Source organism: Manacus vitellinus, unplaced genomic scaffold (assembly GCF_001715985.3).
Source record: "Manacus vitellinus isolate BGI_N305 unplaced genomic scaffold, ASM171598v3 scaffold_0_pilon, whole genome shotgun sequence".
Taxonomy (NCBI): Eukaryota; Metazoa; Chordata; class Aves; order Passeriformes; family Pipridae; genus Manacus; species Manacus vitellinus.
Genome location: NW_021938789.1, coordinates 24,823,667 through 24,894,767, shown reverse-complemented (window position 1 = coordinate 24,894,767; position 71,101 = coordinate 24,823,667). Strand labels below are relative to the sequence as shown.

Sequence of the window (71,101 nt, the reverse complement as noted above, 5' to 3'; positions counted from 1 at the left end):
AAAATACTTGTTTCTAGATGAGTGGTGAGGGTGTATTTTCCAGGCCCTTTTGTGCCTGATTCACATCAATCATATCCAAAGATGAGTTGAACTAACAAAATTATGGCTTGGTGATCAAGATGCAGCAGTTCATGCATTTAACTGAAAAACCTTTTATCAACTTCTGTCTGTTGGCCCAGAGCTGATCATCAAACAAAGCAAGTAGGATTGGCCCACAGTGTGCTCCATTTTGAAAGCACACAGCTGGGATTGCCAGCATAAGCAAATGTTGGCAATGTTTAACTCTGACAGGGATGGTCTGTTACATATGCTATGGGACTGTACAAAAAATAAAATGCCAGTGTTTAAGTAATCAAATATTTAGGAAATCCACTTTTTTATTATTTTAGAAGCCTTAACTGTACTCCCAAGGATAGCTACAGCACTAGAAGAAGGTTGTTCTAAGGATGATCCACTGCCAAAAGAAAAAGCCTTTATGAAATAAAGCGAGAGACAATTTCTCATATTTCTTGCAAGAATTAGTTCTGAACTGAAATTTTTAGTCTTTAAAGGAAATCTCCTTACATACACAATCCTGGATGACTTTTATTAAAGAGTGAACTTTCCTCACTTTATCACCTAAGTATCTGCTGGTATTGGCTGTAAATCAGAACTCAGGAAGAGAAGCTGAATCTATACCATGTTTACTGTGGCTTGCTTGTCTATATTTGTTTAAATTAAGTTGCCTCCTATCACAGATTTGCTGAAATTGGTCCAGGAATGTTGAAGTTCAGCAAATACGTGTATATTTGACAAAGTGGGCTGCAACTAGATGAAAGTTATGAACAAAATTATGTTTATCATTTATGTTTCACAAGCTCACATAAACACCTGCCCTTTTTTCTGTACCTTACAACACTCTAGAACAGAAGAAAGTTAAGATGAAACCAGCAGACAAGTGAAAGCCTTCAACACTAAAAAAGACATAAAAATCTAAAGTAAATAATAAAATTCTAAAGCAATATTTGCTCAATTTCATTTACAATGCTTCTCAATATAACTCCTTCATCCTCTCAGCTAAACTGTCTAACAAAACTGTAAGCATTTCAAGAAACTTTTTGTCCTTGTTGCCAAAGCACTTTGTACAGTGTTGGCTTTCAACTACTAATATCAATAACCTGTAACTAATGTTTACCTAAATGCAAGTCCTCAAAAGACTGACTTGGAAATGGATGGTCTATTTACTTAACTTCTGATGAGTACAAACATTCAATCTTTAAAATTGATTTCTTTCTAAACACTCATTCTTCCCCATTTGATTTTCTGACAGAAGTTACCTGTAGGTTAATAGAAAAGTAAAGTTGGAGTAGTCAGCTGTAGAATACTGAGCTGCAGAAATTCTACTGTAAATGCAATTTCAAAGCCAAGTCTTTAGCACAAGCTCTCTTTTCATTCTTTTCTAACATTTACTTTTCTTGTCTTGAATTGCTTTCAGCAATATTGCAACATAATGAGGTTTCCTCAATTTATATTCAAGGTTTAGTGCCCACTGAAGAAAAACATTTGCAATAAATGCAGATAATAATACCTGGTCCACGCCAGGACTCCTGCTCAGGCATAATCTTGTGCCAGTATGTATAGCTGTAAGGCATATATGTATTTCTAGTTGATCTTGCATGGGACCAAAGCACCTTTTCCCTTTCCAGGAATCCTCTTGAGTGCCACAGAAACCCATTCTTCTCTAGAGAGCTACAGGTTTAAACAGAAGACATGAAAAATTCTCTACCTTTGAAAAGGTGTGATGCAGCTCTAAAAGGAGGACTGTGGTCCTCTGATAAGGTCAGCAGTAATTATCAACACATGGAATTTACTTGTAATCAGGTTTTCTTCCTGAGACTAGAAGTCTATAAGTTTCACTTAAAATTAAAGCTCTGATTGCAAAGACTCCTAAAGATGGAAATTTAGGAAAAATTCCAGACATGGTGGGAGCCAGAAATGCTGTATCAGTCTCAAAAAACCTTTCTACCTCACCTCATCTCTCTGAGCACCTGGGTGGCCTACAGCTTCCTGAAAAGATCAAGGACTGACCTAGAGTGTGTGCTGACACAACCATCCTATTAGGGACTAAAGATAAAAGTATACTAGGAACTTATGACAGATTTTGTTCTAATCACCTCCAGCTATCTTGATAAAGAGCAAAGGAAATACCTCTGTCTCAGCTATTCAATTTGGAGAAACGAACTTGTTAGGGGTGAAAATTCTGCAAAATAACGTTTTAAAACATCTTTTAAAAGCCTCTTAATATACCTGTGTATGTCTTCAGTGTTTTCACCGGAAGGTCAGAAAAAAAAGTTAACTAGTGATTTTTTTTTTTGCACAAGAAAAGCCTGAAAGATAAAAATGATACTTGAACTCTACAGTTCAGGTTCACAAATCATTCTGAAAAATAAACTGTTGCCCAAACATTTCAGTTTATTCCCATGACTGAAAAAAACAGATGTGTCATAAGATAGCAGAGAGCTTGGAGAACTTTTGGGCGTAATCCTCCTGAGAATACCAACTACTCCCTTTTAACTCAGAATTTGTATACTTAGTACTGCTGCATGAAAAGCAATTTTTAAACTAGAGTTTACTTTAAGTAGATAAGAGACCAAAGCCATGTTTCAAACTGTTAGGACACATAAGTATGATAACTGCCTTCCCAAACAGAGCTTATCCAAATGTGAAATCCTCACTGTTTGCCTATATTAGTTTTAAGTGCCTTCTAACACCAACTGTCATCGAAACACACATTACCAAAAGGATGAAAATACATTTTTTCAATATGCAGGATGTTTGGGAAAACAGATACTACATACTGTGTTTGTGGCCATACTTGCAGTGGTCTCAGCTGTTTCCCATTTACAAAACAAGTTACCGGGAGGAGAATGGAACTTCATTTGCAAAGTAATAGCTTTCAAATGAAGAAAACTCAAATCCTTCATCTTATTACTATTCCTACATGTTCAAGTGCCACAAACTAACAGCATCAGAGAGAGAGAGAATAGTCCAGGCTTGAAGAGACTGCAAATTGTGAAGTAATTTCTGAGAGTGTTACATAAAACACGTCATCAAAACTACTTATGTGTATGAAAATAAAAAATCGCCTATTAATTTTGCCAGGCAAGAAAAGAATGGAAACTGACTAACATCAGAAATTGTTTGTAATAAAGACCAGGGAAAGTATTTAATTTCCTTATTTTTCTAATAAATTTCAGTAATTCAGTGTATTGCCTTTTAACAATTTTTTCCAGTTATTATTTCAAGTTGCTTTGGTTTTATTGCAGATGTCAGAGGCCTGAGGAGGTGTCCAGTATTGGCTTTACATGGCAACAGGTGGCTTCTATGAGGAGAAACCAATGCCAGCTCCAAACCCACCCCAGGACAGCCAAGCTGCGGGCGCCTCTGTGATAATTTATTTAAGAAAGAACAAGAAAGTACTTGTCAGACAGGGAAGTGAGAAGAAAATCCCACAGACAACGAAGACAGTGGAGAAGGAAGGAAAGGTGCTCCAGGTGCTGAAGCAGAAATTCCCCCATAGCCTGTGCAGAAGACTATAGTAAGGCAGAAATTCCCTGCAGGCCATGAAGAGCACCACAGTGAAGCAAAAAGCCCTTGTAGCACACGAAGGACCACACTGCAGTGAGTGGATGTGCCCTGAACAAAACTGCAGCCCATGGAGAACCCATACGGGAGCAAGCTACTGCAGGAACTGCGGCCCATGAGGGTCCCAGGCTGTAGCACACTCTGACCGAAGGACTTTAGCACACAGGAGGGGAAAGTGTGAGGAGGAAGGAATGGCAGGGACAAACTGTGTCAGAGGGACAGTAACCCTCCAATTCCCCATCACCCTGCATAGCTTGGGGCTGGGAGGAGGTAGGAGAATGGAGTAAAGTTCAGCCTGGCAAGGAGAGGGGGCAAGGGAAGGTGGTGTTAGTTTTGTCTTTCTCCAAGCTGTTTCGCCTGTGATGGTAATGTGATCCTGTCTTTACCTCAATCCACAAGGTTTTCCATCTTTTTTTCATCCTCTGTTCTGTTGAGAAGGTGGAATGAAGGAGCACCTGGGAGGGCATCTGGCAGTCACCCAAGGTCATTTTGTCACTGGTCTTTAAGTACTTTTACAGTCTAGGTTTCTTGGGACACGTCACCCTCATGGATCCTTCTTTTCCTATTAGCAGCATAGAATAACCCCAGAAATGGCAATTACTGCATGTTCCTTACACATACCATATTATTTCATTCACTAGATACTTCTGTTTGGAACATATTCAGCATTTACCTTGATTTACATCATTTGACAAACATTATTTCCCATGTAGCTTTACCTACACACATGCTAAACATGGCTGCATCATCAAATATGTTTGTTACATTTACTGTTTACTTTGAGGAGATAAAATAGTGAACATCTGAAATTTCATCCAAATGTTTAAGTAATTTCTGTAACCAGATACAGGTGATCTCTGGATATATAGCATTTTTCTCATCTGCATCAAAAATTTTAGAAGGTGTTTTATTTGTTCCAAATCCCCATTCCAAGTGTTTATGACTTGGCTATAACCAAGAAACAAAACTAGAAAATCTCTTCTCATCTTACCACTGTCTATTCAAAATTTATTACACAGTGAGATATGTCATTTTAAACAATAACTACTAGAGCTGAGACAACTAAATTTGTGCTATAGCTATTTTGCTTTCTGAAGAAGTCATGTTATAAAATATTTAAAATCATACATGTAGATCTTACCAGATCAAAATTATATTGCTGATCAAACTGTGAAAATTACAGAACAAAACTGTAATGCCTAACAGCCTACTTGTCTCCTGGTACTGATTTGGAAAAAAAATGAGATATTTCTCTGTCAGTATTCCATCAGAACCAGATATGTGAACACAAATGGGTAAAGACTTACCCAGGGTTATTAAGTTCATTCCCTTGATACCATGGGGTGTCCTACCCAGGAATTCTCCTAGAAACTTGTCAAACTCCATCCTAAAAGAAGCTAGTTTTTCTTCTGAATCCCACTTACATTTATTACTATCCACCTTATCACCATCTATTCTCATCATAACTTTACCTTATATAATTCTTTTCTGCTTGTTATCTGATATATTCATAGAAAACTATAAAATCTCCCATTCAGCCTTCCTTTTGTTAAGCCAAACAAGTCAAGCTCTTTCACTCTTTTCTTATATGTCCTCCATTTTCCTCTTTATTCTAATAGGAATTTTTTGCATTTCTTCAATTTTCGTTTCCTCTGTATTGAATACAAGTGACCATAACTACATATAGTGTTTCAGGTAAGACCTCTTCAGGAACCCCACAGTGATAACCATCCTTCCCTATTTTTCCTGGAAATATTTTGGGAATTTTTCTTTTTTTTTGTTTTTTTTTTTTTTACATTAGCAACACTTCTCAAGTTCACCACTTCCTTCTCTAATTTAAGCCATCATTTATTATGTGTCACTATATCAAATTCTGTAATGAAATCCAAATAGATGAAATTTGATATATAACTTTTTTTAGAAAATCTGGTACCAAATCAAAGAAAGTAGTACATTAATTTTGTGCAATCTACCTTTCAAAAAACCCCTGTAGTATTTTCATGACTTTTTAATCCACATCTTTTTAAAGTTGCATTTCTGTCTGTAGGCCTGAAGGCAATTGTGGACAATTTTATTAACTTGCAGCCTTCATGATGACTTTTGCCTGCTTCTCAAATCCTTCCTCATTTTTACCTCTCTTGGCTTCTGGAACATCTCTTTGCTTTGTTTAAAATATTTGCAACTGAAGCTACAATTCTCAATTCTGAAAATTCTGAGATGGAAATTACCTCATCAACCCCACTTGAGTGCATCATTGAGTTCCTAGACTGTTTACAGGCACTGCGATTTACACACCTATCTTCCATCATCCCTCTTATCTCAATTTCATCACTTTTAGTGAGAAAGCATGCAGATAGTTCTGAGGTGCTAGACCTACAGTATCCTTTATCTTCACACATACAAAATTCTTCTCCCTAATTTCTAAGGAGAAATTTCTAATTTCTTAATTTATAATTTCTCTCCAATGTGCTTCATCCAGCTAAATATCTACAAATTTTCCTCATACAGTTAGCAATTTACAAGTGTTCTCATTCAAGTTCCTGAGCTCTGGGGTTGTTTAGCCTGGAGAAAAGGAGGCTCTGGGAGACCTTATCACCCTCTACAACTACCTGAAAGGAGGTTGTAGCACGGTGGGTGTCAGTCTCTTTTCCCAAGTAACGGGTTAGAGGGCAACAGGAAGAAGTCTCAAGTTGTGCCAGGAGAGGTTTAAACTGGATATTAGGAAATATTTCACCGAAAGCGTTATCAAGCGTTGGAACAAGCTGCCCAGGGAAGTGGTTGTGCTACCATCCTTGGAGGTGTTTAAAAGAGGTGTAGATGTGGCACTTGGGGTTTAGTGGTGGACCTGACAGAGTTAGGTTTATGGTTGGACTTGATGATCTTAAGGGTCTTTTCCAACTTAAATGATTCTATGATTCTACAGCTGAATATACTATGTATTTTCTGTTGGAATTTATTAACCCACTATTATTCTTTGACTGAATTTAAACTAAATTTACTAATGATGACTTAATGCATAGTTACCTTCTCTCACCTCCTGTTTTACAGTCCAAGAATCACTAAGGTCAAAAGGGATCTCCTGAGATCCAGCCCCTTGAGCCCATCCCACACACTCAACCAGGGTCAGGTAGAGAACATTGCCAGGATCACAATGCCCTCTTACTCAATGAAAAAAAGTTAAAATCATACAACATCTTATTGCTGTAGTGCCATCAGGCAGAAAAAAGATCCTAGAATGCAAGTACTAATAAAAGATACTATAAAACTCACTTTTATTAATTATGTTTACTAGTATTAGTAATAGCTAAAAAATTTTTCAGACCCTGAAGCCTCTAGCCAAACAACTACTCTGTGCTGTGTTTAAAAATCTATCTGTGTGTGTTGGGGCTTTATAAAAGCAGAGATACTGTAAATCATATCCAAACTAACTTAAAAAATCTACTCTGAAGTTCATCGACTTCAGAGAAGAGCAGAGTAAGGCACAAAAGCAGAAAAATACTCAGGCAATCAACCTGTTAGAAGTCGTAGTCATGGACATAAGCCTGACACAGACAAACCAGCATCAACACAGACAGTGTAAGCTCCATATCCAGTCTTAATATGTATCTATCTGCTGGAGAGAGCAGAACTGATCCAATCATAGAATTAATCAGGTTGGAAAAGACCCTTGAGATCATCAAGTCCAACCCTCGATAAATTATGACTGCTACTCTATTCTGCATCACATTCAAAGCATAACTGCTTTTTACAGTTACACAGGCTGCATCTAGTCTTTCTTATTGTAAAGCAAGTCATACAGACAGGGTTATTTAAGACTGTGTCAAAGACTGTTTTTTTATTTTTATATTAGTAGTCAGAAATCATGTGAAAAACAATCTTTTCATGTTGGTGTATTAGTTCTCTAAATCTTAGTCAAAAACAAAGTTTTGATTTTGCTATTTGAAACAGAAGATGGCTTGTAAGCTCACCTACATGCATATCTGTGCATAGAGATACACACATGCACACATTTCCTCCCTCCCCGCAAGCCTAGAATCCTACAGAATACAAGGGAAACTAGGAGGAAAGAAATCCAAAACTTTCTCCTGCTGCTGTGCTGGCACTGACAGGGTTAAGTGAGCACTCCTCATATTGTCCATTTCTACTGCCAGTTCAGATAAGTGGGTTTCATTTTATTGTTTACTTGTACTTGATAAGGTTCTTGGATTGATTCTGGTGGCTCACAATGCCTTCCAGGCACAGGATGTTATTCTTACTACAGCATCCAATGCCTTTCACAACACAGTAGTTTTCTCTAAGACAGGTATTGTGAAACTAAAATGTCAGAAAAAACAGTTACTCCATTTTTGTGAAATGAAATCAATTCTGTGCCAGCACAATAACCATAACAACAGGAAATCCTATCAGAATTGGACAATATTAAGGCACTGTGGAATCCATGATTCACCTTATTAACCCACAGTTATAAAAGTATCTAAACATGTTTCAAATCATAGAAGCTCCTCTTACAGAGCAGGAAAAATCAATTAGCAGCAGCAACTCAGGTTCCTATAATTGAAAAAGTATGTCTCTCTCCTCACTGATCTTCATCTCAAATATAGTTAATGATAATGTTCAATTAACTCCAAAAGGATTTGCGTGACTTTGCACTTGGAAATACAGCAAATCTGATTATTTCACAGAAGACTAAATTCAAGATTTTTTGCATTATTTTCTCCCCTTGTCACTGACTTGCATAGTCTCAAAATATCTGTATATCTCTGTATACCTTCATTTCACTACCATCTGCAATAAGATGGATACTAACATCTAATTACCTAACAGGAATTCTGGTAACGTTCCTCACTAATAATAAACTATTTTATGAACTTAATTTTTAATTAAGCCAGAGAACCAATTTTTTATCCCTACAGTCCGGCGATTGCATTGAACCTCCAAGACTGGGCCCATTGTTTTGGAGCACATGGAAATTTCTACCACAATAGCAATGCACAGTATTTCTGCTTATGATCTTATCAAGAAAATGGAGAGGTCATTAATGCAATTAAGGTTTTAAGGTATTTTACTGCTTTCCATGTGAATTTGGAGAATGCTTTCACTGACATGAGTTTGTCCCTAGGTTGCAGAACTAGAGAATCAGCTCGGGTTTTTATACGAATACTCTGTTCAAAATCTTTTAGGACTATTTAAACGTCTCCTGACATTTTCTTGAATCTCACACAGCTCTCTCCTCCATGCTAGCCTGCTGTAAACTGGAGCTTTGGGACTGGATGCATGAAGGAATTCCAACACTGCAATAGCAATTGTGCTACAATACCTGTCCCACGCATCCTGCCTTCCTACGGAATCCTGCCCCATGGAAATCACCCATGGCCTAATAGCAGAAGTGTTCAACACTGACAGCAATATCTGTGAGCAGCAGCCCATTCACCTGCCACAGGGATGACCAATCTTGTAGCACAGGGAACAGAGCAAATGACATGTTGTCTCCTCAGCTCTCATAACTCAGTAGCCTGTACACTCACACGATGTTAAGGAGACGGTTGTCAAAGTCAATATTCTCATCTGTGAGCTCTGACTCACAGTAACTGCTACAGGGGCACTGGGCTAATCACAGCAAGTATGACAGGGATCACAAATCAGAACCTTTACTAAAAGCAGAATTTGCTAGGACTAAACACAACAGCCCACAGAGCTATGACCTGGTTAGTAGGAAATGCCAGAAAAGGTGTTTTCAATTATGACTTTTCGCAGAAGTTACATCCTCCCTCCCCCAAAGTCCAAGGAGGCAACTAGTCCAGGGGAGGATTCACACCTCTGCATCCTCTGTGTGTACATAGAATGGATAGTAGTAACTCAAATCAAATTGCTATTAGTTTTTCTAGGCAATCTGTAATAGCATCATATGGAAAAAATTAAAGACCTGCTCAGAACACTGCTATCAGTAGGACACAAATCCTGGAACCTGAAGATACATATTCAAAACTCGACAGAGTAGGTTATCAAATCCTGGTTTCTGACATACTGGATAATCACTTAAGTGCTCTGATAAAAAGGTGAAGGATATTTGGGTCAAGGGATTTATGCCACGTGTTCTAGGTTAGAAATTTTTAAACAAAAACCTCTTTGCCTTACTGTAGAGCAATATGTTCAGCACCATCTTCCTACTTTCAGGGCCAGTTCTCTTATACCCATGAGGAATTTCACACCTGTGCTTGAGCTTTCCTTTCAAATTAGCTGCTCATCAATTCTATTACTAAACAAACATGAAGCAGCTGTAGCTCTCAGACTATGATTAAAATTAAACCCTTCAAATCCAGCCTAGCTTAGAGACTCTGTACAGTTGTTCTCAATTGATGAACTCCAACTTTGCTACTAGAACTAATCTATTAATTTAAGTCTGAAAAAAGTTTCAAATAAAGACTTTCACATAAATGGGATCCAAATAATATTTCAAGTAAAACACAAAAAGCTGGTGTCAATAAAATGCCTTAATAAAAATAAATAATTTATAGTTTTAAATTGCTTTTTCTTTGCCTTAGAGCAGCTAAACCGTGGATTATTTTATTGATTCAGCATTCATTGTTTTGCTTTGCACAACACTGGAAAAAAAACAGAATAATGCCCTTAGTGGCCTTCTAAAGGAGGTAATGGAAGATGATATGAACTACAAACCAATCAGCAAACTATCAGTCGCATGCACTACTGTGGCAAAATACTGAGTGCTTACTAGAGGGCTGGGTTCCAACCAGGCTACAGAATAGCTTTTCGATCTGAACTTTCCAGCATATACATCCCCTCTGAGCAGTCAATGAAATAAAGGAAAAGACAAATAGGGCTGATCCATAGGTCTGCATTATCTTGTTTAGTCATGATGTGATACATAAAATTAGAGCTAGAAAGTTAGCTACAGAGTAGGCAAACAAGTCTTCTGCACAAATTTTCAAAACATTTCAGAAAATACTTCTTTGCCTTTACAACTTCTCTTTAAGAGAAAATACATCCATATGAGCTTTCTCTGCTGCTAGATGAAACTCATAAATATGAACAATATGAACCCAATCACATACTGTCCTTTTCCTTGTTTCTATTTTAGGTTGAAAGATTTTGCCTCGAGATCCACATCATTTTTACTGGTATGACTAAAGGGCTAAATCCTCTCCATGTAATGTTAGATTACTGATATTTCACTGGAATCTAAAAAGCTCCATAAATACATCTTCATTAGTATTCTCATGACTCCGTTCTCTACCTGCTTCCCAACTTCAGAATTCAAAGTCTGCCAATATCTTCTGCTCAAGATAGAGCTTGCTGTGGATTCACTTTGACACTGATTCCATTCCCATCTGTCCATCATATCCTGTGCTACATACAAAGTACACAACCTCTCAGAAACAAACTCACAATACTATTTAACTGTTCTGAAACAATAGCCTGAGGTACTGTATGATCCCAGCACTAGGGAACTGTCTCCAAGCCAGATGGACACATCACAGTCTCCAGAAACTGGCACACAATTGAGGAAATTGCCTGATTCCATTCTCAGGTTTGTAACAGATTTAAAATCCATGCCAAATTAATGTTAAAAAATAAAATAAAAGAGAGATGTCTACAGCTCTTTATGGGATATGGGAGGACATAGAAGGCAATATTTCTATGAGCTGACTATGTTTCAGGAATGAATGAAGGCATGCAGCCTGCATAGGGAATCTTACTGCACTTCAAGAGGAGGAAGAAACAGGAAACCCAAGGATCTGACCTTTCAGACATCAGCCAAGAGGATGGCTACATCACCTTTCTCATGCCAAGAGTAGACCACAATTCCAGCAGTAGGCAAACCCATGACATCAGTCCAGCCAGGATTATTCCCTAGACTTTCTGTAGGGAGACACTTTGTGGAGGCATAAGACACCACTATGCATCCAGATAAAATCAGTGCTCTGTCACCAACATCCAAGGAGGCATTTGAAAAAGCAACTGTCTTCAACTGCTCTTCCTCTTTCTGCTAGCAAGGGATTCACGAGTAACCTTTAGGAAACCCCACCACATCCAGGTTCCTTTCACTTGAATTGCACTCCCACACTGACATGCCCCTGTGTGAAGGTATCACTGCTACCAAGGTTTAAACATAATTGACTCTCAAGTTCATCAACTTCAGAGAAGAGCAGAGTAAGGCATAAAAGCAGGCAAATACTCAGGCAGTCAGCCTGTTAGAAGCTGTAGTCATGGCAGTAAGTGATACAGACAAACCAGCATCAACACAGACAGTGTAAATTCGGTATCCTGTCTTAACATGTATCTACCTGCTGGAGAGAGCAGAACTAATCAAATGGATCACTGCTGCTCAATCCAGCATCACATTTGAAGCCACAACTGCTTTTTAGGTGCTCTTTCAAACATACACATCACTGGCACCAAGTCTGGGGAGTTCCTTCACACACTTCCACATGTAGGAGAGGAAACGAAAGATGATGTCTGCAAATCTTCTTAGTATCTCTAATCACCACTCATTCCCTGAGAAGCAGAGGGAGAAAAGACCTGGCACCATCAGGTCAGAGGGGCCAGATAGTTGCTAGGTAAAGCAAGTAAGGGGGTTTCACACAGCATCCAGAAGATTCTTTCTATTTTTATCTTCTTAGAGTTATCACTGTCATTTGGTGGACAAAGGTTCTATTTGCAGGTGTGGGTAGGGGTGAGCTGGGTCTTACACTCCTACAAACCCTTGCTTTTTAATAAATGTAATGTTTTGGACTCACTTTGATCCCATAGGTTACTTTTGTTTCTCATTGCCTTTAGCATTTCATGTCACAATGTGATCAGTATTTGTTGTCTTCCTGTCAGTAATCTGTCTCTGCCCATAACCCAAGCACAACATAGAAGTACAGTAAGTCTGAACTGATGCTGAAGCTTTCCACACTGTTGCAGTAAACTACTGTGAACAGTGTTTCAAATAATATTTGAAAATATTATGTCAAGATGTGAATCTTGACTATTACACACTGCTACCAAGAAGGACAGGCCTTTACACACTCTGTCAACCCCTGAGAAGACTGACCTGTTCATAAACATCCTCTCTTCTTTCTAATGTCCCAGCACAGCAAAGGAGCACTGAAGGATTATTAAGTGGTCTGCCTTGCAGGGCTCCCTCCTTGCTTCACACCACAGGATTACCAACATTATTTTTACACTAAAAAACTTGCTCTACTTAAACAACATAACCATGTTCCTTGAATTTCATGACACTGGGGGGGAGAGGGAGGGGAGGAGAATGAACTGTTGTTCTTTTCTTTTTTCACTCTAACTTCAGCCAGATGCAGTTGCCATCCTCTTGCATCCTGTCCCTAGGTGAGGGGGCCTCTGCACATGCTGGGGCAGATTGTTTCCCTAGCTCAGAACAGAGGGAATCTGTCTTTCCCCTGTCTCCAGGGGAAAGTGAGGTGCAATGCACAGCCTACATTTCTGACCATAGATCCACAGATTGCCTGTTGGTATTGCTGAGGCTCTGGGAAGTATGGTGGTTTTTTTTAACTAGACCACTTGTTGCTTTCCACTAGATACTGGAAAAAAATACATGTTGCATTCATGGATCTGGCAGAGCTAGACATTTTGTCCCTCCTAGATAAGGCAATTCTGGACACCTCAGGCAGTGATGAAATCTGAGCTAGATCTTGGCCATCTGCAAACCAAGACAATGGCATCAATGTACTTTGCCAGTACTTTGAATTATCCCCCTGGAGACCGATGTAACCAGAACTGAGACCAACTCCTACCTGCCACAGGCCTAAACATCTGAAGCAAGTCTGGGAGAATTTCAGGTCTAGTGCTGACTGGTTACAGCAAATCCTCACACACACCCTCTAGGGATTCCAGCACCCTAAAAGGCCAAAGAACACTATGGATACAGCTCAATGCTCCATTAAGAAGTTAATTGTATAAATTACACCCCATCTACTGCACATGCCAGAAATCCTTCATGGATTATTTCCTAGGACTCCACTCCAGCCAGTACTCTGGGATGCACTGAAACACCTTAGCCAGTCTCACAGATCTCACCTTTTAAGATCTAAACCAGATCATGCCTTGTCACAACATAGTTTCATGAAGCTGTGACAGCAAAAAGGTTATTTTTATCTTTGGCAAATTAGAGTTGGGATTTCAGGAGCAGGAGAGACCCCTTCAGCAAAATAAAGCTTAATTGGGAAAAAAATATTTTGTGCTGCATCTAGACTGTAAGAAAAACACTGATGTACACCAAGGGTATGCTATGGGGAAAACAGTCTGAAAGCAGGTAATGCATACTGAAATGTTCCCTCTCCTTTTCTCTCAGGATCAGAACTTGGGAAGATCAGCAGTTTCAACTCCCACTTACTTAATGTGACAGGACACAAGTGAACAGATGTTGCCAACCCAAAACACTCAACAATCATTAGTCAGGCTACAAAACTCACAACAATGGCTTTAAATGCAGTATATAAAAGAAATATAATGTGCTCTCCTTTTGTTCTGCTTTTCAAAATTTTAAACTCTTACAATCAGGTTTTATGTCTCTTTGTCATATCCACGAAGGACAGGAATTCTAGTTTGCATTGTATTTTTTCAGTGGAAGCTAAAAATTTGACATCATTCATTCCTTCCAGTTACTGAAGCTTTAAAGAAAGGGCAAGCTGCATTAGGATGGTGAATGCTGCCATCTCCAGCCGCCATATTTCAAAAGAGCTCCCATATGTACTGTGCTATGGGTTAGAAACTTTATTTTCCTAATGTCAAGAAGAAAGGGATGATTGTAAACCTGTTTTGTTCTGCTTGTGTTGCTTTTAGAAAGTATAACACAGAAGTCTGGGCAAATCAGACTTACTAGATATGCAATGGGCAAAATTAAAAACAAAAGTACAACAAGATACTGATGATAGTCCTGATAAGGGCAAAGATCAGGAAGTTCTACATTTGCCTTTCATCTCTAACTTCCTCATAATCTAATAAATATTGTCAACATTTGGAGGCTCTCTGGATGAAAAAACAAGTAGGACAGTCTGAGTCAGGCCCTCGCAAATGAGCAATAGTTACGTGTACTTATTTCTCTTTTATATTTGGCCCAAGGAGGGAAAAAACCCCCCAAGTAGATCCATTGTAACTTAAATGTTACACATTTACAAGGAAGTGAGTGAACAAGGAAAATGAATAGCTCAGAAATCCCTCCAGAGCAAAAAGCTTTTTGTATCTTTGCCTAGATTATACCTTTTCTATATGCAATAGTCTACAGGTCTCCCTTCTACCTCCACAACTGCTGTCCACACAAAAGAATTTTTTACAAGACATCCCCTGCCACTGCATTAGTAAAAATTGTCTTTTTATGGAAGAGCATCTGCATTCAGGACAAATTACACAGAATCAGGAGGACTGGAGAAGAGGATAAGAGAAGAAAATCACAGCAGCTCTTCAAATTCAAATGGGCAATGCAAACAATCATAGCAGGTAAATGTTCCAGTCCTGATAGAAAAAAAAATGCAGAAAGAAATTTTACAAGAATTTTACATAATTTACAAAGGAAAAGGGTGCAGTTTTATGGCCAGGAGGACAGCAGCACTGAAAAGAAATACCCTGCCACAGATTCATTCTTCTTTTAAGTCTTGCCAACTCATATCTCCATTGAAATTATAAAGGACACCCATGTAGTCTCAGAGGAAACAGAGTAAGAAAAATATACAGCCCAAAAGGGAGCCACAGATTATTGGGAGGGGTGGGAGGGTTGCACTTCATAAGTCCCTTCTCAGAAGGAATGCTGTGAATGTGAGTACACCCTTCAAAACTAGGCAAAGCCACCTGTTTATTTCTTACTAAATCACAGAAGAAATACGAAAAGAAAGAAACTGGTTTTGAAATACTCAATTAAAAAAAAATAAAAGCACCAGTTAAAAACTGTATTTAAATTAAACTTTGTTATAGGCTAACAAAGAACAACCACAACAGTGCTACATATACATGAAACAGAAAATCTTTCCCCCATGGATCTTGTGGTTTTCCTAATGAGATAAACAAACTCAGCCACATATAACAAGGGAAACAAGGCTCACTGGAGATAAAAAAAAAGCATGTCCCAGAGAGGGAAAAGTCTGCATATGAACACATAGCACAAAGCAGGTAACTTGCCACAAAAATTCATCATCTCTTAATTTATAGTTGAGACTGCATTTGCCATACAGTATCTGCAAATAAGGAAAGGGGTTTTCAACCACATTTGCATTGAACATGATAGCTATTTCTCAGGAAATGTCAAAAATCATACACTCAACTTACGGAATCAAATTTCCATACCATAAAAATTGAAATTACAGTACATAGCAATAGTTTTTTTAAGCACTGGAAGTAATGCAGTTTGATTTGTCACTCATTAGTGGCCGATGATTTATTAGGAGTTTTTCTTCATAGGTTCCTTTCTGCATGAAGGTTCTCTTCCCATCTCTAGTAAGATGGAAGTTCTTATTGCAACCTTTTCCTCTGTCAGGGAAATTACAGGTCTTTTTCCTACTTACCTAACAATAGTTTCAGAACTCAACAGATTTCAGTCATTGTTGTGATTGTGCCTGTTAAATTGGAACAAAACTGGCCAGTTAAAAAAAATTGATACAGAAACATAGACTAATAGGCAAAGAGACAAAGGTGTTCACACACAAAAATTTTCCTTAGAACATGAGGATAAAAATCAGAGCAATTAGTAGAAAAGAACAGCAGAATTTGAAGAGGTACACATGCTAAGGCATTTGGGATGACAAGCAGAAACCAGAAGGTCTGAACCCAAGTAAACACCACACAGAGTTGGCATCTGCATGAGACCACTGTACATTTGCAGTTGCCTTTTCATTTCTCTTTTGCATTCCCTCGGTGTCCAGTAGAAAGGGATTTTGGTGACTGCTCTGTCCCTCACTGCCAAATTGCAGAGCAGGGTCTCAATGTCTGGGGAAAGAGATATTGAGAAGATCCAGCCAGCTACAAAAATGTCACTACAAAACTTTACAGAGTGACAGCAGAGGAAAGTGAGGGAGTGACCAGGCAAAGCAGAAGCACCTAAGAAGCTAGAACCAACACCACCCCTCTGTACAAGGGATGCTGAGGACTGGGGAATCTGAGCTGGGGCTCCACCCTGTTCCTGACAGGCTGAGAAACCCTTCCTATTTTCCAAATAATCTAAGTACTGCACAATAAGACGAGTAGGGAAAATGAAATTTTGAGAATAACTATTTACTTGTGCTAAAACTCTAACATTAACATCTTTGGTTGTTTTAAAAAAGGTAATTTCTGGTCACACTTAAAATTTGGAAGTTATAATAAAAGCATTTTCAGCATGCAGTATTAAAAATGCTAAGAATCAAATTAGCTTTTTATTTACATCTGTTATGCCAGTGTGGTATGCACCATCATGTCCTAGAGATGCTTCAACACTCTCACACAACTGCTACTGAACATTATGAGAAACCACCACAACATTCTAGCGTATGTACTTTGTCCCACCGGGGAAAAATTAAAATATAGTTGCTCTGGTTCTAACTCACATCAGATTTCACTCCTTATGTAAATGAGTAAACAAAACTATATCGATCTTGGCTGCTACATTAGTCAGGAGCTTCAATATTTCACATGGGGCCCACACTTACAAACAAAAGAGGGGAAAAAAACATATAATCTGTCAACTTGGCTATCAAGAGAGCTAATTCAAGTTTCTCTGGTTTGGGGAGGTATTTTAATATTTCCTAGCATAAATAAACAAGATGAGAGAAAACTCCAAAGCACCCCAGTTTTGGTCCAGGCTTTTATGACACTAGACTATATCCATGGACGCTGAGTCTCAGCCCTCCACTTCCATCAATCCTGAGTGTCTACGGAAAACATTGCTTGTAATGATCCCCTTCAAACACGAATGATGCAAGTGCACATTTTGCAAATGACACCTCAGCCAATCTGCCCCATTTGCATGAGAGATGGCAAATGATTTCACTCTTTAGGCATTCAAAACAAAATGCACATGCGGCAAATTCCAAGCTGGCAGGAAAATCTAGTCATTAAAAAAGTGATTTGTTTTCTACAATTGCTCCATACAATTTATTTCCATTGCCATAAAGAAAAACAACTGTTATTTTTTTTTAAACAATCACAGCCAGGACATATTGGAAATGTTTTAATTTCAAAAATACTAACTAGCAAATTAGAGTTTAAATAGTTTTCTAAAGTGGTACCATTTTAGATACAGTTTTCTGATTGATGCCATTGCTTTGCCACGCAGGGAAAGGTCTTACCACCGTCTGCATATACTTTACTGCTGCCTATTTCTTGCTGTAGTCACTAAATTTAAGAATTTTAAATAAAATTATACTCATCAACAAGAAAATATATTTTACATTATGAAAGCCTGAAAAAAACCCCACATTTCTATTAAAATAAGAAATGTATTGTCTCTGTCCTTCTGTCTTTCTCTCTTTATCTTCATAATGGGGGAAACAGCAAATTACAAAAATAGCAAACATAACTGATACATCCCCATCCTAAGAAAGCTTACAACCACAACTGACTTTACACAGAATGAGCTGCTTAATTGAACTCACTGGGACTATTCCCTACACGAAATATAAGCACGTGTGTAATTCTTTCCAGCATCACAATATGTAAGGGTGACTTGTAATGAAAATAAAAACTACTTCTTTTATTTTTCAGATTTCTTACTCTGCATCTATTTTGGGGCTATAGCAGCATCTGGTGGACAAACAGCAAAATGTAGTTCCACCATATAATAAACATTAAACTGCTTTAATTGTTCTTGGTTTTTTTTAAGTTAACAATAAAAACCTAAATATCTAACTTAGATAATTCCTAATAACTTTTAAGCTATTAAATCTCTTATAAATGCTTTATATTCTTACCTTTTCCTCTCTCATATGACCTCTCAGGCAACCACTTGTGTACTATGAAGTGCTAGTCATGGTGTATCAGTGGACACTGGCCCACTTTGACAAAAGTGTACAAATACTCTGCAAATACTAAGGTTGCACAGTTGAGCAGTCAAAAAATATTAATCTATCTTAAATAAAGTTGTAAAGTTACAGTACAGTTAACAAAACAATAAAGAATTCCTGCAGGTTTGCTCTCCACAGAATCAAAGCCTAAAAAGAATTCAAAATAAACCAAAAAATAAGCACTGAATGGCAAGCCAGTATGCTAGGATTGCTGAGTGATCAGCATGCTGACATTCTTTTTTGCTTCACTCATCTCCTCTGTGCTTTTTTCTAATTCTGATGTAATTGCTTTCTCTGTTTTCTTATTCCCTTTACTAAAATATTTGCCTGATAGGCATCTGATAGAATCAGCAAAACAGGTATTTAGTGATAAGAGTCATATACAATCATATTTGCTAAAATTGCTCAGTGTTGAGCAATTAGCTTGAAGAGACACAAATATATTGGCTAAAAGGAGATCTGCCTCCTCCAAGTGACAGAAGAGCCAACAAGGGGAGGTGTTGTGCTTGGACCTTGTTCTCACCAACAAGGAGGAGCTGGTAAGGAATGTGAAGCTCAGGGGCAGCTTTGGCTGCAGTGACCATGAAATGGTGGAGTTCGAGTTCCTCAGGGCAGCCAGGAGGAATGAGCATAGTAAGCTCATTACCCCGGACTTCAGGAGAAAGGATTTTCACCTCTTCAGAGATCTGCTTTGTAGAGTGCCATGAGATAAAGCCCTGGCAGGAAGAGGCACCCAAGAAAGCTGGTTAATATTCAAGGATCAACTCCTCTAAGTTCAGGAGCGATGCATTCCAACAAAGAGGAAGCTGGGCAAAAATGCCAGGAGGCCTGCATGGATGAACAAAGAGCTCCTGGACAAACTCAAACACAAAGAAGAAGCCGATAGAGGGTAGAAGAAGCAATAGGTAGCCTGAGAGGAACATAGAGAAATTGGCCGAGTAGTCAGGGATCAGGCCAGGAAATCTAAACCCTGATAGAATGAAATCTGGCCAGTGATGTCAAGGGCACCAAGAAAAGCTTCTATAGGTGCATCAGTGATAAAACAAAGACTAGGGAAAATGTGGACCCTCTCCAGAAGGAAATGGAAGACCTGGTCACCCGAAATGTGGAGAAGGCTGAGGTATTCAACAACTTTTTTGCTTTGGTCCTCGCCAGCAAGTGTTCCAGCCACACAGCCCAAGTCAAAGAGGGTACCTCTCCCCCTCTCATTCTGATCTCATGAGACCCCACTGGAGTACTGCGTCCAACTCCAGGGCCCCCATTATAAGAAGGACATGGACCTGCTGGAGCAAGTCCAGAGGAGAGCCATGAAGACAATCAAAGGGCAGGAGCACCTCTCCTATGAGGAAAAGCTAAGAGAGTTGGCTCCAGAGAGACCTTAGAGCAACTTCCAGTACCTAAAGAGAGCTGGATAGGGACTTTTTTACAAGAGACATGGATAGGGCCATGTAGTGATAGGACAAGGGGTAATGGCTTTAAATTGAGAGAGAGTAGGTTTACATTAGAAATTAGGAAGAAATTCTTTACTGTGAGGATGGTGAGACACTGGAACAGGTTGCCAAGAAAAGTTGTGGATGCCCTGGAAATGTTCAAAGTCAGGTCAAATGGGGCTTTGAGCAACCTGGTCCCATGGCAGGTGGGTTGGAACTAGATGATCTTTAATGTCCCTTCCAACCCAAACCATGTGATTATGATTTTATGATTATAAAATGTTTCATCAGCCAACAAGCCATTGTATCTACCAACAAAAACAAGGAAACTAACCAACAACCACTCTATTACCAGTTACAAAATTCTAAGACACTAACAAAAGTTTTCAACAATTCAGGCAATAATCTCTAGAAACATGAGAATAGAAAATAGAATGTACTTGAGGGTGAGTTTGAAATAAAAGAATAGATTGCTAATAGTCCACCTATATATTCAATCCTGTACTGGAAATCTGGATCTTCTCTGATCCTTCACATAGACAAATATGTATAGGACCTTCACAACCTGATTTGATGCAAGACTTTGCTAATGCAATACTTCCCTCATTACAGCTCCATGCAGAGACCAGCAAGCTGTCCATCACTGTCTGCAGCTTTCAATTCTACCTATTTTTTCAGCTTTTACTCGAATAAACAATTGCAAGATGCAAGTTCCTGGGACTGGTAAGTCCATAAATCAGTCAAGTAACATACTGTCTACCACAGCAACACACTGCTTCAAGTTATCCACTTCCCAAACACTGATCAAGGAGATGACTGTCTTCAGTGAAAAACCGCAACAGATGAAGACACTAGTAGGGAAGTAGCATGCCTGAGACACACACAAAAAAAGTATTCTGAATTCACATGCACCAGCAGCTTGATTCAGGTATTGCTTTTGCTGACAAGCCCCATGCTTACTCCCAACCACCTTCTCCCCAAAGCTCCAAAATGAGGGAATTGCCAAAAACTCCCAGAAGTCCATTACGGTTGTTTTCATTTTAATATGGCAGGTGTAACCACTACAGCTTCGCAGACAAAAATATGGGGTTCATCATCTTAGGCATGCAGAGAGAAATTTAAAGGATTTTGGTGAGAAAAGGCAGAGAATTGGATCCAATTAAAGTATCTGTGGAATGACCTGCAGTTGTTCACCAACTGCAGGGTCAGTTTCATTGGGACTTCATACATGCCAAGCTTTATCACCAGGCCATGCTTTCAGTGATTTTGAAAGCTTTTACAGAGCCATGTATAAGACTCTCATTTCTTATTTGTAGAAGATACATTTTAGGTACTGAGAACTTGCAAGTGTAGATAGGAAATTAACTCAGAAACCAGAAGGAAGCAATCGAATACAATCTCTGTATGTGTACCTGTAAGACAAGATTTGATAGGGATGGTATTTTTCATTTGACCAGCTATGGTAGTCAGCAGACAGCCTTTTGGGCACAAACTCCACTAATGTGAAGTAGAAACAGCAGAGGACTAAACACAAATTACTGCTGTAATAGGGATTCTAATCACACATGTGCTAGTAAGGCTGTTCCCCAAAGAAGGATTACTGGTATCTTAAAAATGTGAGAAAAATGGTTCTGTGGTTATATCCCCAGGGGAAAGCCTGAGGTAGATTTTATTCTGTGGAATACCAAGTGGCTAACAGGATGGGGAAAAAATTGTCTTAAACCTCACTTTGCCCCTAGCTTGGTGCACTTTGTTGATTTACAAGCTTCATTTCCCCAGCTTGTCTTCACGTGCTTCCCTCGAAGATTTTGCTCCCGCACCAGCACTGCCAGGCACCCCACTTCGTGTAACACCGCCACTGAGGCAAGGTCTGGTGCCCTCGGCAGAAGGATCACATTCCAGGGCTCTGCTGATGCCCATTACACGTTTTATACTACACACACGCACAGGTTGCAGAGGAAGCTCTGAGCGCTAAGTTCCTCGGCGCTCTTTGCCTGCAGTCCTGCAAAGCGCTGCAGGAACTCAGGGAGCCAAGCCAGACTCAGAAGGGGAAGGTGCCGAGGGACAGGCTCTTAAACGTAATTTTAAACTCTTCTTGTTTTATTGCCACCACCCCCCGACTCCCAAATTCCGTGTCCGGCACCCCGAACATGCTCCGAGGCAACACCGACACCGCCGGTCCCTGCTCCCCGCCCGGCGGAAGCAGCGCTGCGGCCGAAGGCTTCCGCCGGGCGCGGGGCGGAGCCGAGCCGGCGCTGTACGCCGGCGCTTCCCGACATGGCGGAGTATTCCTGCGTTAAGTCCACTAGCTTGTCCTTAAAGGGTAGAAAGAGAAGAGGTGAGGAGCGGCCGCCTGCGCGCCGCCCTTCCCCGGGCAGCGGCTGCCGCAGCGCGGGTCAGGGAGCCCGGGCCCCGAGCGCCCGCCGTGCTGCCCCGCACCGCCCGCCGTGCCGCCCCGCACGCCCCTTCCCGACCCCCGGCGGCGGGAACCCCTGGGCTCCCGGCCGGGACAGGGGGTCGGGCCCTGGGCTCTCGGCTGACGTCAGGGCCTGGGCGGGAGGCCGTGAGAGAGAGGGGTGAAAGTGCCGGGCCGGAGGCTCGTTCTCATTTCTTTGCATCTCTCCTTGCAGCAAGAAAAAGCACAAGGAGAAGAAAAGGAAAAGGGAGGAGGATGCAGCAGAGCAGCTTGATATTGTTGGTGAGCAATATTCCGGGAGTTACGTGACAGAATAGAAGCTGTAGGGGATATAGCAGAAGCTAAAGAGATTGTTATAGGACTTTGTAAACTAAGTGTAGTTCCTATAGAGATTTATAACTATTTCTCACAACATATTATTTGTATATTGGGATCTTCCTAGACTCCAAATGGAACTTCTGATGCCAATGGGATGGATTTTCCACTTTTTTTTTTTTTAGCTAAATATATTCTTAGATAATCCGAAAGTGCTTATCAGATTGAATATCTCCTCCAGTACCACCACCCCCCAGTGGTATTTGCTGCAGGAGGAGAGACTTTTAAGCACTGTAATGCAGTTACTTATTGAGTTAAATTGAAACTGAAGACACAAACATTAACCAGTAATAAAATATAACTACTCATAACTACTTTTTCGTAAAATAGAATGATCAAAGTGTGCATAGTCATGAACAATAACTTTACAGTGTTGCCCCTTGGCACTGTCATGTTCTTGATTGATGACAGTTCACTTCACAAACAAAAACAGCTAGAAAGAACCACAAAATCATGAGAGATACAGACGTGTTTTGTAGCACAGTGCACATTACAGGATAAAGATAATTTTTTTATTATGTGTATATAAGCATAAGATAAAATAGGGCAGGGGGAAGTCATCCTTGTTCCTGTGTTAAAAAAAATTATGACAAAATGGGCTCTTGTGCCTTACATTAGAAGAATGATACAGATATTCTGTATTCTTTAGTTTAGCCAGATTTCAAAAAAGTGGGAGAAATTTGGAAAATTCATACATTGAATTCATACATGTGATCCCTGACTATGTAGGACAAGACGAATAGTTCTGTGTATTGTATAAAGACAGGAAAAGGTTATTTCTGCTCATGGCAGATTGACTTGCCAAACTTATCACGTGGAAAAAAGACACCATATTCAGACTGAATAATTGAAAGTACTTATTATCTTAATCAGGTAGGAAATATTTGTAAGACAATATACAAGGAGAAAATTTTACTGTTCAAAAAAATATAAAAGTCATAATTCTGAGTCATGCACATGGCTAGGATTACCTTTAACTTTGGTAGGATTCTGTGGGACTCAAATGTTCAAACATAGATTGGCTTGAACAACTGAAGTCCCAGGATTACAGCTCACATGAAGTAATTTAAGAGCAAGATGAAATAGTGTATTTGCTTCTGTTTTGTTGGAGTACTTAATAATGATTGGATATGACCCCAAAACTGCAGGAGACTGATCAAGAGGAGAAAAAAAAAAACAATTTCCTTGCAAGGTGTTTGTTTGCTATGTCATCTGAATAAATCAACTTGCTCTATAGAGTAACAGAAAAAAGTGATAAAGCACAGGAGCTTGTAACCAGGGATGACAGGGTAGGGATAAGAGCAGGACTTTCTGATGCAGCAGCAACACCATTCACCATTAAATTGGCTCTGGACTATAAAATAGCGCACACAGATCTCAAGATAGCAAATAGAAATTTTATCTTTAGAATTTCAAATTCTTCAGAGAAGACATATATCATCTCTTGAACTGCTGTAAGAAGTTGGGATTACTTGGTTAATAAACTGTCATGGTTTTGTATTACAGGAAATTGGTGGGCTATCAGTAATTTTGGTGAAATTACAGGAACTATAGCTATAGAAATGGATAAAGGAGCTTACATCCACGCCCTTGACAATGGCTTGTTTACACTTGGAGCACCACATAAAGGTTTGTTCCAGAAAATTTGAAAATAAGCAGTTTGAACAATGAAATGCCTAAAAGCATAAAACTAACATCACTTAAAGGCAAGCAGTTTTACAGCTGAAAGCAGTTTACTACAAATGCAGTAGTTATAGATGAAGCATGCAGATGACTTAAACCTAATGACTACCAATCAGTTTCACTCATCTAGTTTCTCCATGGTTTATGTGTATAATAAATTGAACTGCATTGGAGATGATTACCTGTTAAAGGCCATACCACTTGCTGGATAAAAAGCAGTATAATTTTTATTAAATCCTATAAAATCTTTATAGCATCATTTGAAGAGTGAAATTCAAGGCAGATGAGTTTTAAGGCTTATTGCTGCATCTTCTCTCAATATGCTTGTTTTGTAACTGCACAAGAATGCTGCTAATGTGCTGGGATAATTAGCTTGTTCTTTGAATTTGAGAGCCATCACTCAGGCACAGACTATTCCAGAACCCTGACAGAGTGTATGTTTCACCTCCAGGATGAGATCAAACCAGTGATGGCAATATTCTCTCATTTTGGTTTTGAGGGATGGAGAGGCTAGTAGCTTTTAGGATACTGAGCTGAGTTACAATAGCTTGAACCATAATGCATTTTGTTAAGAAAAAAGTAACATTACAAGGAAGTTAAGGTTTTCAAAGCCACCAGGAGAATTATAAAACATTCTCAACTGCAAATTTCTTTATGCAAGGATCATCTTTATGTCTTGTTTTAAGCACTCTAAATACATGAACATAAATGAGCACCTGCATTGCTTTTTTAACTGTGAATTCTCCAAAAATGAGAATTTTAAAGAATAGTATTTAGCAATGGTCAGTGTTTAATTCCTTTTGAAACTGCAGTATTAATAGGCTAAAATATTTTATGTTTAATACTTCATACCTAACTAATGGAAAATTCATTCCTCAGATGATGAAGGCCCTAGTCCTCCTGAGCAGTTTACAGCAGTAAAGTTGTCTGATACAAGGTAATTCCTTTAACAGTGTTTCAAGTTTTGTTTGATAACTGTCTTTGTTTTCTGTGTGAATACATGTTTTAATACTCTCTTTAAATACATTGTCTAATAATAAATGTGTTTGTGGTAACTTGCATGTTGGGAATTGCATAAATTAAAAACATTCTATTTTTTTTCCTGCACTTTCTCTTTGAGGATTGCTCTGAAATCTGGTTATGGCAAATATCTTGGTATAAATTCAGATGGACTCGTTGTTGGACGTTCCGATGCAATAGGATCAAGAGAGCAATGGGAACCTGTCTTCCAAGATGTAAGCTATTTGGAAAAGTTCATTTGACATTCCCAGTGTTTGACTGTATTTTGAATTAATCTATGCTGATATTTTTTGACTGTGAAGTAAAACTGTTTGGCAGTCTCTTTCATATTGTAACTTTTAATATTATGTTTTCCCAACTGCAGTGCATTTCCTATAATGGGAAGTTCTTAAAATATTTCAAGTTACTGCTTTTTGGCAGCTATAAGCATCTTAAGAATGGAGGAGCCAGCAAGTCTTCTGGCTAGCTATTGAAGTATCCATATATAAAAGAATAAAACACATTTACAGAGATTTTTGATGTATTGTAGAGGATAAAATGTTATGAATCAAGGATTATATACAATCTCATTATTCTAACAATGTGGGATGTTATTTCTGCAGAAGAAAATGGCATTACTAGCAGCAAATAGCCGTTTTATTAGATGTAATGAAGAGGGAGATATAGAAGCCAAAAGCAAAACTGCAGGGGAAGAAGAAATGATAAAGGTAATCACTAACTTCTACAATTAATACAGGATTGGGAGGGATATTCAAACAAGCAGGTGTCTCTGTGCCACAGTTTACTGTTAATACAGTTATAATTGCTTTCTGTAAGCTGTCAAGTGATTAGGCCACAAGAAAGGTAAATGAGCACCAAGGCTGCATAAATTCTCAGTACTTCCAGTAGAGATAGGAAGATATTTTACCACTCCAGAAGGGCAAGATGTTAAAGGGCAAGACTATCTATGTGATATTCCATGTAGTTCTAATTAGCTTGGTATGGAAGAGATGAATTATTACTGAATCAGAGACAGAGAAGGGTTTATCAGAGTGATGCAGAAGGGGAGATCTTTTAGGAAAATCTAAAAAGACTATCTTGACTTTATCTGAACATGGAAAATATGTCTCTCCACACAGAGGTAGGTGTCTACTAGTCAGAGCAATAATATTTTTAGATCAATCTCTGAATTGTCTCTGCCAAAACTAAGAACTGTAATGGTGCTCCTTTGAGATGAAGGCAATTATGTCTCACAGTAGTATTAAGGATTACACTTAATATTCCCCATATTTCAGGCAGCTCTTGCTTTGATTGCAGTAGTCTCTAGTTAACCAGTTAGAAATCTGTGAACTTGAAAAGTCACTGTGGCTCATTGTGTCATGAAGGATATGTTGTCATCTTTAACCTATAGCTTACAATTTTATAATATAGGTGTTTTTTGTTTTGGTTGTTTTGGGTTTTTTTTCTCAATTACTAGATTCGTACTTGTGCTGAAAGAGAAGCTAAGAAGAAAGATGAAGTTCCACAAGAAGACAAAGGAAACGTTAAACAGTGTGAAATCAATTATGTGTATGTACTTTAGAGCTGGTAACGGGCTCAAGTACCTTTTTTCACTTCTCCATGGGGCTATCTTTGGTGAAAGGGCCAAACTCCCACCCAGCCTTTCACTTGCTCTTCCCTCAGCAGGACAAGGGAAGAAAATAGGAGGAGAAAGCTCATGGGTTGAGATAAAGACAGGGAGATCATGTAGCAGGTGCTGTCACAGGCAACAGACTCAACAGTGAAAAATTACTTAAATTTGTTGCCTGCTAAATGGATTTTGGTACTAAGAAAGACAAAATTTAAAAATACCACCTTTTCTTCCCCACCTCCCAAGCTTACCCTCACTCCAGATTCCTCTACCTGCTCCCTGAAGCAGGATGGGGTATGAGTCAATATACAGTGGTTTCTTTCAGCCACTCCTTTCCTCTCCCACTTTTCCCCTGTTCTGTCATGGTCTTATCCATGAGTTGAAAGGTAATATATCTGCTCCAGTGCCTGAAGCATCTCCTCCCTCTTTTTCTCTGTCCTTGATGTTCACACTGCCATTTTTGCACTTTTGGGTTTTTTTCTGTTCTCCTCTGCCTGTGTGGCATTTTGCCCTTTCTTAAATACATTTTCATAGAGGTGCCACCAGCTTTGCTGATGGGACTTGGCTGTGTTCTGTAGTGGGTGTGTTGTAGAGCCAGCTCTGTACAGCACGGGGCAGCCCCTGGCCTTTCCTCACAGAGAAAACTCCCTGCAGCTCCCTCACTGTCAGCACCTTGTGACCTACATCCAATACACTTTTGTTCCCTGATTTCTTATGCTAGTAGTTGAAGAAGGGGCTCTTTACAATTCCTGACCACATAGGGGCTCATTTCTATTTAGACTGCCAAAACAAAAAATAAAACCTGAATAGTTTTCACCTACAGGAGCCTTAGTGCAGTGGTAGTACTGAGATGGTTTGATGTATTTTATTAGGCCAGTTTTCTGCTGCATAATAGAAACTAAGACTCTTATCACTGTTGTTTTATTGAAACACAAAATTTTAAAGACATTTTCCTTTTTATTTTTTTTTTCTCCCCCTTACAGAAAGAAATTCCAAAGTTTTCAAGACAAAAAACTTAAAATAAGCAAAGAAGATACAAAAGCTCTTAGAAAAGCCAGGAAAGAAGGCACTTTTCATGAAATGCTGCTTGACAGGTACTTCAAAATACAAGAAATATTGTACTGATTAAAAAAACTACTGGGAGATGGAATTACAGTAAACCTGGGGTACAAAAGAGGGCTAGATTCCAGGCGGGTTGTTGAGCATTTCTTCTGTGGTGAGTGTTGTGCCTGAGTTCTGGGGTTGCCTTTTTTTTATTTTTTTTTTTATCTGAATTTTCACTTCTTTAGCTGAAGTTAGCAGGTTTGGACTGTAAATTAATTCAGGTTGTTCAGTGGGTTTACTGCAGAATTATTGAGGGATTAATCTTTTTAATCCTAAAAATTAAGCTAATTTTTAACATTTTTCAATACCCCAGAACATTTTGGAGAGAAAGAAGTTGCATTTTAAAGAGAAGTAGCATTTATTAGGATTACCTTTGTGTTATCTAGTGGGAATATTTTTTTTTCTCCCTGAGCTGAGGCTTTAGAAACTGTCTTGAATTTTTAAAGCCTTTTGTACCAGTATATGGTATAAATATTTGCATTAATTCAGTGGGCAGAATGCAGAAAACTATTCCTGATAATTGCAGGTGATGTGAGAACACTCCTGGGCTATTATTAATGTTTTGAGACAGCTAAAACACTCAGGTGTAATTGTATTTGGTCTTAATCTAAATCTTCTTTCGTTCACTCTTTTCATATAGGAGAGCAAAAGTGAAAGCGGATAGATACTGCAAGTGACACCAGCTGGTCCATTTTCTTCTGCATCTTTGACAGGGTCAAATTGAAAACAAGAGTAAAATATTTTATAATTTTTTTTATTTAAGTAATTGTTAAGTATCTTCAGAATTGTATTAAAATTTTCTCACATATTGATAACCCAGTTATAAAATCTTATTAACTGTATGTGCATATTTGACTTGTATTAAGGGAATGACTTCGAGAAAAATTAAAGGTATATCAATTACCAATGGCAAACTGTTTGCCACATACCTTAAGTCCTGGGAGACAGACTGTACACTGATTAGTCCAGAGAGAAAGTTCCCTGGCTTTTAGTGATCTTGCCCTCAAATAAAAATCAACACCTCATTAATGGGAGAGCCATGTAGGCATAGCTTTTTACCAATAGCAGAAAGGGTCAAGTACATGAACTGATTGTATATGTAGCTTAGGGGCTTTTCAGTTGCTGTGTGTGTCCGTATGCTCTGTGACTTAATGTAAAGAAGAGGGCTGTGTAAAAGCCATATTTTGAGTTCCTGTACTGTTGGTAAAGATACACTGCACATGCTCAGGTCTGACAGAGGTGTGAGTGCTGAATTTATGGGGAGAAGGCTAAGAGCTAGAAATAAATAGATGATTGTTGGCAAATGTTCCTGGCCAGTCTGAGGAATTCTTGGATGAAAATGCAGCATAGCTGTGAGCTGTTCTATCAGAGAAAAAAAAAAAACAAAACCATAATTAATTTTTCTCCAGAGCTCCTTAGTTTGGCTTAGGACTGGGGATTAGGGCTCATTAACTAGTTCTTGTTGTAAGTACCACACTACATGTCCCTCCCCAGAAATGTAAGTAACCTGATGTACAACCATTACAACATCGTGGACCTGGAAGTGGCCTAGTGCCAAAACTACTCCCAGAAACACTGAGCAAGAGGCAGCACTGCAAGGAGCAGGCTGCAGGCCAGAATGACCTTATTGGACAGTTCATTGCAGGTGTCACTGATCCACAGTCACTGTGAATCTTAAATACATCTGAAGTGAATGTTGATGGTTGAAGTAGATTGATATTACAGCATCTGTTTTTCTTTCAAGAATCTACTGTTTGAATAAAAACTTGTCTGGTAGAACTCAGAAAGATGATTACTTCAAATGTGGATGCATCTGGAAGCAGAAATCTATGCTGGTGAGAAGAGTGCTGAATGGAGTACTCAGCAGCTGAATAAGAGCCTGAGAATTACCCCTGTAAATGGAAAGTTCCCTTCATTTTAGTGCAAATAGGAGATGCAAGGTGCAGGTGCTCTAAGTGCTAGTAAAGAAGAAAGAGAACTGAGAGGCATCTTTGTTATGGGGCTAGGAATAAGTGAAGCAAAAAGAAATGGCAGAGCAAATGAAATGAGACTGCCTCAAGTAGAGGAGGAAGTACTAGAATTAGTGAGGGACTGGCAGCCTTGCAGGGAATAAGGATATTATAGTAGCAATGGGGTTGCCTTCTGTGTTGGGACTAATGATCTACTAGATTCTAGCTAAAACATGTTCTGAGATACACAGAAACAGTGATCTGGGAAATTCACTGGAAATCTGATCCCAGGAAAATGAAATCAAAGGTATGACACAACAGTGAAGATCCGTATATTTAACTGATGCTATATCCCATTGGGATATTTTCCCATTGGAGATATTCATGAAGTCATCTTGGAGATGTGTCCTGGCAGTACTGTTAGCACAAGGAGCTTTAATTTAACTAAAACAGAAAAGGGGAAGTAATTTGTGCAGCCTCTGCTTCTGGAGGAAGGAAGAGATCTGGAGAGTGGTAATACAGTACTGGATAGGTGAGTATGAGAAAGCAGAAGGTGGACATAAATTCTAGGTATGAGTGACACCAGGTGTCTTAGTACAGTTAGCGAGTTAACTGCATATCTTAAGAAGCTTTTTTCTTCTGACTCAGACTTTTGAAAACAGCCAAAAGAAACCTAGGCCAACAAAATCAAGGGCCTAAAGTATTGGAGTAGACCCTGGAGACGAGACATTCTGATAGGAATACAGCAGAATATCCATAGTCAGAGAAACATGGCTACTGGAAGATGCTAACAATTTCTTAAACTGAGAGTTTCTTTAGCAGTGGAAGAACTAAACCAGAAGCACAAAGAGGCTTCAAAATGTACTAAAGATGATAAAGCATCTAGACAAAGATAGTAAAATCCCTAAAAGCTGTCTACTCCAGAAATAAAAGATGAGCAAAAGGGGCTGCAGATGTTTAGAAAATAACAGGACCAACTTAATCACACTCTTTCTACCATAGTCCATAATAGTATATTCAGATATCTGCAAGTAAATACCGGATTTTTGTCTTATATGTACTTGTTTTCAACTGAAAATATTTTCCAGATCCTATAGAAACTGCCTGATTTCCTATTTCTGAAAGAACACTCCTGTGAAAATCTCAAGGTTTATCCTGTTATGCTGTAATTTTCCTTGTTTTCTAAATCCACAGATTGGTTCTCTATCTTCTTTTACCAGTGCTTAATGCTTTTCTGCTTTGGTCTCTAAAGCTCTGTGCAATTTCCCAGCTTATGCTCTGAGCTGGCTCCTTCCTACCCACTTGCATTCCCTCCCTTCATCCAAGGCTTTCCCACATTACAATACATTTCTTTTATCCTTCCCGTTTCTTAATTTCTGCAGTTCCTTGCAGCTTTCCAATCAACCTTCTGCCTAGGACTTCCCTTTTTCTTGACACCTCCGGTTTGTTTTGTAAGACAGTTAATTGCACAGGCAATTAAGTCATGATATTAAAGACTATCACTTTTCTTCTGTGCGCCTAAGAACACATGACACATCTTGGTCACTACATAAAGCACATGACACAAACTAAAACACAAGGCATCCCAGAAGGTTTTGAGTATTTTGTCATAGTGCTTCCCACAACTGTTGCTAACGTTAAATGTTTATTTGCTCCCACTAAAATGATCCCTTTTATTGTAAGTTTTTTGGAGTATGCACTGTATTTGGCTGCTGACTTGTACTTGATATTACAACAAATATTACAATAACCTGATCTAATGGGTGGTATCCTTGCCCAGCGCAGGGAAGTTGTAACTAGATGATCTTTAAGGTCCCTTCCAACCCAAACCATTCTACGATTCTATGAAATAGATACCATTTATGTATAGTAATGAACAAATAGCACACAAGGTGTTTATGGCTGGATACATCTCATGTCCTGTATTTCTCATTAGTCTGCCCCGTTGCCTGTTTCCTGCACTCCTAAGCAGGCAAGATAGGGAGAAGTCTTCCTAAAGAAGGTGCCTGCCTGGCATCTCCTTAGCACGAAGCCTGCCTAAAATCTTCCCAAGGACACAGAGTAATTAAAAATCACAGCATTTACGAAGTGAAAACTGGTGCCACGGGTTTGCTCTCAGTGTTTCCAAAGAGACGCGATTTTATTTCGGAATTCCCTGTACGGAGCTTCCCTCCCGTGGAAGTGCGGCTGACAATGGGCTCCGCTGCTGTATTATACATGGAGAGGCGGGCCGTGTGGGCGGTGGGAGGGTTCTGCCCCTGCCGGGCGGGGCCGTGTCATGTGGCCGCGGCTCCGGGAAGCGCCGAGGGAGCGGGGTCGGGAAGGAAGGAAGGAGGATGGCGAGCTGGGGTCGGGCGCTGCCGGTGCTCGCCGCGCTGCTCGTCCTGGCGCAGCTCTCCTGGGCGCCGGACCCGGTGAGCCTGGGGCGGGAGGGGAGCCGGGACGGCGCGGTGGGGGGGATCGCCCCCAGCCCTCTGCGGGGGATGGCGGGGGGGATACGGCCGCTCTTCCCCACGCCGGAGGCCGAGCGAGTGCTCAGACCCGCGCGTGTGGATGTGTGGGGTGTCCCGCTGCCCCACGGGCTCGGCGGCTTCCAAATGGCTCCTGCGGCGCGGCCGGGACGGGCTGTGCCACGGGTGTGTTGTACAAGTCCTTGCTCGCTCCTGCACTCGGTGTCGTGTGCGTCTGTAAGGTCAGTGTTGCCCTCTTACGCCAAAGCGGCGATTTCCCAAAGGAAAGTTAGGACGGGCTTGCTAAAAGTAGGGACGCCTCGGAATCTGCTGAGGGTATTTGCTGTAGCTCACCCAAGGAGAAGTGTTAGAGTAGGCGGGCTTGGGATGTCGTTTCTTGTTCTTTCGGTTTTTTTGTTGTTTTTTTAAGCTGAATAAGTGAAATATTTAACTTTTGGTGGAATTGTGAAGTTGGGATGGGGCAGATGTAGTTACTTGGAACGGGCTGGCTTCCATCTTCTGGACGTGTAAACAGCCGCTCTTGCTTCCTGGTGTATTTTTTATTCCTGAAGTAGCGAAGCACTCTGATCTCAGCAGTTCCTGAATCTCCTCGTCCTCTGTAAAGAGGACAAGTTTTAAATATCTCTGGATTTCAAAATAATATTTTGCAATCTATTTTTAAATATTTTGGGAACATCTACTTCCTTCGCTCTAAGGCTTTTCCTAGCAAATGTTATTGATTTCAGGAAAATGAATATGGAATTTGTGAGACGGGAGAACTACAGGAAAGGACTGTAGACATCTGGATGACCCATGTTCTCTTAGCTTCCTGATTACACAGAACTGGGTTCTCTTCTCGTCTCTCTCTTATTCCCTCTCTCCTCTCTCCTTTCAGTCCCATCCTACCCATCTCAGAGAAGTTTCCCAATACTATAAGCCAGCTCTAGCTTAAAACACCTTCAGAATTTTAGCCAAAAGTATCCTGGGGTATGGAGTGGTAGAAGAAAATGCCAGCCATCAGCAAAGTCTAGTCATTAGAGCTTGATTTTTGCATTTGATTGTACTTGGTACATCTTCGCACTTGCATCTAATCCGCTCTGTATCCAGATTGCAAATTGTGCTGCTGTGCAGCCAGGTATCAGGCTTGGATATTTTGGTTTTGTTTGACCTACTGGATTGCATCATTTGCTGGAGAATAAACAATTTTTGTATTCCTACATACAGCTGTTTGGGTTCTTTCCATTAACAGAGAACATGGCAGCTAAATGTCTTGAGTTACACCTTAATGGAGCAGACTGTCAGTCCCTTTAACTTTCAGTTAGGCCCCCTCAACCATAGTGAACTTTTTGTCCAAACTGCAATTTAAATTGGCTTGATCACCATTCCTTCAGAGCTGCAAGAGTACTCTTAAACTATCTGAACAGCGTTGGGACTGCTGCAGCACAACAGAGTGCTGCTTTGGCATTGTCATGTGAGGGAAGGGGAGCAGAGAGAAAAATGTGTTAGACCACAGAGTTCATAGACCAAAAGATGCTGAATATAACAGATTGACTGAAAGAGACTGAATGCAATGTCCTTAAACTATGGAATTGTATTTAATAACTCAAAGAGGTAATTTTATATTTATTCTTACATATGAAGATCAGAAACAGTGAATATTAAGGAAGGGTGCCACAGATGGTCCACTTCAAAAATATATTTGAGGGTAATTTAAAAAGTGCTGGCATTCCTTAGACTGGAAAAGTGACATTCAGTCTATGTCATATTAATGAAATTAGGCTAGGTGTCAAAATATTTGCTCAGCAGTCATTAAACCTTGCATTAATTTTCTTTACTGCAGTGATTAATAACTGTTATTACTTGATTTTTTCTTCCTAGTTAGGAGTTCATCTCAACAATTTTCTAGCTATTTGGTTCCTGTTCCACTCTACTTTTTTTTTGTAATATAAATCTTCTGTGCTACTTCAATTTTTTTCTTTTTATTTCCATCTTTCCCCATATCATGTTCTCTTTCTACTCCACTCTGTTATCTTCCTTTTAGTGTTTTAATCCTATGGTGCTGCACATCTGGTTTTGCCTCATTACGTACATCCAAGTTTGAAAGTCAGCAGTACATCAGATAATGAAAATATGCAACTTACCAGCAACAGTAGGTTGTTTGTTTTTTTTGAAAAAGCAAACAAAAAAAACCCAAACCAAACAAAAAAAGCATTACATCACCATTCATGAATAGCTGTATTCCTCCTAGGGGGTTCAATACATGTTTGAAAAGCAAATTTATAGTGATAACCTCCTGTTTGGAGCCAGCTTCTGCTGATGTTTTCTGAGGGACCACCTCTGGCTTGTCACATTGGAAAGTGACGGCAATTCTGTTTTGCTGGAAGAATGTTCCTTCTTCTCTTGCACAGCGTTTATTGTTCCTACTCTACTGTCAGGCCTCAGCAGAGAGGAGAATCTTGCTGACCACAGCAGTAACTTCATAGCTCCTTATTTCATTCTACTTTAAAAAAGTGCTTGATGATTTTTTCTGTTGCTGCAAGAAAATCCTTTAGGTGTCTTTTTTTTCTTTTTACCTTGTCAGAAAGATTTACTGTTACTCTTTAGCTGATTGCAAAAGGGAACAACTTTTTGTTCCTTGTTAAAACTTCGTGTAAAAAAGAGAAGCCAAAACACTTCTAGTTTTCTAGTTGTCTTTAAGTTACTGCTTATGTTCCAGGGGAAGCCATGCGAGGAGCGGCTGAGGTCACTTGGCTTGTTAAGCCTGGAGGAGACTGAGGGCAGACTTCATCACAGTCCACAGCTTCCTCATGAGGTTTAGGTTGGATATTAGAAAGACGTTCTTGACCCAGAGGGTGGTTGGGCACTGGAACAGGTTTCCCAGGGAAGTGGTCTCAGCACCAAGCCTGACAGAGTTCAAGAAGCGTTTGGACAATGCTCTCAGGCACATGGTGGAATTCTTGGAGTGTTTTGCACAGAGCCAGGAGTTGGACTCAATAATTCTTGTGGGTCCCTTCCAACTCAAGATATTCTGTGATTCTATGATATAATAGTTTACCTAAAGACACTACTAATAATCTTGACTTTCTTCAGATATTCAAGCAGTTTTGAAAGATGTATGTGTTGTTTCAGGAATTATTCGTTCCTTTAGCTTGCTTTATCCATAGACAGATGAGGAAACTAAAATTACTGCATGTAAGGAGGAAACATTTTCTCTGTTACCTCCCCCTTTTACTGTTGCTTTCTTCACCTCTTTTGTGACTTAGGTTGCAAAGGTCTGGGAAGATAAAAATAGCTGCAAATACAGGATTAAAGTCTCAGGATGAAGTGTCAGAAGTGACATTATGTCACATTTAAGAGCGTTAGCACAGGTGACATTTAGCACCAGGAACATCACCTACAGTCCTCTGAAATCAGTTTGCATGATTGCCACTGTTTCCTCCATGTGCACATGGCCTATACTGACAGATTAACTGAACTTTCATCCCTTTGAGATAATTTTTTGTTACAGGCTTTATCTGTCAAGAACCATATTTTTGAGAGCAGGTTTCTCCCGAAGGTCCTAATCTGTGCACCCTTTGCAGTAGGATGCATGAGTAATGTCACTTTTTTGAACTGATTATAGTATTGCAGGATGGAAAATTTCACAAGACAATTGCATTAATACTGTTAAGCATTTGTCTGACTTTGCACGAAGCCTGTGACTTCTGTTGCATAATTAGTCATCTGATATCGTTCCCTACCCTCCTTGTTTTGACACTTCTTCATTTTGAAAATTAAATGGCCTTTTGCATTTGATCTTTTGTTCCAGCTGTGCAAAGGCTATAACAGCACTGCAGTGAAATCTAGGAAACACTTCGCTGCTGGTCCTGTACCTTCGTCTCACATGTTGGAAAGCCAAAATTCATTTCATGCTTTCTCCCAGCAATTTGAAACAATACAAAGAGAAGCACATGATAACACACAGAAGGCAATCCCAATTCAGAATTGCTGTTTCCAGTTGTAACAAATTAGGCCAGTGTTTAAAGTCTGTGGCATTGTGTAAGACATTGTGTTTTCTATATTAATGCTTTAAAACCAGATAATGGGATCAGACCAAAGAGAACATGGACATTGTTTAGCTTGTTCCAGTTTAGTTTGTTCGGTTAGGTCACTGCTGGAGATCTTGTCCCAGTTTTCATTGGAGCCAGAATGCATTATAAGGGCGCACTTGTAAAGTAATCTAATTAATACAACCAAATAAATATTCAAAATCAAGGGTGGGGAAGAAGAGGAGTGGTGGAAGGATTCCTACGTATTTTTGTTTCTGTTCTGTCTCTTAAATACTTGTGCTTTGGGAGCCTTTGTATGGACTCCCAGAACAGCACACGTACCTTTGTTTTTTTCTTAGTGGGACATATTGTGCTTTAAGGAGCTTACTGAACTTCTCAGATAGCTAAGGGACCAAATCTGGTCTATTATCAACTGGCTTGAAGCAGAAGTACAGGCACCTAGTAGGCAATTGATTGTATTTCACTGGGTAAAACGTGCAGTTATCATTGTGGCATATATATGCATATGTTTATGTATTTATATGCATGCTTTATGTAATTGATGGGAAAACACCCTTGCACTCACTTTGAGTACACCTAAAATAGTTCTCAGACTTTCATTTGTAACTAGCCATGCTTGCAGTAATGAAGGTACCTATTTTAATTATATTCCTGAAATACACCTCTCGTAATGTTTAGCACCACTTCAGCAGCATTTTTCCACACTAAATCAAAACTCCTGCCTTTTAGCTCATTATGCTAGCTGAGTAATATGCACAAAGTTCAGTGTGCTTTCCCTACCCCAGCTACACAGTGAAACTGAACACCAAACATAATGATGAATGCTGCTATAAAATGGGATTATGAATTGGACAAACAGAACAAACTGGTCCATCCTGAGATTTAAGGTTTCTGAACTTGTATAAAGAAGTAAATAAAGTAGTAAGTAAATAAAGTGCTCTTCATTAAATCACACTGAGTAAAAGTGGGTTTGTGTCTTTATCATGATCTTGTGCTTGCCCTGGACTACATTAGGCAAGTTGTCTGAAGGTCTGTCAGACAGCATGGGGAAGTTGCTGCTTGTCCCTACCTCTTCTGTTCTCCTCTGCACCCTTTCCAAAGTCCCAAGATTTTGAATTAACTGACTAGTCCTAAAGGTTTAATTCAAAACTAAGTCTGCTAGAATAATACTGTTTTAACAAAGAAGCTAAATAGTAACGTGTCACTGTCTTTACAGTATGGAGAAGAGTGCAGGAGTAAAATGTACCCTCCTTCTGGACCAACGTAAGTAATCTGATTGAACTTGTCTAGCAAATTACAGAGAAGTTGTGATTTGCAAGTCTGAACAGGGTTTTTTCTTGAATCTCGTTCCTGTTGCAGATCTAGAAAATGCTCGTTACAGGTGGGAAGCACCTATTTTGTCAAATGTTTTTTCAGAGCCTTCTTTAAATTTGATCTCTGGTGTTTATCTTTCAGGTTCAAAGGGAATATACCCACATATGTCATAAATCTTGATTTACCTCCCAGCAAAAGATGGGATAACTTGATGCAGGACAAAAAGACAGAGGTAGGATATGCAGAGCTTGTTTGAAGTTTAGCAGGTATAAAGCTAGCACATGGCCTTTTATTTTCAGAAAGGTTTTGGAAAGGAATACAGGTGCTAAAATTACATGAAAAGGATAATATTTTGAGTTGACTTTTTTAATATGATTCTAACCTAAAATAATGCTTGAGTAAACCTTTTTTTCTGTTCAACACTTGACCTAGCAGTATCAAATGTGGAGGTACTGATGTTTGGGATGTAGAGGAATAAAATACAGTGTGCCATAGAGCAAGTGTGTGCAATTTGATTTATCAAATCTCTTTAGTGATGAAGCAGTGCAGGATGAACTGCACTGAGGAGTATACCAAAGGGATGGCCTCAGTAAACTGAAGTGAAACTGAGGCAGCATCCCTTCTCCTCTGCACCTCTCTGCTTCTCTTAAAACACTGCATGAGATGGTGAAATGGCAAGGGGGAAATTAAGAACTTCCTGCCCTTTTCAGGGATGCTGGTTGTAGCACTGGTGTTTACACAGCAAAAATATTTTTTAAAATACTTGAATCTATTTCAAACTACTTAAAACAGCTGTTCTTCTGAAGACTGCTAAAAATTCAATTCAGTAATAATTACTTTCTCAAACAAGACCAGGGCTTTTTGCTATACGCCTGCTGACCTTGAGCTTTCAACTCTGAAAGCCAGACAAATTCTACTTACATGCTAATATTTATTTTTAAAGTCTCATTTAAACCAGTGGGTGTTGGAAGCTTCAGGTTGCACCTTAAATTCTGAAAGGTTTTTATCTCTTGTGTACTTTGGAGTTAGGTGGAAAGGAACTGTTATTTGTGGCCATTCACATGTCACAAATGGAAAGCATGTACTTTTATAAGAACTTTGTCAAGTATTTTTGTCTTCAAAAATACCAGTGCTTAAGCAAAGAGCTTGTAATTAACATTTTTAAAGACAGAATGGGGCAGAGTATTAAAATATGATCAAAGGAACACAAGAGGAGGATGGGTTTCCTGTAATCCGTTTTCTCTGGTAGAAGGACATGTTGGAACTAATCTAGAAAGTTACTTGAACAAAGCTTGAGGAGTGATTCTCTTTAAGAGTGTCGGGGGTTGGAGGTGTTTTTCTCACCAAGAACACCACATTTAGCACTTTATTTAAATACATACTTTCTCAACAAAATGTTTTTCTGAAAAGTCTGTGGAGGTGTTCTGTTAATATTCTAGCAATTCTTATGATTAAGAGATTCTATTCAGTAAAAGCCCTTGTTCTTTTTAGCTGAAGACTGTGGTCCAGAATATTAAAGATATAGCAAATACCTTCTTCCCCAGCGGCAAAGTTGTTGACATAGTGGATAACAAAATAGTAAGTATTTTCAGCGTAATTATTTTATTACTGCATGCTCTGACTACCAGAATTAAAATGCTACTAAATTTGACAGTTAAGAACTTTAAAAGTTCTTAATTTACAAGTTCTTAATTCCACTTCCAGAAAAGAACAGAAATGCTATTTAAAGTGTCACTCTGAAATTTTGCTGTCTTGTCATCTCTGAATTACTCTGAAACCATCAAACGAAAAATGCATGTGCCTCTTCCTCCTCTAATTTTTCCCAAGATCTTTTCAAGTTTGGATTAGTCACGGTAGGCAAATATGCTACTGACTTAGTTAATGTAACAAAACACTTCACTGGAATTCTTTGTGCAATGTTCTACTCCTTTTAAACAGTAGCATAAAATTAGGTTTTGTAAACTGTAATAAGGGTCTGATTACAGGGACAACTTTGACCAGGCCTCATCTTAAAAAATAATTTGATTCAGATTAAAATAAGCTTTGGCATGGAATCAGGACAGGGGAAAGCAGTGTAGCGGTAGACACATCATAAAGTCAGATTTCTTCCCCATTTTTATTTGCAGCATATCCCTGTGTGCCTGAGTGGGGTTGACATAAAGGCAGCACATACAGGTAGTCATACTAATGTGGGAAAGTTAGGGATGCCAATAAACACTGACATTAAGCTAAATTCCAGTTGAGCTTTTAATATATACAAGTCCTACTTCACTCTGTTCCATCTATTGCTGCTAAGATACTGTGCTAGTCTCCATTGCTCACGTCAGTATTTTGATAAGTAATAGTCTTTACTTTTCCTAAGTATGTGCTTGTCTTCAAAGGACTCTGCAAACATCTTCAAGTTCTGCTGGCTGCAGAGAAATTACATACTCAGTAGTTGTGAGAAGGGTGTACCTGTTTGGGAGTAACAAAATAGTGTTAATTTAAACATATGTCATACAAAACCTTTCTTTTCAGGCTCATCTGACTGCCACACTTCCTTATCCTTTCAATGAAGAACTCCAAGGGATTGCAAATTCCTCTGGGATTCCTTTGGGTAATAATTTTCAACACTCATTAACACAGTGGAAAACTAGGAATCCAGACTTGTTTAAAATTAGTATGTTTACCAGTCTGCAGTTAGTTGTAGTCATCTGAGACCTTAACAAATTATTAATTAAGTAAGTAAAGCAATAAATTGCATCTTACACTAAATAAAAACAGTATTTTAGAGAACAAAATAAAATCACATAAGCCTTTCATCTGGTTGGGACTTCTCTGTAGAGCTGTGGTTTCTCACTCCTAAGTTTTGGGAACTGGAGCAGGTCTCAGCTCCTGTGCACCAAAATTTGGGGGAATCCTCTATTCTCGTCGTTCAGCTGTATGTCTGCTGTTGACATACAAAGGGCAAGCCCAGTCTCATGCTGTGATTTCTTTCCCTTGTGATCCTTGCCACTTCCTTCTGCCTTCCCTTTGCACCTCCTGTAAAAGAATGCCATTCCAGGTGAGAAGTAGGCACTGAATTCTTTCAGAATGGAGACAGAGAAGGACTGTTGACCTGTTCCCACTGCTTCCCTCATGCAGGAGCAGTACACCTGGTGCCAGGCAACTGCTCCTATATGGGAGTAGGGGTACATATAGCAACTTTCTTCTTTTAAGTGAATTTTATAGCTTCTTGTGAAGTTTCCAGAGGAGGAAATAGCAATGACTGTCATCTTTCTTTGTGGTAAGGCAGAAGGCCAAGAGATTCTCATCCTTCTGTTTGCCTTTCAGAAAGCTCTTGATTTTGTTGAACCAATTATTTCAAAGATCAAATAAGATTTAAACAGGAATTCTTAATAGAAATATGACAGGATACTGAACTTTGCAGTATGCTTGTTTCTAACCATTTTTTTCCTGTTCATGGCAAAAGTTTCAAAACTATTGAAGTTTGTTTCTTTTTGTTCTAGGGGAAATTGTTATTTTTAACATCTTTTATGAAATTTTTACTGTATGTACATCAATAGTGGCGGAAGATAAAACAGGTAATGTAACCCAGAATAATTTTAATAGTTTTCTTTTATGTAGAAGAAGTTCCACCTCAATTATACAAATACAGTCGTCCTCAGCTGCAGGCAAAGAGGTCTAGTAAAGAGACTAAAAGCAAGGATAATAAAAAGATATTCCTTGAGAAGGGAATAAGAGATCACAGGTGTTTTACGTTAAAAAAAAAAAGGACAGAAATACCTTCAAAGATGGTTTGGGTTTGGTTTTGTTGAATTTTTTGTTTGTCAGTTTAGGGAGTCTTTTGGGGGTTTTTTTGTGGTTGGTTGGTTAAGGTTTTCTTCGTAGGTGGTGTTTGTTTTTCTAGGGGAAAGAAACACCAGCTAGACACCTGAAACTTTCTCAGTGCCATGTGGGATTTTGCATCTAGTTTCTAGCTATTGCATATGTATGGCGTTAGAGATTGACAAAATAGGTTATCTCTTTTAAGAAGATAGACTCTTTCATTCTCCTTCTCAGTTCTGCAGCCCTTGTCTGCACCTGCTCCAGCTTAGGAAGTTTCTAAGGGATTCTCAGACAGCTTACAAATGTCTCATTTTTAGAGGAAGCTCAGTGTGTTATCATTGCATTAAGATAATGTGGAAAGCATCTGAGGCCCAGATGGACAGCAGTCTGCAAGATTAATTGATCTCAGTTATGGCAAAACATTTCTCTGATCAAAAAAACCCCCACCATTATTCTGTGCTTATGAAAAAGGCAACTAGAAATGGTATTTTTGTTGCTTACTTTCCCAAGTATTTGCTTGCTTAGTCATTTCTTGCATTTCTAAACTGAAATTTGTCTCTTTCTTTAAAAAATCTTATTTGTTTGTTTGTTGTATAGGGAAACTGTACCATGCCAGAAACTTGGATTTTGGACTCTTTCTAGGGTAAGTACCTAAACTTGTGACTTTTTTTTTTTTTTTAACCCAAAGAAAAAGCTAGCTGAACTTGAAATTTCTGCATGCATTTTTTGAGTCTAACTGATGAACTGGATGTTGTTAAGACAGTGACAGGTAATTCTGCATTGTGTGTTGTGCAAAAAGGCTAAAATGAAAAGGATTATTCTGCTGATGTTATGTCAAACTGCCCCAAGTGCATCAAGAACAGTTGTGTCACTAAGTTTTTTCTCAGCTCCAGTTTAAACTGTCTCAAACCACAGAATGGTTTATCTCTGTGGCACAGTATGTGCCTTATCTCTGAGGCACAGTATGTCTTGTTCTTTACATGATGGGATGAAGCATCAATTTTAATGTATGCACTGAAATGGGGATTAGATTGAGGCTTGGCTTTTTTATGTTCTTTTCTTTTTTCTTTTCTCGGATTATTCCCCTCGTTACTGTACTGTACTTTACTGGCACTTCCCCTGACTCATCATTTCCACTCAGGAGTCAGTGATTTATATTCCACTGATCTAACACCGTCATCCATTTGGATACAAACACTGTAGTTTGTTGCCCAGCACTGCATTCTCTTTTAGCTCTCATTTCATACCCCATGATCAGGTAGTTCAGCATTTGCTTTTATTACCCCAGTATATTTTGTAACATCACTCATCCAGACGATGCTCAATGTCCAATTGGAATTTAAATGTTCATCTTCATTAAAATTCTCACCTGCCTATCAAAAACTCACTTGTTGTCAACTGTAACTCCACCAGTCCCTTGGTTTTGCATGTGTTGAATTTCTCTCGCTTGTCAGAAATACTGTGAACATGTTCCCTGAAAATTAAAGAAACTTCAAAGCTGTTCCCAGAGCCTGAATTGTTTTCAGAAAATGTAAGGATCTGCTAAGTGATCTTTATCACTCTCTTACCTGCAAACTGGTCTGGCTTATCTTACAAAGTCGACTTGGGACTTCCCTTCATGTAGAGAAAATCCAGTAGTATGTGGTTTCTCTTCTTTGAAAAGTAAGAATTTGAGGTTTGGTGTCATAGGCAGTACCTGTAGCTCCCTTTGCCATCAGGAACAGAAAGAAGTTATGTGTGTTCACAACAAAGCAGCTGTCCTGGTGGTGCTGTTTAATCCTAAGCACTGTATATGCTCTTACGTCAAACAAAACTTGGCTATTTTCACTGCCTGCCTATCTGTTTAGACTTCTTAGTTGTTCCTTGCTGGTGCCGCTCAGGTAGCTTTGGAGCAGTGGTGTTGCTTGACATGAGTAAGATCAGAGGATAGGCATCACACACAGCACTCCTGCGTGCTGTGAAGGGAGATTTTAAAAGCTACTGAGAGAGGGAAGTTTCAAATTATGTACTGTGTTCTGCAGGTGGGATGTTAAAAATAACTCCTGGACTTTAACTCGGGAACTGAAGCCTTTAGTGGTACTCTTGGACTTCCAGAGGAACAACAAAACAGTATTCAGGTCTACAAATTTTGCAGGATACATAGGCATGGTGTCTGGAGTCAAACCAGTAAGTATGGGGAAGGGGCATCGACAGTTTGTTAAGAATGCTTCAGGCATTCTTGGGATGTTTTTTAATAAATGATCTCTTAATTGTTCTGGTACACAGCATAGCTACTTGAAAAAAGATAAAAGAAAGCAATGCTGCAATCTTCCTTGTGAAAGGAGATTGCCCGAATGAAATATTTCGCTTTGGACAATTCTTAAAAACAGCATTGAATTCTGAATAGGAACAGGAGTGATTACAAAGTGCTCAAGTGGTTAGTTTCTTGCTAGCTAATAGCTACTGCTGTAATCCCAGAGGTGAAATGGCGTACTTGTGCTATTTTAACTCTTTCTCCAAAGCTTTGTAGAAAAAGAACTCCTAAATTTTAAGATTTTTTGATTGAGTTTTCGTTTAATAGGTACCTGAAATCTGAGGGTTATCTGTACAGCTGGTTTTTAAGATGTAGAACTTTACCAGGGTCTTCGGCTCAAATAAGTTGGGAAGAGTCCGTTCTGAATATGATCCAGTGTAGCTGAATTCCATTTTTCTCTGAAAGAAACAATTAGAAGAATTTGAGTTTGAATTGCATGTTGCAAGTAGCATGGATTGAATCAAGTGCAGCTGCACACCCATGTGAATACCAGTAATGTATCAGGGTGTACTTAGCACTGGGACTTAAACTGGAATAGTACGCACAGGTCTGAGAAGAAGGTGACATACAGCAGGGAAAGGAAAACTGGTAACTCAGTAATGCAACACAGACCAAAAGAAAAAATGGCCACAGGCTTGGCTTGACTTGCTTAGCATAAAAGCATGCTTTGCTGATTGCTTGGCCGGGTCAGAAAACTATGAATTATCATTTCTGCTTATTCAGGCAGTAATAAATTAGGTTCTTCTCTACATGGGATTGATCTCGCAGTCTATTACTCGAAGAGGAAGAGTCTAACAAACAAGAAGCTCAGTTGACATCTAAATTGCAGTGCTACCTCTTGTTTATTAGTGGTACTAGTGAGCTGGCAATGGATGAAGGTTGGCTTGTTTAATGCTTTTCAGAACTTGTTCACACTGACAATGAATGAGCGTTTCAGTCTTGATGGTGGTTATGTGGGTGAGTAACGCTCATTTCTTTTATTATTTCTGTACAAGTCTTCCAGAACTTGGGCATACCAATTACCTTAATAAATAGTAAATATTGACCTTAATAAAAATGATGAATAGATTCCAGATGAGTAAGATAACACACAGCTTGTTTTAAAGGCTGTGAAAGTTGTAATTGCATGAATGAACTGTCTGAAAGCAAATTAGTGTAACCAGTGATATTTTGCAGGAATCTTCGAATGGTTTCTTGGTAGAAGAGACGGTATGTGGATGGGCTTTCTTACAAGAACAGTATTAGAGAATGCTACAAGGTATTTCCCCTCCCTCTAAATATTCTACTGCTTTAACTTGCTTTGCTTTCAACTAGCATGAATACTGTGGATATATGCTTCGTATCCAGTGATACAGATACCTTCCTGGTGGCCCTAACATTAAATTGTTCTGGTATTGCTGGTACTCTGGAGCAGGGGCCAAGACGTCACACATGATCCCTCAAATATTTTTCTCAGATTATTTTTTTTCTAATGAACCTGTTGGTATCTAAAAGCATAACAGCATTCTGCACCAAAACACATCCAACTGGTAGTTGGATATTATATTAAAGGAAGTATATAGTATATATAGGAAGTAAGCAGAAAAAAAGTTGTCATGCAATTAATTAATTCAGTGGAATATGACACAGCATGTCATCATCATTTTATTCATGTTTTAATGTAGAAAAAGTACAAAGAGCACCTCTAAACAACCATACTTTAGATTCAAAATGAGTAGAGATACTTTGCTTAAATGTGTTCCTTCATTGTGGTCCTTTCTCCTCATATGTACATGAAGGGGGAAGAAAGACCAAACTAGTAACAACCCAAACTTTTCCTGGGTCTGTGTAACTTGTTCTTCAGCACTTGAACCATTTATAGCATTTAATAGTCCAACACTACTTTATCCACAGTTACCAGGATGCAAAAGACAAACTGGCCAAAACAAGACTGCTGGCTCCAGCTTACTTTATACTGGGTGGAAAAAATTCTGGAGAAGGATGTGTGATAACTCGTTCCAGGACAGCTGCTCTGGATATCTGGGAGTGAGTATGCTAGACCTGACACCCAGCTCAGCCTTCCAGAAGAGTACAGGTTCCACCAATAATAGTGTCTGCTATTTCTTGTGACTTCTGTTGTACAAAAACTTACTTCTTTACCATCATTGAAAAATACCCCAGCAAGCCTAAAAAAACAGTGTATAGTATATACTGTATATATGTACTTACTATATACTTAGAGAAGCAAAACACAAACAGAGATGTCTTTTCCAGCCTTGATATCAAGAAAGGCACGTGGTATGTGTTAGAAACAAACTACGATCGCTGGAAGCCCCCACTAGTATTGGATAATCGCAGAGGACCTGCAATGAAATGCCTGAACCACACAACACAAGAGGTAAAAATCCTCCAAATATGTCATATCCTGTTGTTTTGAAACTCCCACGTTACAGTACTGACCTGACACAGCCAGGAGCATTCAGGTTATTTTCAAGCACAGCTGTAATGATAGTGGTTGGCGGTTTTATGGTAACGTGTCTCTGCTTCTTGGTAAAAAGTGCCAGCTGGCCCTTTACATGCTTCTTTTTCTTTTTTTTTCCCCCGGTTTTGGGCTTTCTCTTTGTCTAGGCAGGTTTCCTGCAAGTATTTTCAGCAGCTGCATATGCAGGGGATAAACCTGGAGATACTTTGAGAAAGACTTTCAGTGTTTCCTGGGCGGTTTTACATTGGTGAAATTCAAACACGCACTGTCAGGCAGCAAATATAGTCCAGTGTTCCAAGCTCTACTGAGATCTGGTCTGCTCAAGTTTTTGCAGCCTACATTCTTCTGATCTCAAGGTGTATGGGTATCATATGCTCTTATAGCTATATGTTATGCAATTGAGCTGTAAAAAAGTTACTGTTTTCAGCGTTTACACTAATAGGATAACGTTCCTTAACATCAGTGTATAATTTTCTTTCAGAACCTCTCCTTACCAGCAATTTATGATGTTCTCTCCACAAAGCCTGTCCTCAATAAGGTAATGCTTCTATTTTTGCAGAAAGTTTAGAGTACGGGCAGACCACTAATTACTGTACATCTAAGGAGTAGGTCACAGCAGTACATTCAGGGTTTTTTTAGGGGAAAACATGGATGTAAATACAAAACAAATTTCACATTACTTTGTAAATGCAAAATGTAATTGCTGGAATAGCAATTTTCCGAAGGCCCTACAGCTTTAAAACTCCGAGTAGCCTGAGCCCTTTCCTCGTAGCTGGCTCTGGTTTGAGGCAGCAGTTGCTCTACAGACATCGTGAGCACCCTTCTAATCTGAATTAATCTGTGATATATGCCTTTGTAATTAGCATGAAACAAGTTAATATACCTCATGGTTTGGGCATACTACAGGCACATTCATCTTGCAACAGAAGATGTTTTAGTCTGAACTTGCAGTTTTGATGTTTAGAATAAAAAAAGACTGAAGGAAGGAGAGAAAAGAGGTTTGGGATTATAAAGTTTAGTTACTATGTTCAGTGGAGGCAGCATTCTTGACTAAGAACACAAGCAATTTATACTTGCATGTTGTTGACTAAAGAAGGTAAATGCTCATTTTAGTTGAACTGTTCAGCTGATATCAGAGACAGGTTTTCACTAGTTGCTGTAATGAGGATTTTTTTCTTTTTTCCTCTTCCCACTGCCTGTTAGCTGACTGTGTGCACAACGCTGATGGAGGTGTATAATGGTCATACAGAGACTTACCTGCGGGAATGCCCAGATCCCTGTAGTCCCTGGTAGTCCTGTACCTTTCCTATGTTGGAAGCTGCTTGTCTGAATATTTCTGGAAAGAGATTCGTCAGTCCAACTCCATTCTTCAGAAATCTAATGGCTATATAGAAATGTCAATGAGCTTCTAACAACGAAGGACCCTTTTTCACAGCGGACTTCCTTGCTTTCTAACAGCAGTACTGCTGACAAGAAATGTATTCTAATGAGTGTCTGGTGTGATTTCAGCCATTTCTGCCAAATGAGTTCAGCAGCTAGCTCCAGATCTCTTCAGTCTTGACAGTATTCTTGTTTTGTTGTTGGTTGTGGGTTTGTTAATTTTTGTTGTTTGGTTTGGTTTATTTAGATTAAAATACTTCTAAAGCACATAAGTTAAAATGGCACCTACCAAGCATGAAAAAGAATTGGGTACAAGAAGACCATCTGGGTCAATACAGTTCTGTTATTCTTTTGTAAGCACTTAAGATGAATTGCATCTGGTCTAATATGAAGATATGTCTAATATGCCCTGTTATAAAATAACCTAGCAAGTATCATGTTTAGTCACAGAAACAAGGTCTTGGGGAAATATCTAAAATGAGGTCTGAGCCAAAAATGTCTTGCCACTGATTTAAAGCTCTTTTGCTGAAGCTCTTTCTTGGCCTGTTAACAAATTATTTTTTTTTAATACAGAATTTTCTGTTTTCAAAAAAAATAAATACTAATACAATAAAGAACTACTTTCTTTGACCAAAATACACATGCACTGATTTCATACTTCAGTGTCACTGTGCACGTTACATATCACATGGCATAAAGGGCTTTCACTTCTAAATAGACTGATTTTAATGGTATCTGAAAAAATTATTTGTTCCTTAAACTGATAGTTAAAGTTATTACCATAATAGGGTAATTGGGTTGCTTTGGAAGGATTTTGTTTGTTTGTTTTTTTTTTTGGAAAGTGGGGAAGGGAAGTCAGGTCAGGCTGCACCATTGGCCAAAATACAAATTAAGACAATAAAGGTCATTTGGAAATAGAAGTAGTAGCACCCTAATACCCTAGGAAGCAGGGTATTGTGCCACTGGCTGCATTGCTGGCACTAGTTTCCAGTGCCAACTCTTGTGTTTTGTAACACGCAAAGAGAACACACTGGAGAGTAGGCTTAGGGGCTGGTATATATATATGGTAGTTCCCTTGTAATCTCTCCTTAACCACCCTAGGAAAGAGCTGATATTCATAGTCCCACTGATCCAGGAATTTTAAGTTGCCGTTGGTGTAAGGGAAGTGTTAGCTCTCTCTTTGGTGTCTGCAGACAGTATTGCATAAGGCACTCCAATTAAAACCTGCAAGTTCATGACATCCAGTCACAATGGGATATGCAGAACAGTATTAGTGTAGTGCAGAAGCTGAGAACACAGGATACTACAGCTTCCTGTTCCAAATACTAAAGCGTATTACAACTTTTTTTCCCCCACAATTACAAATTTAAGAAATCTACAGAAGGGAAGACAAGTGATTGTCCATAATAATCTCCCCAGGGAAATGGTGTATTCCCCAACATTGGTACTTTCAAGAGTCTGCTGGACAGGGTGCTGGGGCATCTTGTCTAGGCTGTTGCTGTTGACAAAAAGGTTGGACCGGATTATCATTGAGGTCCCTTCCAGCCTGGTATTCTATGGTTAAAAGACAACCTTTCATCATCCCTTGTTTCAGTAGCCAGGTTACATCTTACTGCAAACTCTGTTCTCATTAGAGGTTCTCCTTCCATCAGCATTGGAAGAAGCAGGGACAACAGGAATGCTATTTGACAAGTTAGCTACTGATAAAGAAACATGGCTTCTGGTTGAAGAAAATGAAGCACTGATATTCTAGGCCTTAGAACAATGCTTGTAGTAGCACAGCAAGAAGCAATTCAGAGGGATGTAAACCAATGACACATTGAAAACACACAGAAATCAACATCCCCTGATGTCATCATCATCATGGCTGGGCTTCGTGAACCAAGATTTGGGAAGGGCTCTACCCACGTTTGTTGCAAGCATGTTGATCCCCCTATGTAAACTGATGTTAAAAAGGGCCAGTCTAGTTGTACATCTAACTCTTTTTAACTGAAGTATGCAAGCAGAAGTGTGTTAGCATGATGGTACTACCAGAGTACATTTTTAATCTCAGTTTTGAATATTGAACCTATGTAAACCAAAATCAGCAGCATGATTTAATTAGGGAAAAATGCATGTGTGAAACGCAGCTCCTGGGACACTTGATTCATATAAAACAGTTAAACCAAGTCAGATGTTATAGTCTGTACTGTGGAGAACACATCATATGCTTCTGAGTGCGGACCTTAACCTGGTAGGGGGTTGTTCAGATTTATTTGGAATGAAGTTGTGTAACAGCCATAATCAAATTACTTTGTAATTTAAAAATAAGTTTACGTGCTTAATTAGTCCTGTCCCACTTTAGCATATGTAGAGCAAGGCAGTGTAGACTATTTACAGTCATTAACTAATAATCTTTTGGTATGTCCCTTGTGCAAGACAAATCTACATTTCCACACTGGAAATTGCTTTATAATTGCAAAAGCACAGCTAAATCCCATGAATGTCTGTCCAGAGCTTGAATGCCTATGCCTGCTATTGACTAAAATAAACAAAGCTGTTTAAAAACAAAACCCCCAACAACTACGTATTACTGTGTCTGCCTTAATATACAAAAAGTGATGAATGTGATTGCTTATTGATTTAACCTTCATCTGTCCACTCTGAAAGCACTTGTTCTGAAGGTTTTCTAAAGCCAGACAAAAAGCTTAATTTGCTCTTGTTACAGATTTCTTTGCTCTTGTTACAACCATTTTTAATGTCAGTTTACTGCCTTCCCCCTGCTTCTGCTGCCGTAGGCACTGTGATGGAAGCTAAGACTATTTCACTGAAGAAATGTTTGCAGCTACTTGCGACGTTGGGATTTCATTTAGTTGCCTTTTTTTTAAAGAGAAAGACACAAATAATGAAAATGGGTGTGTTTCTTCATATTAATTTGCTGTACACATAGTTGAGGTACCTCACAAACACCAGGAGGATGGTCTGATTACTTTCTTTTAGTTTTTTTTCCCCAGGTCAAGTAAGCAGCCATATATATTTTTCTCTTTAAGTTTACGTAAGAGATTTACAGTTTTCCTTGTTCTGCTGTGAAAAATTCCAGATATTTATCAAATGGTTTCAAAAAAAATAAACCTGCATATGTAAGCAAGAAGACAAACATACTTTTTTGTTACTGCTGCACAGTGTAGTTCTAGGAAAAGCAGCCACAGTGTTTTAGCTTCTAGCAGATGTAAATAGAAAGAGTTAATCCAGTTTACTGTAAACTCGATTAAGGTATAACAGGAAAGATAAATTATTGTTTGGGCATTGGCATTTAAATGTCAGTTTGCCAAGAAAATTTTACACCTCTACAGTTTCAGGAATCCATGCAGTGAAGCCCCATATCATTTAAAAGGAAGAAAGAATGGCATCTCCCATGCTAAAAAACAAAATTTTTGCAGCTAATGAGGACAGGAGAATCCAAAAATTTGAATCTTATCAAAATCAAGCAGTAGTTCTGGGACACACAAGCAAATGAGTTTGCATTAGAGTCAGTTGCATGTTTGGGCTTTGCTTAGAAGCAAAACTCCATAGCAGTGCTCGTGGATGTCCTGGCAAGTACCTGCAAGGAAAGCAGCAAGAGTAAATAAAAGACTTTCACTGGACTGAGCAGGTATGATGGAGAGTGGACAAGCAGGGAGCAGTTGAGAGCTTTAGGCAGGCTCCACAGCTATCAGTGAAATACTTTTTTCCCCCAGCACAAACACACGTTCCACGTTCACACAGCCAGCTCTTTAGGTTACAGGTGTAAGGAGAAAGAAATGCAAAGAAGAAGCTCAAAAGCTTGGATTTCATCTTAGTGGCAACAGCAGGCAAATTACCTGCTTATGGCATGGATCATCAGATGCACTCTTCTCTTTTTGGAGGACCAGAATTGGTGAGAAAGGCACACCCTTGCTCTCTGAGCAGTAAAACCTCTCATCCTTTGCACCAGAAGAACAAGATGAGCCAGAAGGAGTAATGCTCAATCAAAGCAGTGGCAGAAGCCACAGTCTGCCTTGGGAAGAAAACTCCAGATACTTATGCATTTTATAAGAAGCTGCCTTGACTGTTATGAGAATCTGGAAACACAACATACCCATTGACCAAAAGCTGTGATCAAGAAGCAAGTAGACCATGCAGTTGTTCCCTCTAGATCTGCTTACGAGTTTTTCAGAGGATCATAATTTGTGGAATCAAAGGTCTTTTGTAACTACGTCTGCTCCCACACGCTGTCTTAGAAGAGAGGACAATAATTATAAAGGACTTAGCCTGTTTACATACCAAGAAGCACTGTACTCAGGACATTTTCTGATCTATGGTGAATCAGCTCTGAATTACATTAATTGCATATGGGACAATCTCAGTCTAATTTGTTTTGCAAAGTTTGTTCTCCTAGCTCAAGGGTTATGCCTGAGCAATAGAAGGATCCCAGTAGTAAGACTGCCTCTGTTGGGGTTCTGCACTGAAGGTAACTCCAGTCATAAGGTTTGCTTTAAGGTTTTCCACTGTTAGTCTTTGTCTTTCTTTTAATTTTGATAAGCTGTCTCTATTCAGCAGATACACAATGTAGAAAAAAAATTCATCCCTAGGCTTTTCCCTCTTTGTATTTCAGTAAGAACAATATTTTTTTTTCTGTAGTAAAGAAAATTAGATCACAAAGTGCTGCATTGCCATCATGTTTTCAAAGCAGAACTTTAATTCAGGTACCTAGAGGAGTTCGGATTAGACATAGTCTTTTCTCAAGCTACACTCACTATCTGAATTACACCAGTATTTAAACCTTTGGGTAGTTACATATAATTTGCATCAGCTTAGTCCCCAAAATGTTATATCTGCATTCCTGCAAGAGGTGTACATGCACCATCCCCTGCTAAGACAGCTGTGTCCGGCTCCATGAACCTTCTGCATGAACCAGGTGGGAAAAAAGTAGAAGTGACGGGATGGAGAGGAGAAAACAGAGAAGGGAAAAAAAAAGAGAGAGAGAAGCAAGAGCCAAAGTGTCAGAAAATGTCAGAGGAAAGAGAAGTAAAACAGAACAGGAAGACACAGTAGTGGCAGGCTATGAACTGCAGTATGCTCCTTTACTGACCCTTCCTTTCCTGACAGCTGAAGCCTGAGCCAAAATGTGCCTCCCCATCTGCAGCAAGATTTTTTTTCAAATTATGCTGACAGTAGCTCTAAACTGATCCTCTAAGAAAAGAATATTGAAATTAAAAATACATGTTATCTCAAGCAACTATTCTTCAGATTTACAAGCAAGATAAGTTGCATTAGAAGTATACTAAGGCTGTGAAGTAGCCAGAAGCCAAGAAGCATAGGAGCCACTCATTCCCCTTCCTTTTTGAATTGGATACAGTCTCTTTGTATGATCCCAAAATTCCTTTTACAGAGATCCCTTGTTTCACTCACTGCATAGGACAGGCTGCGTTCCTGTGATGAATGAGGATGGCATAACAAAGGCGAAAGGCTTCTGCTTTGTTCCAGTTTTCAAGACAGTAAATAAGATAATGCCTTGCAAAAGAAAGGGTGGTGTTACAGACCAGGCAGGTCTCAGTACCTACTGGGACAACTAAATTCTCACCCCAGTTCTGCCACGTGCTGCCCAGGCAAACCAGTAGATTGTGGTGTCTGGCTGGTGCCCAGTCTGTGATACCAGGGGTGGTATTTTGGAAGTACTGATCACAAAGGCAATCAAGACAGAGGGAGCTATGCTGCAATCATATAAAGTACTGTAAAGTGAATCCTAATATTTTACTTCTCAGTTCAGGCTCTCAAAATTATTCAGTAATCTTCATTTCGAACTCTGTACCTCAGAGCTCCATATGTAACACAGGCACAGTATTCTCTGATCTTTCTCAATATCAGGAAGACAAAAACATAAACTAATGCAAAAAGTCTAAAGCCCTCAAACAAAGTTGATTTAGTTTGAACCCAGCAGGCCTTCAAGGATCATGGAAGTAAGTAATGCAGAGAGAGCACCATAGGGAAACTGATAAGAAAATGAATCATTTTAATGCAAGGTTTGGATGGTTCATAAAACAAGCAGGGCTCAGGGTCACATGTTGAGTGCTGAACATGGACACCTCCCATGTTAGCTGAGGCAGAGACTTCTTTAAAGGGCCAGCACGGGGAAGAAGAGAAGAGAGGTGACTGTGATTAAGAGCCCTTTGTGCACAGGGCAGCAGATTACATAGAGATTCTTAATATAATCCTGTTGGGTTTTTATTTTGTAGTGCTTGAATTTACAAGCTAGAGATTTTATTTTTTAAACTGAAGGCTGGGTATCAGTTGATGAGATGAATATAATATGCAGCAGAACGTAGCTTCCACCTGTCTGTCTGAGAAGGGCAGCAGATGTTGAGCCCAGAGAGGACAATAAAGAAACTTAACACAGATTCCATTTACTCAAGGTGTGCATCACAACCTCCCACCAGGCCTTCTACATTAGTTCCTGCTCTGCCAGTGGGCCAAGCACACTTTATTTGCTCTGTGAGGATCTTCATAATACCTTTGGCCCCCAGAACAGCAACCCACTAACTTTTGCCTTCAACCTCTGATCAGACTCTATATTTATTTCTCCTGAGACTGCTCATTTGATTATCTGCTTTCTTTTTATCAAGTAGCCTACAAGTGCAGTGCATGCCCACACCATTCCAGATAAACATCCCAGCCACCCAAATGGGTTTGGAACTGAGCCAGGTGACTTTGCCTATCCCCGTCTCAAGCTCCCACTTTCAATAATGTCTCTATTACACAACATCACAACAACATACTGGCACAAATCCTGCTTCCCACGGCCCTTGGTGCCAGGGCTACCTGCAGTCTGAAATGCCTTCTCAGACCACATTTTACTTTTTTCTTTTTGTTGGCTTGGCAGTTTTCACTCCTGATCTGAGCGTGCAGAGCTGAGCCAGCACCTCTGCTACGTGGGGGTTAGCTGTGCCTGCCGAACAACCCTGGAATTGTCAGCCACAGCCTGCACAGGTGGACTGCCATTTCCTGTTTCTGAAAGCACTGTTACCAGCCACACCATCACTCTTCTTAATTTAGAAAGCTGTTTCGTGTCTTGTGTTTTGGTTCCACACTTCCACACACAGGCCGAGGGCTGTAACAGGAATAACAGCACTGAGGTTACGCGACACTTTCCCTGTTCAAAACAGTCGGTGAGGAAACCCATGAGTATTATTTATTGTAAACACTTCCCACAGACTAAAACAACAGGTACCAGCAAGTAGTCTTGCTCCTCTGCGTTTTCCAGTGTAACATGACAACAAAGGAGCATGCTCGAGAACCACAATATGGAATGAAGTATCTCTGTTTAATTTTACCTGTGTGGACATTTTAAATTTATAGCTGAAGCTTCATGCCAGTTATACTTCTCAGCTGTAAGTGTCTGCCAAATGGTTTCTTATCAATGGAACAAAAGAGCAGCAGTAGGGTTTTCCCACAATAAGGCATGAAACCAATCCCTGCTACTATAAATCACAAGCAAGAGCAGAGCTAATCTCATGAATTTTTTTTACAGTCACTTCTTGCACTTTCTAAGCAGCAGTCTCAAACCTTACAAATGTTTTCAAACCTAAATTCCTGATACAGCTGCTAAAATATGAGGGATTTTTTTCTGGCATCCACTATTTCTGAGGCACTGACTTCTGTAGTGACATTATAAATGCCAGTCCCACAACCTGTCCTATGCAGACAAACACCCATACCTGGGGTCTCTCCATGGCCCCATGTACCAGGTAAGCCAGAGTCAGAGTTCCAGCAATAGGGAGCTGTAACGAAAGCACAATGCATGCTGCAACATGTACCAAGGAGACGTAAGTCACGTCACTGCAAAACACCAGCCTCCACTGCCCATATATATAAAAAAATCTGAAAGAGGCAGAGATTTGAGATGGAATGTGATGATTGCAGTCCTAATAGAATTTAGTATTTTAACCCTGGACTGTACAGTGTTTGGCAACTTTATTTCAACATTGTTTTTAAACACAGATGTCTAACCCAAAAAATATTAGTATCCATAACTTTATCTTCCAGAGAAGTATAGTGAAAAAATCGTCTTTGTTTCCTTTTGAAGACATAAACCACCTAAAATAATTAATAAGTAAAAATACAGAAACTATTAAACATACAAATTCCATCTTTTTCCTTTTAAGATGTTATTTTCCAGTTTGGTTTGGTTCTGAAAGCTTCTAAGCAAAATGTGTAATTTATCTATACTAAATACTTGGTTTGCAACAACAACAAATAGAATTAATTATGATGTTACTTTTAGTCTTCTAAAGTTATACTAATGAAAACACTAATCAAAGATTGCAGTCACCACATTTTGAGTCCTTACCTGTTGTAGGTGGATTTCATTGAGCAATAAGATTTATAACTTTATCATGATGCAACGTATGTAAGGCTGAACTCATTTAGTTGCTAATGAAATGTGATCTGGGGACTCTTGCACCAGCTGGGTAATGATTAGGGCTTATCACAGATAGGTCTAGGAAAAGGCTGGGAAATACTTAAGCTTGTTTTGCAGTTGCTTTGGGCTCTTAAGAAAGGAGCAGTTTTTCTGCAATATCAGCCTGAAGTTTTCTTTCCATATAAGAGAGGTAATGATAAGGCTTTTAACTGATTTGCAAGTGATATGGTTATATGAAGTCTGATAAAATGCTACTAAATCTTTCTGGTTAGTGCCTTTTAAATTGTGAGATGGGTACTTTGTCTTCTCACTCAGCTCAAAGAAAATGTTAATTAAGCATATGGCTTCAGAGAAACCTTGTAGAACTTGCTCATTGTGATGCCTCCTAACTTGAAATTCTGCTTTTAATAGTTTCCTGCTGGCACAAGCAGCAACTCTGTGTAGGTTTCCCAAAGCAAGAAAGAGGATCCTAAAGGCAGTTTCTGTTGTGGGGCAAACAAGGTATTGCATTTTATATAGCCTTTATCTCTTTGATAAAGGCTATAATAGCTCCATATTAACTATAAGCAGAAGGGCCACTCAAACATCTAAATTACTGAATAATTTTAAAAATAATCAATGTAATAAAAAGGTAGCTCCTATCCTCATAAAAAATAAGTACTTTAAAAGCAGATGAAGTTAGACTGTGACTTCTAGAATATCTTGTCCATACATGCCATCAGCTGGGGGAAAAAAAAGGGAAAAAAATCTACATGAGTAGTAAAATACCTGTCTCCTTAACATAGACTGTAGCTGAACTGCAGATCAGATTTCTCTTTAAAGACCTTCTCTCTGAAAAAGCTACTACACTTCCTCCTTCTTTCTTTAGTAATGGTGGTCTCCAGCTTCTCTTAAAAGAGAAATGCTGTCTGTCAACTGAAAACTACACAACAACTTTTAAAAATCCATAGTTTTCCTGAACTGCAAGACTTCAGATTTGGTGTTTGTAAGACAGGAGAGGTTTTTCAAAGTGGAGTGGAGAAATAAAACCTAAAATATAGCAGAGCACAGTAGAGAAAGCTCCCCCCCGCTTTGATTTTATGTAGGGTTTTTTATAATATACATACAATTTTGATTCTTTTGTAGCTTAAAGGAAAATTTCTTGAGGGGGTTGTGTTTTCCATGAATGTCTGTTATTCAGGTTGAATTCAGTCATTTTTGTAAAAGAAAGACATCTCCTTTTCCATTGAATCAGAGGCTTGCATATCTAAAATTCCCCTGCAAATGAGCAGTGGGTTCTACAGATTTGTTCTTGAAAAAGGCTTCTCCCTTGTCTCCCAGGATGTGTTCATGATATTGAAAGCAGGTGTTTATGCATGGTGGGGGGAAGGTGAGGTTCTGTTGTGTGACTGTAGTGGGGGGGTTGTGTTTTTCTGGGTTTTGTGGGAATTCTGTGAGTTTGTTTTTTTTTCTTTCCATGACATGGTTATAAGACTGGACCTAACAAGCTTTTAACATCAAGGTGCCGGGAAGCACTTCAGAGTAGTGCTTGCTTTAGAGACCCAAGTACAAGTAGGCAGTACAAGTTGAGATAAGGAGTCATCTAGAGAACTGATAGGTCAGCAAACCTCACGCTTACAGTTCAGGTCCTACTTCTTCCTTAATGATATTATCTACTTATCACACTCCCTTTGAAATGATTTAATTCTCTATTTGACTTAGGGTAAGAAGAAACAGTCATGAGACCTGTGCCTAATACAAGTCCTTTAAGAGTCAGCATTCTGCCCATATTAGCCAAGGACTAGATGTAGAAATGGTTTTGTTCTTTTGTGTAACAGTGCCACAATCCAACTGGAGTTCATGTGACACTGACCCAGACAGAGGGCATCCTGGCCCTGTCTGAGATGTTAGCCCAGACCAATGTACATGAGTGGCACCGCTTCCAACAGAGGTGCTGAGTCTGCACTTGACACTCCTCAGTGGGGCTGGGCTGAGTTACAGCATTATGTGATGGCTGCTTTCCTTTGGGCCTGTACTGGAGGCCACAGGGCTCTTTGCCCACGGTGTGGTAGGACAAGGCTCAGTGCTCTCCAGAGCACTTCCCTGAGGAAGCTCAAAGCCATGCTCCTCATCTCTGGTGCTAGAGCTGGCTGAGGACACTGTCTATCCTTCCTTACTGCTAAGTTTAAGCCACTGGTTTCCTAGAAGCTCTGTGTAGCAACATGCAATCACCTGGGCTCGAGCAATTGCTTTACCACCACCTGCAGTGGGTGCCAGGCCTGGCACTGTACCGTGCTATAACATGCCATCCTGCTACCAGCACACCTTCTGACCAGCACTATTTGGCTGCACGTTTCATGGCTCTCTGCAAAGCAGTCTGGCTAGAGGCTGCAGCATCAAATACTAATGTATTCCTTTGCCTCAAAGAAGGGAATTGGGATGTAGCTTTATTGAAACATACCTCAATTCGTTTTTTCTTCTCCCTCCTCTCCTTACAAATAAGAAACAGTTATGACAGTTGGATTGCTGAAAATTAGTTACATTCCAGTTAATGGGATTAGGAATTCGTTATGGCCAGAAGCCCTTCTTCTGTAGGGCAGAAGAGCACTAAAGAGGAAAATGCAGTATCCCAAACACGCTGTGCTGAGTGAGGGCCAGATAAGTTGGAGCATCCCGTGCCCCAGCTTTGCAAGGCCTTTGTCTGACCACAGCAGCCAGTAGAAAAATCCCTGAACAGGTGCTCAAACACTTCTTGGGGCTTTGCCACAAAGGCAGATACAGTTTTGTCTATTTTCACATGTTGTTATGAACTAAGCTAAAGATTTCTTGTCCTGAGCTTTACTTTTGAAGGCTTTACTTTTACTTTTACTGTCTGAATGTGAGTGCAAACAGATACTTCAGGCAGACCTAGACATACCAGTTAACTGTGCTGTATTCTGTAAGGAGGATTATTATGAGCTTTCTGTAACCTGTTTTCCTAGATATCTTCTGTGAATTTTTACACAAGAGGACATGAATATTTCAGGTGTCATCGTTGCACTTCAAGTTTAGGCAGTCTTTCATATCTATTGATACCTTCCCAATCCCCAGGTGCAGGTTAAGGATTTTACATTAATCTATTCAGTGAAGATTGTTGCAAAAGCATAGCACAGCAAATGAAATGCTTTATTCCTGCCTGAGAGGACTAAGAAAGGTTCACTGCAGCTCCCCCCCCTTCTGTTTGTTATACAGCACTTCTCATTCTGATGGTGGTTCAGTTCCTGATGGAGGAGCAAAACGTTATCACAGAGGTCCCAGCAGCCCTAAAGCGTCTGGCCAAGTATGTAGTGCGTGGTTTCTATGGTGTAGAGTACGCCCTGGCCCTCGATATACTGATCCACTACTCCTGTGTGAAAGAGGATGACTTGTTACAGCTGCTCAAGTACGAACGTAAACAGCTGCGTACTGTCCTCAACATGCTCAAGGCAGACAAGCTGGTGAAAATGCGTATGAGAGTTGAAACGGGGCCTAGTGGGAAGAGCACAAGGCACAATTACTATTACATCAATTACAAGGTGCTGGTGGATGTGGTAAAATACAAACTAGATCATGTGCGCCGGAAAATAGAAGCGGATGAGCGGAATTCAACTACCAGGTCCTCTTTTATATGTCCATCTTGCTCTAGCACTTACACAGACCTTGAAGTCAATCAGCTCTTTGATGCATTTACAGGTATATTACTTATATTGTTTATTTGCTGTTATCTTAGAGAATAACTTTGATAACACAAAACTGTCTCCTAGGCGAACTTTGCAATAAAAGCATGTTTGTTAGGATATGCTTCTTGTTTGCTGGTGGACAAGGGTCTGGGACACGAGAAGCTGGGATGTCAGTGGCAGAGAAAGTGCTGTACAGGCCAAATAAAAGGAAGAATAATCTTGAATATATGAGCTGGGGTTGGGAATCAGATTTCAGGCCTCTATATATAGAGTTTTAGCATATGCCTTGACTCTAAATTACTCTTTTTGAACTAAAACCAGATGCTATTTGTGCTTGCAAATGTCTTTTTTTTTTCCTTACATTAAGAACTGAGATGAGATCCAAGAATAAAAAAATAAACCTTACGATCTGATGATGGTCAATATTTAAGTAAACTTAAATTTCTCTCCTGAGACATTTCCTCTTGCATAGAAAGTGTCTGAATATCAGTTTGTTTCAAGTTTGCCTGTAAAACTGAGTTCACCTAGTTAATGTGAACAAACAAATAAAGCTGCAATGTTTTGGTACTTGTTCAGGCTGTGGACTGCTTAGCAAAGTACTGCTGATCTTTTTGCATCCTATGAACATGAGAATTTCCAATTTGCAAAATGTTGCAGAGACTTTCCACTGCACTTACTGCAACACTGAAGTAGAGGAAGATGCCTCAGCGTTTCCAAAGCACGATGCTCAAACCTTGTTAGCGAAGTTCAATGAGCAGATGGAACCTGTCTTTGTCCTGCTGCGTGAGACTGAAGATATTGTTCTGCCATATGACTTGCTGGAGCCTCAGCCAACAGAAATACCAGAATTATCAGAAAGGTATAAACATAACCCTCTAGAACTTCTGATCACTGCAAACCCCAACAACTTTCCAGTGTAAAATCTTTGAAATACTCAACTTGCAGCCTACTTTGTACTCCATTCTGCTCTGTTCTGTACAGTCTGCTGTTTAACGAAGAAGTCTGTAATATCTAAGGCATTCTAAATTATTGCTATGCATTTATAATTTTATTTTTGCTACCTTTTTTAAGTGATTTATTTTTCAGATTTCTCCTTCAACTAGTGCTTATAGCTCTTTCTGTGAGAAAGTAACATTATCAGTGTGCTTCATCTTGAGATGCACGACTGAAAAAACCTTGCAAAAATCAACGGTTCAGAACCCCTTGCCTCTGAGATGAGGTAACAGGGAATGCAAATTGTTTTAATCCAGAGCACTTGTTAGTCTGCTGACAAAACATGTTTTTGGGGTTCTTTTTGTTTGTTTGAGGTTGTTGTTTGTTGGTTTGGGGGGGGGGTTGTTGAGTTTTGTTGTTTGGTTGGGTTTTTTTTTTTTGATGGGAACTGAGGGTGTTCTTCCCTGAATTTTACCTGTTCAAAATGTGACCCTCCATTTAGCTTTGATCAGAAGCTGGGCTCAAGTGCACTGGAATCCTGCAGCTGCCCTGAAAAATGGACATACAGAAGTTCCTCTTTCAGCATTACGTACACCCAAAATGTAGTTATTGATGTCCAAGACTCAAAGCGCAAAAAGAAAAGAGAAAAAACAACTACAGAGCAACCTATGTGGTTGTCACAGAGCACCATGGAAGGAGCAACAACAGCCACCAACAACAGTGGTAAGTTTTAAGCATTAGCAAATAAATTCATCAGCCTTAGTGCATTTAAATATAGCCTTCCTATTGAAAATGTAGTGAACTTGGTTTAGAAGATAGAATAATGCTTCAATTCTGCACTAGTGGTTATCATAGTTTCTAAAAACTAGCCTTTAGACTGATTGGGGTAGTATTCCTAAAGCCAGAGGTCAGGTACCAGGTCCTGAAGCTTCTGGCTCTAACTATGCAATAACATTAGTGGTAATCCTTATAGTGGGAAGCTCTTGGAAATGTCTGTACTTTCAGTAGAATTCTAGTGTGGGTAGAAAACATCCAGAGTAGAAAAAGTCATCTGTGTAGGATGTCTGTGGTAACTGTAAGCTATTGACCCCTCTAATACTTAGTATTGTGTATTAGGAGTAAATGCTTCTAAAGAAATTGAAGAAACTGTTAAAGAAACTGTCAACAACAACGAAATCCTCAAGACTCTTCTGATCCATGAATTGAAGTCATCATCTAGCACACATCAGGCTCCTGTTGTCCAAAGCAAACTACATGAATCAGGCAGTGATAGTAGCGAGTTTGAAGAGGATGCCAAGTGCTCAAGAGGAGCAGGAATGAAAGCAGCAGGCAGCAACTCTGAACAAGAGGAACAGGAGACTCTAGGTCCTATTTTAATGGTAGCTGGACAACCACATGCATATGGTGAAGTCAGTGAAAATCCAGAGCTTGTCTCTCTTATGACAAAAGAAGAGAGAGAAGCTTATATAAAAGTAGGACAAGAAATGTTTCAGTCTGTCTTTGAGTAAATGCTACTGTGTGAATATGCACACTTGTATAGAATGGGTGAAGGCTTCTAACTCATGCTCTTTAAAGTTTACCACTGAAGGGTTAAGTTTTGTTTCAACTCTTGGCTATGCAAGATAGTAATCCTGTAGTAGGTACTACAGTTCAAAATACTAACATTGCAGCCACAGCAACCCAAAATTACTGTGTGTTTTCTGTTGTCTTAATGCTTAGACTTTGTAAGTGATGTAATTAGTTTTGGAGCATGAATCATTTTAGGGCACGTTGGGATCTGATTAAAATAACATTTCAAAAGCAGTGATGCAATCTATTGTAAGAAATCAGTTATTCCACCTTCCTCTCAAAAGTAGCAGTTACTTCCAGTAGTGAAGAGTCCAGTATGATTTGGTTTTGCTCTATACCAGTCTCGCATTACTTTGTTAAGTCACTCACTACACAACAGTAAGGGATAGATGCCACACAGCAATCTCCTTCCAAGGGAAGAGCTGTTACTGAATTGCATTAGCATTAGATGAGAACCAGCTCTGGCCTCTTCAACTTTCATCCTAAAAGTAATCATCACACTTTGTACTTGTTGCTCTACAGAACTGTCTCAAGTGATGAACTGTGCAAAGGGCATTGAGCAGTAAGATGTAACATTCACTTTGGTCCAGATCGGTACAGGAGCAAGCACTGTATTAAGCACAAGACTCTGCTTCTCCTACCTCACACTCTCCTGTGCTCTTTTTAAGCAAGAAACAAATTCTACTTGAACTGAGCTACATATGTAGTATGCCAGAAGGACTGGCATTAGAATGTAAGAGAGAGCTTAACTTTTCAACAGTTCTGCTACGTCAGTAAGGGATAATGAAAGTAGACTAGAAGAGCACAAACAAACACAGGAGGTTCCCTCTGAATATTAGGAAACACTGTACTGTAATGGTGACTGAGCACTTGCACAGGTTGCTCAGGGAGGTTGTAGTCTCTCATGGAGATATTCAAAAGCCACCTGGGTAAACATCTCTGAGTGGCCCTACCAGAGGAGGGGAGCTGGACAAGCTGACCTCCAGGGATCTCTGCTGAGGAAGTATGACCAAAGAAATACGATTTCAGTGCATTTTTGCTACACACACTATGTTGGTTTTGGCTGAGGTAATTTTCTTCACAGTAACTGGTGTTGGGCTGTGTTTTGGATTTGTGCTGAAAACAGTGTAGGTAACACAGGGATGTTTTCATTATTGCTGAGTGGGGATTACACAGAGCAAGGACTTTTCTGCTCCTCACCCCACCCCTCCACCAAGGAGGCTGGGGGTGCAAAAGGAGGTGGGAGGGGACGCAGCTTGGACAACTGACTGCCACTGACCAAAGGGATATTCCAGACCCACATGGCATCATGCTCAGCATATACATCTCAGAGAAGAAGGAGGGGGTGACATTTGGAGGGATGGCATTTGTCTTCCCAAGTCATTGTTATGCCTCATGGAGCCCTGCTCTCCTGGAGATGGCTGAACACTTGCCTGCCATTTTGCTTTGCTTGCATGCACAGCTTTTGCTTTAGCTCTTAAACCGTCTTTATTTCAACCTATGCAGTTTTTTGCTTTCACTCTTCCAATTCTCTCTCTGATCCCATTGGTGGGGGAGTAAGCAAGCAGCTGCTTGGTGCTTAGGCACTGGCTGAGATTAAACTTGCACCCTGCCAGGGCAAGAAATCAGGAATGGTGTGTGCTCATGCTCTTTCTTGATCTTAGAATTTAATGATTCACCATATAAACTAGACCTGTTTCAAACCTGCACACATAATCTTGTTCTACTTCATAAAAAATGCCCTCTTTTAGGTTTACTGAGTGATTCTTGGGCTAAACTAGTCATTAATAACTTTGATTGTTTCACATTCACAGGTTTACCTTTGCCACAATATATTTCATGTCCTCAAGTTTAAAGTCTGCACAGTACCTTTTGCTAGTAACTTTTTTGGACATGAGAAGCATGTGACCATAAGCTGCCATTTCAAAATTCACTCATAATATCTAGAGACACTCCAAACAAACTAAAAAATTAAATCACAAAAGAATTACATTCACACATATTTAGGCTTCACTGTCACTAGACTATCACCCATGGTATATAGCCATATTGTCACACTGACCTCACAAGCACCGCAAACCTGAATTAAAGATGACCAGTGCTTTTTAACTACTGTGAGAAAAGCCTTGTGTTTAAGGTAAACGGGATGTCTATAATGCAGCAGATCTGCTGAATAAGCTACTTCTAGCTCAATTTTTTGATTCAGTGTTATTAGTAACTCTGGTCTGAAAAAGTGAAGAAAGTTTTCCAATCTACTTTTCTACAATTCTAATTCCACCTTTACCATTAGACTCCATTAGTTGCTGACTGTTTTTTTAAAACATTAACTTTGTAAGGAAATTTAGGAAATTCCAATTGAAGTCAAATACTTTAGGAACAGATTCTACATCACTTTTAACTGTTACCTGTGAAAGGATACTGGCATTTTCAGACAGGCTTATTCCTCTGAACGCTGAAAGTGCAAAACAGAAAATGCAGGAAAATACCACTGGTTTCTGCAATTAACTACACACTTGGGGTATTTTAAGTTCACCTCAGATAAATGTGCTGATACAAATGAATTCCACAGGCCATGAACAGGAACTTTTTTGTTACAAACCAGCTGTACTCTAGGCTATAAAGGCAACATGTAGTTATGTACTGTGTCTACACCTCGTATTTGCAGAAGATGGAGAAACTTAGTCAGACAAGAATTTCTTGTCCCAGGAAAATGAGCAGTGTTTCTTGTAAGAGAAGTAACAAACTGCTACAAGTATGCCAACACTTAAAGTCATTTAACTTCCAGCAACAAACTCAGAAAACCAGTTTGCAAGCCAAAGGAAAATTTTGCAAAAGACAAAATTTACAGACAAGTCCAAACTTTATTTAAAACTACTATTTTGAACAATTTTAAAATTACTAAACAAGTCACAATAAAAAATAAAAAATTAAAGACAGAAAAAGAACAGTGCAGCAAAACTGAAGTGAATTCAGTTCCAGCTGTTTAAACTGCCACAGGCAGAAGTTCACATACCTATCCTAAGAGGCAGTGTGTCAAAAATTTTACATTTTTATACACTTCCAGAATTATGGGAAATTAGTGCTGATCTTCTGTATGCATTTGTATACATGGAGTTTATAAATGCAGATATCTTCAGGTTATTCTCATGCATTTTGAGTTCCAAAAGTTTCTGTAAAGTAAGAGTACACTCATCATTATCTAATAGCTACAAGACATCAAAAACAGCTCATGACCACATTTCAACTTCTAGATCCCTTGAAGTACCTTGATGAAATATTTCATCCTCACAAGCATTTTGAGCCATGGATTACTTGAACAGCTACAGCCATCCCCAAATACACAGATTAGAATGGCTTAGTGCTACCTACAAATCTGGTGTGGCATGGCATTCCCAGACAAACTACTCCCACAGCAGGCATATGCATCAGTATCCATCAAATGGGCATGCACGACTTATGCTGGCATGGCTGTGACAAGCAGAATGCTGACTGGCAGTGAATGAAATGGAAGGAAAGATGCACCTTTCTTCACACTTTGTTCTGGAAAAATCTATGCTGTGACTGCAAATGCATTAAAAAATGCGTATTTGAGGAATTGGAACTAGCTACACTAGCAGAAAACTGCTACTATGAGAATACCCATTTCATGTCTTTATATACACCCTTACTGTATTCTCCACTGGAGAATTACAAGTCTAACAATAGAACAGAAGTCTCTAATACTGCAATTTTGTCACAATATCAACATTATATTAAAAAAAAAATTCTCTGACCTGCATTACCTTTAAGTTTTTGTAGCTGCATAAATACTGTTTATTGAAAGTGACAAATTTTTATTGCTATCATACACACTGTAACTTTTTTCTACCTCATGTTATGCTTCTTACGAAAAATAATTTCCTTTTCTGGAAGAGATATTTTACTATTCTGAAAAGTCTCTTGAACTTTTCTATCACAAAAACACTGAGCAGTCTGTCAGAAAATTATACTGAGCATTATTAAATCAGATAATAACAATTAAACCCAAGCTTGCATAACATGAAACAAAAATACTACTCCACTTGACTAAGTTTCAAAACCATTACATTGTGACATGCACTTTACATATGTTAATTTTTATGACTTTATCAGCGACAGAATCTAACAGAAGTATATCAAAGAGACATGGAAGGCAAAATCCCTTCATATCAATAAAGTATTTTCAAATGCATGGTAACAAAACCCGATATTCTTTCAGCACCACAATAATTCCTTACTTCAGTGATATTTGAATTCTAGCGTTCCAGAGTGCATTCCCAATTTGCATGTAAGATTTAGAAAATAATCTTTACCAGGTTCTTTCAAAGTTTGGGCATCTCCTACTAATTCCTGATCTCGAGCTCCACCTCCATCCAGTAATTCATCAGACAAACTGTTGGTTTGTGCCTCTGTTTCCATTTTCTTCATTAAATCTGCCTTCATAACAGAGAAAGCAAATCTCAAAATTCTGGATAATTTTTTGTGCTGTCTAGATAATAAAGACATTTAGGGTGTGCACTCCTAAACAACACCCCACAAAGAGTAGCCAAATACCTCTGAATATACAGCAAGTTTGAGGGGCAAGTCTTCAACCTTCACAAAGTCATCTTCATCAGATTTTTGACTTACATTTCCAGAACCAGCTTCCTGTTAATAAAAATAGTGATATTTAAGAGAATAGTGCTATTTTGTTCTATTTTCACTTTTTGACTATTAAAGTATATCAAAAAAACAATGCCCAACAAGACTGCAAACTAGAAATAACACTGAAATAGAAAAAAGTTTCTCATGTCTCTTGGATGTATCTTAACCAAAATATACGCACATATTCATTCACTAGCACAGGGGACTCCGTGTCAGGGCTGCCAGCCATGGAGCTTTCAGAACTCGCACCGGATTTGTTTCCTGCACATGTGGTATCCAGTGTTTGTGTTTCATTTACTGGTAAAGATGAGCTTGATTCTTCTGTTTTCACAGTGGCTGCTATAAAGGATTCTGGGGTATTGATTGTTAAAGGTGGTGTATTCTCCTTGACATTGAGGTAATGAGGCACAACTGTAGCCACATCTTGTTCACCTAAAAACACAAAATTATGTTTTATCTTGGTAAAGATAGTAAAAGATTCTGAGTGTACAAAAATGCTAGATTATTATTTTCTTACAAATTATGATCCAAAGCCATAAATGAGCAATGAAAATGAATTAGTCTCTCAGATTCACTGAGAGACTGAAAGCTGACTGAAAAAAAACATGAGTTATTTGTATTCTCATACAATTAAGTATAAACAATTATCACATGAGAGTACATGACATGATTTCTGACTCAAAACAGTTAAAAAAACCCAAAACAAAACCCAGAAAAAACAATTCCCAGAACTAAATGACCTACTATAAAACATCCATTCTAAGTATCAGGAGATGTAATACAGAACAATAAATTCCTTAACACTCTGCCACACAGGATCTACTCAAATATTGCTTTTAGTCTACAAAAATAGGCCAAGAACAAACCCAGTATTTGCAACAGAAAAACACAGGAAGGGTGATGATAAAAACAGTTACATCAGAAGTAACGTGCATACCACCCAGTGGGCTTCCATCTTTTGACAGAAAATGATTTCTCAGTTCTTAGTCAGTTACAACACAGCATTACTCACAGAAAAAAACCAGATCTTTAAATCTTTAAAATACAAAGTGATTTCAACTGCTAGTAAAATGGTAGTAGCAGAAAAAGCAAATACTGGACAAATCTAAACATCAAAATACTGTAACAAATTTACTCTGCTACACTTGTATGTCAAGGGCTGCAACAATCAACTAAAATTCATGCTCACATCAAGCACCAAAACCACATCTACCTACCTCAGATTATTCCAGGTTTTCTCTTTAAAAGATTTGCTGTGTCAGTATCAACACAGACATATCTAGGCAACTGATACAGTTCCATGAAAAAGTCCAGTAAGCTCTTGCAAATTTGATCATCTTTCTCTTAATTGCACGTCTCACAGGCAATGTCCAAGATAATTCTCACAGTATGTAAATTTTTATGGAAGTGTTAGTCCCTCAGTTACTGCATACAGGGCTTACCTTTAATATTAACAGATTCTTGTTCTGATGACAAAATCTCACCACTTTTTGCCTTACTCAATTCTTGGTTTGAATTCTATTGGGGAAGGTAAAAACGAGTTACAACAAATTCTACTGATCAGCTTCATATCTTATTGGCTAATTTAGTAACTAGAAACACACTGCACACCTGCTCCATGATTTCGTCTTTTCACTAGTTTGAAACAAAGCAAGTCTCACTCTCCCTATTCATCAGCTGGTCACCAATAGTTTACAAAACCATTAACACTGACACACGTGTATTATTTGAACATTTTCTTTTCACTATAGAAGCTGCCAGGTAAACTCTTTGGTTCCACAGAAAAGATCTATTGTTTTAGCCTTTAAAGTAAAATGTTCCAGTTATGTCCTTTTCTAATGTTAATACCTGTTGAGTAAACCAAAGTTTCAAGAGATTCAGAAGTCAATCTTATTTACTGAAATATAAAGACATGACAAGTCTCCAAAACCAGGTCACACACATCCAAATATTTTAAAGACAACTAACACTGAAATGACAATAACATTTCACCATTGTTCTACAAAAAATCATCACATGATAAAGAGGAAAGACAAATCAAAGACATGCTAGAATACAGGAGTCAGTGGCTCACAACTAGAACTTGATGTCTGCAAACAGAGAAAGAACCAGTTAAAGGTTTAAAACATGATCCTTTTTTGGAAGTTTAACTTTTCATTTGCTGTTTAACCTTTTTTCTCTCTGAGAGCAGATGAAAACATTAATTTTGTCTGTGTCCACCCATCTATTTTGGCATCAGCTATACCAATAATAAATTCAGGTGAGGAATGCTACATTTTTTACGTAGCAGCTATTGGTATCATGCAATTTCTTGTATCATTCTTCTACTTTCTATAGTAAGAAAACAGTGCAACAAGAAAAACTGAGTTACATATGAATATGTACTGAAAAGCTGTGCACCAGCATAGCTTTGTTCTGCATTTACAGTTTTGGCAATACCTGTTCATTTTCAGTTGTTGTTTCACTGCTGGCTTGTAGTGATGTCTGCACATCAACAGGTCCTTCCTCAAATTCAATTTCTTCATCTTCATTCTCATCTTCTCCACTGCCATAGTTAGTCAGAGCTTGGGTTTCTGCTTTTGATAAACCTAAAGGCAAATCAATGTAAAACCACCTTCATATTGCCAAATCCCACTGGGGAATTTACTGCAATGATCAGTTTTGTTCCAAAACGTTCTTTAAAATTAAGATACAGTAATGACTTAACTTTCAAATATCCATATGCTTTACATCAGCTATATTATGAACAAACACCACTGTGTTGCTGTGATCGAAGTTATTAAACAAGTTGGTGCAAAGAATGTAAATGGTAAAGGAATCCAAGCCAGGAGTAGTTGGTGTTAGATGAAAAACAGGATAAAAAATTAATAAAAACAGGCAAGCTTAAGTAGAAGCATATTTAAAAACCCGCATTATTTAAATTAAAAACTGCATAAAATTTCAGCAGCTTTCACATCATTCAGGTTAAAGGTTTAGCTGAGACAAGATACATAACAATGAATCTGATTCTAATGTATTTTTACAGATCTACTAATTATAAAGAACAAAAGCTCCTCTAGTTGGAATGTTTAACCCTTCACATGACACTAGTAAATATAGTACTGCAAAGCTTTCACTGAATAAAGACTGACTAGAAAAGAAAATCTGTGAGAGAAGGTGTTACGCAGTAGTACTTCATGCAAATCTTGTTGTAAAATTAAGTTGCTCAAAACTACAGTGAAAGCACAGAATAATGAGCTGTAGAAACATGACTTACTTATTGCCACTGGACCACTATCACTTTCCTCATCTTCCTCTTGATCAGATGCATCAGACCTATTGCTTTCAGGAACTCCATTACCAGCACACATTTCTGAGTCCTGTACTTGTTTAACCATTTCAGTCTCATCCTTGTCCTAGGGAAACAAGGAATACTATGCAATTTCATGTTTGTTTATCTGAAGACTAAACTATGGTTTCTGCATCAAGGAGTCACCTTTAATTCTCAAAAATAAAGAAGTATCTACAGACTAAAAATCTGTTTAAGTAGTCCTTAAGGCCTTGAAATGAATACTGCAGAGCTACTCCTTAAAACAGACCATCAGAACTTCCTATGAGAGATCATGCACTGTTCAGACATAGCTATCAAGGACTTCGTAACTACTATTTCATTATCTGAAAAGGTTGAAAAAAGGTTCTTTAGATTTGTTGTTAGCAAGAAGAAAGACACACCTGCATTATTACCTTCTAGCAACTTTCCTGCTCCTTCTAAACGAGAAGTAAAAATATTCCTAACAGCAGCTTCTCACTTCTTTAGCAATAGCTACTCAGCAGTCTCCCTGCTGAATGATTTGCTAAATACACTGAATGAGAAAATTCTGCTCCTCCTATATGAACAA

General features: G+C 39.0%; 4 protein-coding genes across 24 annotated transcripts in view; 3 read left to right on the top strand and 1 right to left on the bottom strand.

Moving 5' to 3' along the window:
- The first annotated feature begins 22,307 nt into the window (after nucleotides 1-22,307).
- FRG1 (FSHD region gene 1) lies at nucleotides 22,308-30,039 on the top strand. The gene is made up of 9 exons (XM_029962638.1): nucleotides 22,308-22,404; nucleotides 22,687-22,754; nucleotides 24,354-24,476; nucleotides 25,410-25,467; nucleotides 25,651-25,765; nucleotides 26,153-26,257; nucleotides 27,007-27,098; nucleotides 28,143-28,253; nucleotides 28,904-30,039. Exons 1-9 carry the CDS (start codon nucleotides 22,334-22,336, stop codon nucleotides 28,938-28,940), a joined length of 780 nt encoding a protein of 259 aa, XP_029818498.1. The 5' UTR covers nucleotides 22,308-22,333; the 3' UTR covers nucleotides 28,941-30,039.
- A 2,453-nt stretch (nucleotides 30,040-32,492) lies between these two features.
- Nucleotides 32,493-48,513, top strand: ASAH1 (N-acylsphingosine amidohydrolase 1). The gene is made up of 14 exons (XM_018069893.1): nucleotides 32,493-32,626; nucleotides 37,928-37,974; nucleotides 38,167-38,257; nucleotides 39,517-39,603; nucleotides 40,543-40,621; nucleotides 41,514-41,588; nucleotides 42,430-42,475; nucleotides 43,854-43,998; nucleotides 45,028-45,082; nucleotides 45,302-45,383; nucleotides 46,019-46,150; nucleotides 46,379-46,502; nucleotides 47,068-47,124; nucleotides 47,790-48,513. Exons 1-14 carry the CDS (start codon nucleotides 32,549-32,551, stop codon nucleotides 47,877-47,879), a joined length of 1,188 nt encoding a protein of 395 aa, XP_017925382.1. The 5' UTR covers nucleotides 32,493-32,548; the 3' UTR covers nucleotides 47,880-48,513.
- Nucleotides 48,514-59,603: 11,090 nt separating this feature from the next.
- LOC103754626 (general transcription factor IIE subunit 1) lies at nucleotides 59,604-62,500 on the top strand. The gene is made up of 4 exons (XM_008920474.2): nucleotides 59,604-60,072; nucleotides 60,717-60,918; nucleotides 61,495-61,715; nucleotides 62,109-62,500. The coding sequence occupies exons 1-4, from the start codon at nucleotides 59,607-59,609 to the stop codon at nucleotides 62,498-62,500; spliced, it is 1,281 nt and encodes a 426-aa protein (XP_008918722.2). The 5' UTR covers nucleotides 59,604-59,606.
- A 2,902-nt stretch (nucleotides 62,501-65,402) lies between these two features.
- PCM1 (pericentriolar material 1) overlaps nucleotides 65,403-71,101 on the bottom strand; it is a 39,968-nt gene continuing 34,269 nt past the window's right edge. For all 21 annotated transcript variants that reach the window (XM_029959704.1, XM_029959712.1, XM_029959724.1 and 18 more), the window contains 7 exons: nucleotides 70,480-70,618; nucleotides 69,663-69,811; nucleotides 68,666-68,741; nucleotides 67,405-67,655; nucleotides 67,134-67,226; nucleotides 66,893-67,016; nucleotides 65,403-65,731 (listed from right to left, as the gene is read on the bottom strand). In XM_029959704.1, the coding sequence (XP_029815564.1) occupies nucleotides 65,706-65,731; nucleotides 66,893-67,016; nucleotides 67,134-67,226; nucleotides 67,405-67,655; nucleotides 68,666-68,741; nucleotides 69,663-69,811; nucleotides 70,480-70,618 (858 nt within the window). In that variant the 3' untranslated portion in view covers nucleotides 65,403-65,705. The remainder of the gene's footprint in view (nucleotides 65,732-66,892; nucleotides 67,017-67,133; nucleotides 67,227-67,404; nucleotides 67,656-68,665; nucleotides 68,742-69,662; nucleotides 69,812-70,479; nucleotides 70,619-71,101) is intronic.

What these genes read in the sequence shown, in the direction of transcription:
- FRG1 (XM_029962638.1), top strand. Translation starts at nt 22,334, where the DNA reads ATGGCGGAGTATTCCTGCGTTAAGTCCACTAGCTTGTCCTTAAAGGGT. An exon ending in CAGTGTGAAATCAATTATGT is followed by an intron (nt 27,099 to 28,142) that starts GTATGTACTTTA and finishes TCCCCCTTACAG; the next exon opens with AAAGAAATTCCAAAGTTTTC. An exon ending in CATGAAATGCTGCTTGACAG is followed by an intron (nt 28,254 to 28,903) that starts GTACTTCAAAAT and finishes CTTTTCATATAG; the next exon opens with GAGAGCAAAAGTGAAAGCGG.
- ASAH1 (XM_018069893.1), top strand. Translation starts at nt 32,549, where the DNA reads ATGGCGAGCTGGGGTCGGGCGCTGCCGGTGCTCGCCGCGCTGCTCGTC. An exon ending in TCTCCTGGGCGCCGGACCCG is followed by an intron (nt 32,627 to 37,927) that starts GTGAGCCTGGGG and finishes CTGTCTTTACAG; the next exon opens with TATGGAGAAGAGTGCAGGAG. An exon ending in GCTGCTCTGGATATCTGGGA is followed by an intron (nt 46,151 to 46,378) that starts GTGAGTATGCTA and finishes TGTCTTTTCCAG; the next exon opens with CCTTGATATCAAGAAAGGCA.
- LOC103754626 (XM_008920474.2), top strand. Translation starts at nt 59,607, where the DNA reads ATGGTGGTTCAGTTCCTGATGGAGGAGCAAAACGTTATCACAGAGGTC. An exon ending in GCTCTTTGATGCATTTACAG is followed by an intron (nt 60,073 to 60,716) that starts GTATATTACTTA and finishes AAAATGTTGCAG; the next exon opens with AGACTTTCCACTGCACTTAC. An exon ending in AACAGCCACCAACAACAGTG is followed by an intron (nt 61,716 to 62,108) that starts GTAAGTTTTAAG and finishes ATTGTGTATTAG; the next exon opens with GAGTAAATGCTTCTAAAGAA.